The 70,623-nt window shown below is 46.2% G+C and overlaps 2 protein-coding genes across 9 annotated transcripts; one reads left to right on the top strand and one right to left on the bottom strand.

Moving 5' to 3' along the window:
• The first annotated feature begins 13,208 nt into the window (after positions 1 to 13,208).
• DHX8 (DEAH-box helicase 8) lies at positions 13,209 to 40,953 on the top strand. The gene is made up of 23 exons (XM_020888938.2): positions 13,209 to 13,470; positions 17,202 to 17,287; positions 17,792 to 17,864; positions 18,224 to 18,309; positions 19,407 to 19,516; positions 19,903 to 20,262; positions 20,636 to 20,780; positions 20,874 to 21,077; positions 21,744 to 21,831; positions 23,989 to 24,086; positions 25,032 to 25,179; positions 26,479 to 26,660; positions 28,322 to 28,516; positions 28,775 to 28,960; positions 29,404 to 29,614; positions 29,997 to 30,178; positions 32,395 to 32,535; positions 35,254 to 35,409; positions 37,764 to 37,901; positions 38,376 to 38,504; positions 38,683 to 38,879; positions 39,367 to 39,546; positions 40,242 to 40,953. Exons 1-23 carry the CDS (start codon positions 13,323 to 13,325, stop codon positions 40,459 to 40,461), a joined length of 3,663 nt encoding a protein of 1,220 aa, XP_020744597.2. The 5' UTR covers positions 13,209 to 13,322; the 3' UTR covers positions 40,462 to 40,953.
• A 3,295-nt stretch (positions 40,954 to 44,248) lies between these two features.
• Positions 44,249 to 60,011, bottom strand: ETV4 (ETS variant transcription factor 4). Of its 8 annotated transcripts, none has more exons than XM_070479705.1 (13): positions 59,749 to 60,010; positions 59,115 to 59,225; positions 58,847 to 58,940; positions 58,578 to 58,625; positions 51,479 to 51,532; positions 50,152 to 50,278; positions 49,397 to 49,558; positions 48,745 to 49,013; positions 46,640 to 46,714; positions 46,411 to 46,479; positions 46,083 to 46,255; positions 45,715 to 45,816; positions 44,249 to 45,137 (listed from the first exon to the last, which is right to left on the bottom strand). In XM_070479705.1, exons 2-13 carry the CDS (start codon positions 59,172 to 59,174, stop codon positions 44,913 to 44,915), a joined length of 1,458 nt encoding a protein of 485 aa, XP_070335806.1. In that variant the 5' UTR covers positions 59,175 to 59,225; positions 59,749 to 60,010; the 3' UTR covers positions 44,249 to 44,912. The 8 variants fall into 8 exon arrangements, with proteins under 8 accessions (XP_070335806.1, XP_020744599.1, XP_070335807.1 ...); XM_020888940.2 differs by having other exon boundaries at positions 49,397 to 49,540; XM_070479706.1 differs by lacking the exon at positions 59,749 to 60,010 and adding an exon at positions 59,350 to 59,496.
• Positions 60,012 to 70,623: the final 10,612 nt, after the last annotated feature.

The following is a 70,623-nucleotide window of genomic DNA, read 5'->3' as shown; positions in this document are numbered from 1 at the left end:
ATAACCTATAAGGGAAAATAATCTGAAAAAGAATATACATACATACATATACATATATACATACATATATATATATGAATCATTATGCTGTATGCCTGAAACTAACATGAAATTGGAAATCAACTATACTTCAATTAAAAAAATAAATAAACAATATCTTTAAAACTGGTCTTTCCCAACACAGAAATACAAAGAATCATAAGAGACTACTACCAGCAGCTCTATGCCAATAAAATGGACAACTTGGAAGAAATGGACAAATTCTTAGAGAAGTATAACTTTCCAAAACTGAACCAGGAAGAAATAGAAGATCTTAACAGACCCATCACAAGCACGGAAATTGAAATTGTAATCAGAAATCTTCCAGGAAACAAAAGCCCAGGACCAGATGGCTTCACAGCTGAATTCTACCAAAAATTTAGAGAAGAGCTAACACCTATCTTACTCAAACTCTTCCAGAAAATTGCAGAAGAAGGTAAACTTCCAAACTCATTCTATGAGGACACCATCACCCTAATACCAAAACCAGACAAAGATGCCACACAAAAAGAAAACTACAGGCCAATATCACTGATGAACATAGATGCAAAAATCCTTAACAAAATTCTAGCAAGTAGGATCCAACAACATACTAAAAAGATCATACATCTTGACCAGGTGGGCTCTATCCTAGGAATGCAAGGATTCTTTAATATCCGCAAATCAATCAATGTAATACACCACATTAACAAATTGAAGGATAAAAACCATATGATTATCTCAACAGATGCAGAAAAAGCCTTTGACAAAATTCAACATCCATTTATGATAAAAACTCTCCAGAAAGCAGGAATAGAAGGAACATACCTCAACATAATAAAAGCTATATATGACAAACCCACAGCAAACATTATCCTCAATGGTGACAAATTGAAAGCATTTCCCCTAAAGTCAGGACCAAGACAAGGGTGCCCACTCTAACCACTGCTATTCAACATAGTTTTGGAAGTTTTGGCCACAGCAATCAGAGCAGAAAAAGAAATAAAAGGAATCTATATAGGAAAAGAAGAAGTAAAACGCTCACTGTTTGCAGATGACACGATCCTCTACATAGAAAACCCTAAAGACTCTACCAGAAAATTACTAGAGCTAATCAATGAATATAGTAAAGTGGCAAGATATAAAATTAACACACAGAAATCCCTTGCATTCCTATACACCAACAATGAGAAAACAGAAATTAAGGAAACATTACCATTCACCATTGCAACAAAAAGAATAAATACTTAGGAATATATCTACCTAAAGAAACAAAAGACTATATATATAAAACTATAAAACACTGTTGAAAGAAATCAAAGAGGATACAAATAGATGGAGAAATATACCGTGTTCAAGGATTGGAAGAATCAATATTGTGAAAATGACTATACTACCAAAAGCAATCTATAGATTCAATGCAATCCCTATCAAGCTACCAATGGTATTTGTCACAGAACTAGAACAAATAATTTCACAATTTGTATGGAAGTACAAAAAACCTCAAATGGCCAAAGCAATCTTAAGAAGAAATGAACTGGAGGAATCAACCTGCCTGACTTCAGGCTCTACTACAAAGCCACAGTCATCAAGACAGCATGGTACTGGCACAAAGACAGAAATATAGATCAATGGAACAAAATAGAAAGCCCAGAAATAAATCCACATACCTATGGACATCTTATCTTTGACAAAGGAGGCAAGAATATACAATGGAATAAAGACAACCTCTTTAGCAAGTAGTGCTGGGAAAACTGGTCAACCACTTGTAAAAGAATGAAACTAGAACACTTTCTAACACCATACACAAAAATAAACTCAAAATGGATTAAAGATCTAAATGTAAGACCAGAAACTATAAAACTCCTAGAGGAGAACATAGGCAAAACACTCTCCGACATAAACCACAGCAGGATCCTCTATGACCCACCTCCCAGAATACTGAAAATAAAAGCAAAAATAAACAAATGGGACCTAATTAAACTTAAAAGCTTCTGCTCAACAAAGGAAACTATAGGCAAGGTGAAAAGATAACCTTCAGAATGGGAGAAAATAATAGCAAATGAAGCAACAGACAAAGGATTAATCTCAAAAATACACAAGCAACTGTTGCAGCTCAATTCCAGAAAAATAAATGACCCAATCAAAAAATGGGCCAAAGATCTAAACAGACATTTCTCCAAAGAAGACATACATACTGGCTAACAAACACATGAAAAGATGCTCAACATCACTCATTATCAGAGAAATGCAAATCAAAACCACAATGAGGTACCATTACACGCCAGTCAGAATGGCTGCTATCCAAAAGTCTACAAGCAATAAATGCTGGAGAGGGTGTGGAGAAAAGGAAACCCTCTTCCACTGTTGGTGGGAATGCAAACTAGTACAGCCACTATGGAGAACAGTGTGGAGATTCCTTAAAAAATGAAATAGAACTGCCATATGACCCATATGACCCAGCAATCCCACTCCTGGGCATACACACTGAGGAAACCAGAACAGAAAGAGACACGTGTACCCCAATGTTCATCGCAGCACTGTTTATAATAGCCAGGACATGGAAGCAACCTAGATGCCCATCAGCAGACGAATGGATAAGAAAGCTGTGGTACATATACACAATGGAATATTACTCAGCCATTAAAAAGAATTCATTTGAATCAGTTCTAATGAGATGGATGAAACTGGAACCCATTATACAGAGTGAAGTAAACCAGAAAGATAAACACCAATACAGTATACTAACGCATATATATATGGAATTTAGAAAGATGGTAATGATAACCCTATATGCAAGACAGAAAAAGAGACACAGATGTATAGAACAGACTTTTGGACTTTATGGGAGAAGGCGAGGGTGGGATGATCTGAGAGAATAGTGTTGAAACATGTATATTATCAAGTGTGAAACAGATCGCCAGTCCAGGTTGAATGCATGAGACAAGTGCTCAGGGCTGGTGCACTGGGATGACCCAGAGGGATGGGATGGGGAGGGAGGTGGGAGGGTGGGTTCAGGATGGGGAATACATGTAAATCCATGGTTGATTCATGACAATGTATAGCAAAAACCACTACAATACTATAAAGTAATTAGCCTCCAACTAATAAAAATAAAGGAAAAAAAAAGATTTCTTAATCTTACCCAATGTAAAAGAAATGCAGGGCAAAACTAAACTGATATAAAATTATAAACCCATCTGACTGTGTTGCTTTTTAAGATTTTGAAATTTAAATTAATAATAAATCAAATAAAAGTTAAAAAAAAAAACCAAACTGGTCTTTCCTGGTAGCTCAGATAGTAAAGAATCTGCCTGCAATTCAGGAGGGTTCGATCCCTCGGTTGGAAAGATCGCCTGGAGAAGGGAGTGGAAACTCACTCCAGTATTCTTGTGTAGAGAATTCCATGGACAGAGGAGTCTGGTGGGCTACAGTCCATGGGTTTGCAAAGAGTTGGACATGACTAAGTGACTAACACTACTGGTAAATAGTGTGAATATTAAAAAATACAAATTGATCTGAAGAGTACTATAAATATTACATAACTAACAAAAGGACAAAAAACACTAGTGTAGGCATAATTCAATGGGAAATTTTTCTGTTTTATGCAAACAAGGTTTACAACTAATAAAGGGAAAGGTAAAATGTAGAAAATTAAATGGATAGATTTTTAAATCAAAAATTCAAATTATAATAAATACATTGATAATGTATCATTCTACATATACAACTTTTAATATACAAGAATATGCAATTTATGTCTGTCTTTTATATTTACAGAAATAGCTGAATAACACCCAAAGAGCATGTTTCTGTGTGCTCTGGAGAAAGAAAGATCTCCTTTGAGAAGGGATGTTAATAACCTGAGCATCATTTCCGAAGTGGCCAGAGAGTCAGTGTCTTGATCACAAACCTGCTTGAAGTTTACAGGTAGCTGTGAATGACTGTGCCAAGCCAAGGCAATTGGGGACAATATGGCTCTTAGATGGAGTTGAAGGATATAGTTCCAGGCTTAAACCATCCTTGCTCAAATTTACTCCTGAAAAGCAGTAGAAATTGGAGACTCTAATCATTTGAGACCTGGCCAAATGGCCTGGCTGACCATCTCCCCACTTCCAGGTATCTTGCAGATCCTACCTACCTCCTGGGGTTGTGATGATAATGACTAAAGCATTATTATACCCCTATCACACTATCATATGCCTACCATATCATTCAGTAGGTACTCAAAACCTACTGAATCTCTTTCTTTTTCCTATGGCTAAAAAAAAAAAAAACCTTTGGAAAATCATGGGCACATAAACAAGGATGGCTATAGACATTCATTGTGAGAGCAGGCCACAGGGCTCAAATATTGACCGTGGTATCCACTGATTTGTTTAAAATTGGTCTAGAGGATCCCACAGTGATTCTCAATTTGATTCAAGCAAGCTCAATCTGAAAAATATATCAGTATTCTAAGTGCTTCCTGGCCCCTAAGGAATCAGGCAAGTTAGAGCATGTTTGGATGAAGATTCACATTTAGCCCATGAAACTATATATTGCAATAAAATGCTTATATTTTATCTTGTATTACACAGACACATAATTATACTGCATGGTATGCCAAAGGCTCAGAATAGCAAAACACTTTTTAAATTGCAGTTTAGAATTTCTCAAATCACCCCCTTTTCCTAAGAAGTCCATGTCCTCATGACATTGTCAGTCCAATTTAAAAAAAAAGCAGGAAATCTAGTTTATCATTTGAAAATGCTGTCTCCATCTTATAGCAGAACATCTAGCCATGTGGCTTTGGGCAAACTATTTGATCTCTCCCACTTGAAAAACATTTTCATGCCTACCACGTGCAAGGTTTGGGGATGGACTTGTGTGGGATGACTCCGACATGCCTTTGATGAGAAAGGCATGCTGGCTAGGGATCTTCAGTAGAAGTAAGTAGAGAATCTACAATAGTTCTGGAAGCAGAGTCTTAAGGAGGGGGAACTAGCAAGTGGTTTGGTTTGGTGGAAGCACATGGACATATAGATGTGCAGGGGTGCTAACTAAGGTTGTTGGGAAGCTATTAATAGGATAGAGGGCTCCTAAGTGAGGTAGGCATCCCAGATTTGGAGGCTGGATGACTTGGAGCATTGGATATCTTTTAAGCAGCATTAGGGAAAATGGCAGGAAGTGTTAGTGTGAGAGAAAAGAATGATGCTTTTGGTTTTAAACATGCTATGCTTAAGATCCTACTTGAATATCCAGCTGGAGCTTCCAATAGGTAACTGAAATAGAAGATTAGAGTTTGAGAGTTGCAGGGACTGGAGAGAGAGATCTGTGAGTTGCCAGAAGTGATAGCCAAATTTGATTGGATCTATGTTGATTAGGACTTGGGTTCAGCTTATATAATAGCAACATCCTAATATGGTGATTTCAAACAGACAGAAGTGTATTTCTTCCTCACATAATAATTCAGTAGAGAGGAGCCTAGGGCTGGTATGGTGGTTCTGAGAGGTCAGAGATTAGGATGCTTCTACCTCTCTTCTCTAGGAACCCTAGGGTCATGACCTTGTTTACACTGTCTGAGATGACTCAACACTATCACATCTGTACTTCCAGGGAAGGGGGGATAATGAGGAAAAGACAGGACCTGAAAGTACTATAGGACTAGAATCAGGGGAGTTGCCTGTGGTTTAGTGGTTAGGACCTGACACTTGCACAGCCACAGCCCAGATTCAACCCCTGGTCTGGGAACTAAGATCCTGCAAGTTATGTAGCTGTGGCCAAACAAACATAAACTATAGGACCAGTATCCCTTTTGCCCTTCAGGGGACATTTGGCAATCTCTGGGGACATTTTTGATTGTCACGACTAGGGGCAGAGGATGCTATTGGCTTCTAGTGGTAGAGACCAGGGATGCTGCTAGACCAGGGATAGTGCATAGGAAAACCCCACCACCAGTAAAGAATGATCGCTGCCTAAAAGGTCAACAGCATTAAGATGGAGAAATCTTAAGGTGGGGATTAGGGCAGTGGTTCCCAAACTTTGCCACACATTAGGAATCACCCAAGAAGCCTTAAAAAATCCTGATGCCCAGGTCACACCCAGAGCAATGAACTCAGAGTATCTTAGAGTGAGACCCAGACAGAAGTAACTGGTAAATTCTCTGAACAGGGAGTTTTAGCAGTGACTGACACAGCCTGGGTTCTCAATACACATCTGTTGAATGAACAAATACATAAATGAATAACTTCAAGAGGGTGGAAGCAAATGGCCAGGAGTTGAGGGGATAAGTTGGAAAAGGAGGCAGGCAGGAGGAGGGGGAACAGAGAACTCCAAATATAGTTTACATTTCTCAGAGCTCTGGTTATATCAGGAGATGGAGAAAGACAGTAGGATGAGCAAAAGCATATAGAGAAAAGATTTCTTATTTTTAGGTCAGTGGGGACTTGAACATGTTTGTAGGAAGAAGCTAAGAAACAAGGAGAGAGAAAGGGTAAGGATGCAAGAGATCAGAGAGGTTGTCAATGGAGGGGACAAGATGAAGAGCATCGTGGATGCATGAGCTTTGAGGAGGAGAAAGGATATATTCCTAGCGACAGAAAGAAATATCAGGTGAAAGTATGGACTGATTCTGAGATGGAGATGAGGGCAGGGATGGGAAGTAAGTCTTGAATGGCTTTCTTTTCCCCTGTATGTAGGAGGTGAAGACTTCTGAAAATGATGGTGGTGGGTGTGGGTTTGAGACTTCAGGAGAGTTTAGACATCTTGAATCATGTTGTATGGGAAACCACTATCCAGAAGAGCCCTAATGGGGCCTAGGTGAAGTTCAAGATTATGAATTTATTCTGGGTTGAACCAGCTTGACCTTGGGACTGTTTCTAGCAATACCCAGCAGTGTGGGATGGAAGAAACAGGGTGACAGGAGACACTTGGGGTTGGCAGATCAGAACAGCAAAAAACCAATGGAGGGAGGGATTCCTTGACATTTGTGAGCATATTTCAAAATGTTTGAGAGAATATGAGTGAAATTGAGATAATGCTGATAGACTGGAAGCAAGGATAGATGAAAGGTTTAGAGGCACCATGAAAATTAAGAGAAGGTCCAGTGGTGGAAAGGATACACTGGGTTAGAGAGAGAAGTTTCAGGTATTGAGGTCAGGAGAGTAAAACCATTTCAAATAATGATGGTCTTTAGTGAATGGATTTGATGACATTATCTCTTAAATCTTGTCCAACTCTAAAACTTCAGGGGAAGTACACATGATTGAATGTTGCCTTTTAACCCAAATATGCAAGTAGCTGATAGTGTGACCCCAATCAGTCCTTGTCACATGTGAAGTTTCATTAAGTCCAAGTCCATGGGGATAAAACAGGACAGGGATTTCTGGACATGCTCAATAAGAGAGGTTAATCAACCAATATGGAATCTCCATGTCTTGCAAAATTTTTCAGATAAATTCTACCCACACTGCTATTTGAGAGTTAATGGAAGTTTAGAGTCTTTCTGGGTCATGTAAAAGCAAATCTATGTGGGTAGTTCTCTGGTTGTTCAGTGGTTAGGACTCTGAGCTTCCACTACAGGGGGCACAGGTTCGACCCCTGCTCAGGGAATCAAGATCCTGCAAGCTGAGCAGTACAGTAAAAAAAAAAATAAAATAAAGTAAAAAATTTATAACTAAGAAGAAACACTATCTTTGCCCCCCACAAACCCATGTGAAAGACCTTTATCCTCACTTTTCTTTTCCTCTCCCTCAGCTGCTTTGCAACAAAAGAGGGTAAGATGTTGCTGTGTGGAACATATGAACTTATTGGAAAGGTGAAACCACAGGCTGTAGGTCTCAGACTAGCAACACTGTTGAGAGGCAAAGGGGATGCTCATTAGGATTTGCGATCCTTAGGGAACCAAGCAGGGAACCGGAGGCCCTCAACTCTGTCTCTTTTCTTCTTTGCCCTGAAAGCCAGAGCTCGGCTCCCTAATTGCCCCATATGCTGGTTTTATTTGGTGGCTCAGCTGGGTGGAGTGAACCCTAGGAAGAGATGCATTCATTTTTAGTTACCTCACCAGATTGCTAATTTTCACTCTGGAGGCATCAATCACCATAATGACTATAATCCCAGGACGGAGAAGCAGCTATTTTGGCACCAGGGCAGCAGCCCTTGCTGCCACCAAAGATCCTCTGAGGCTCAGGGCCTGGAGAGCCCAGGGAGGAGTCCCACACGGCTCTTTCTGCTGGGCAATCTCAGACTTTAGACCGAGGACACACTGGGAATTCATCCTTTTTTTCTTGGGTGAAAAAAATGGAGTTTTCGGAGGAGCAGTTTCTTTGGAGTTAGTGGCAAGTGTACCGATTAACACAGACCTTTGGCCCCAGCTAACTGGACAGCTGTTTACATGTCTGACTTGTAAACAGAACACCAGCCCCTCTGTTCTCTCCTCTTTTCCTATCAACATATTTCTTGGTTTGCCTCGGTTTTTTTTTTTTTTTTTTTTGTATCTCTCCCGAGGAAAGCCTTACGTTCCTAAAGAATGACCTCAAACAGAAACCAGAGGGCAAAGAAATATCCTCCTCCCAGAGATGGGGGCTAAATATCACTAGAGGAAAAAAAAAAAAAAAGCTCTGTATAACTTGTCACTTTGTTTCCTAGACTTGTAATATTCATTAAAAAATTTCTTTTATTTTTAAAGAAAATCGACCTAAATGAAGTCTATAAAATATCCACTAGATCCTGAAGCTCAGTCACTTAAAGGATGATTAGCATTTAAACATTTCACATGATTAAATAAACATGTGAAAATTTCTTACCACTCCCATAGAGGGTGAGGAGGTAGAGATAGGGGAATAAATTCTCTTAACAAGTTCACCTCCTAAGGGTGTCTGATTTTTTTTTTCCTTGACATTTTAAAGACAGCCCTTAAAGTGGGAGAGAAAGGAGGAGACTTGACTGTGACAAAAACAGAAAAAGCCTGTTAAGAAGGAATTTTTTTTTTTTTTTGCCTACTACCATAAAACTTTGGAGAATTTAGAGCTCAAAGCATCCATTATTAATGTGGATGGCAGGTTGATAGCCTGAAAAGAGGGGAAATTTAAGGTCAGGGACAGTTGGGGCAAAATGGAGGTTGTGCTTGGGCATTAGAAGATAAGGCAGACAAATAAAGGATTGCAACAGGAGGAACGGTCCTGTGAGGTGGCCCTGGCCCCATCCGCCCCCTTCCCTCCCCCGGCTGCCCTCAGCTGACCTGAGGTGTGCTTTGTTTTTTGGTCTCCCAATCACCTGCCCTCCTGTTTAGGCAGCAGAGAGACTGGAGTAAAAAACACAGCTCTGCCACCAGCCATGAGTGTGGCATTAAGAATATTCTAGTTCTTCCTTGATGACTTTCCACTGCCTTTCCGATCCCTAATATACTTTCCAGAACCTACCACAGTGCCTGGGCACAAAGTAGAAGTTCAGTACATCATTGATGAATTGATTCAAATTTGGAGAAGAGTTTGGGGGGAAAGAGTGAAAAAAAAGAGGGGTATTTCACTACTTCACTCTCTCTGGCTTCTATCCCTCTCAGCAAAGGCCTCAGATGAAAGGGTTCTGGCCACTGGCGTGGATGTCTTTCAGCGGGTTCCCAGGCTCTCTGATTAGGTCAGGCCACAGTAGAGCAGTGACAGCGAAAGCGAAGCCGCTCAGTCATGTCCGACTTTTTGCGACCCCTTGGACTCTAAAGCCCACCAGGCTCCTCTGTCCATGGGATTCTCCAGGCAAGAATACTGGAGTGGGTTGCCATGCCCTCCTCCAGGGGATCTTCCCAACCCAGGGATGGAACCCAGGTCTCCTGTGTTGCAGGTGAATGCTTTTACCATCTAAGCCATCAGGGCAGCCCCAAGCAAACCATTCTGATTTTGGCTTCCAGAGCAGAGGCATTTCCCCTAAGGTCCCAGCAGAAAAAGTCAGGGCTGTCTTGCTTGCAGCAACACCATTTTGTTTTGGTGACAGGAAGTCCAGTGGTTCTTCTCACCAACTTCCCCAAGGATGCCATCTATCAACTCCACACACTTATGTTCTTTCTGTCCTCCTCCATCTAGACTAGGATTGCCCAGCAACTCAAGACTTTCTTCTCTGTTTCCTAATTTCCCCCAACCCCCAAGTTCTTATCCCAATGCCAGCAGCTGGGACCAGTCTCTGGGACAAAACAGAAATAATGTGGGAATTGTGGTGAGAGTTGAACATATACGTCAGTCTAGGAATAGGCATAAAAGCAAAGCCCTTGTTACTATTGGATTGGGGTGGGAAATCATTTCTTATCCATGATGGGTGGTGGTAGTGATTAAGCATAAGCTCTTTGTTTCAATATTTTAAATATTGTCTTGTGAAGGCAGGTTATTTACTGGGAACCACCAATAGCTGTATTTAAGAAGCCAAATGGAGGCTGTCCAAGGAAAGTAATATAATACTGATGAGCAATTAATTATACCTGGTATAATATTTCTTTCTTTTTGTTTTATTTGGCCGCACCCTGCAGCACATGGGCTCTTAGTTTCCCAGATGGAACCCACACCCCCTGCAGTGGGAGCACAGAGTCTTAACCATTGGACTGCCAGGGAAGTCCTTATCTGGTATAATATTTGGAAATATATTCAAAGGACAGTCCAGAATATATCCAAATATATTCAACGTGAATTAATTCACTTTTGTTTTTTGGCCACACTGTGTGGCTTGAGGGATCCTTGCTCCTGGACCAGGGGTGAACCCAGGCCCTTGGCACTGAAAGCAAGGGGTCTTAACCACTGGACTGCCAGGGAATTCCCAGAATTAATTCACTTAAAAATTATTTATTTTTCATTGAGGTATAATTGATGTAATTATTATGTAAGTTTTAGACATACAACATAGTGATTCACAGTCATAATTTTTTAAGATTATAGTCTATTTATAGGTATAAAATATTGGCTATATTTCCTGTGTTATACAATATACCCTTGTAAGAATAAACTCACTTAAAAAATATTTTTTGGAATACAGTTAATTTACTATGTTGTGTTAGTTTCAGGTGTGCAGCAAAGTGAATCAGTCACACATATACCCACTGTTTTTTAGATTCTTTTCCCTGTGCTATATAGTAGGCCCTTATTAGTTATCTGTTTTATATATAGTAGTGTGTACATGTCAATCCCAATCTCCCAATTTATCCCTCCCTGCCGTGAACTCACTTTTATGCTACATTTGGTTCAGTGTCTTTCATGGGGAGAGAGAGGAAGATTCCACATGCCTGTGTGTTTGGACTATCAATTTATCAGTATCTATGTACTTAATGTTCTCCTCTGGCTTCAAAAAGCATCCCTTGGTATTACAGGGTATATGTGTACTGCATAAGAAACTTTGACTTCTGAAAATTTGTACTTAATGGCATATACAAATAAAGTCAATGTTTTCTTGTTACTACTTACTATTGAGACGTGTGTTCAATAATTCCCCCCCACATTAAAAAAGTTCTTGTAGTTATACTATAGTACTGTTACCAGTACTACATATTATGGTTCTATAGCTTTTTTTTCCCTCAGAGCTTTTAAAACAAAACAAACTCCATGTTTTCTTTCCCCATCCAGTTAAATATTGGAGGAAAGCAGAACATAAACGTATATGTATATTTTGAAAGGCAAAGAAGCACAAAGAAAAGAATTCAGTAGAATAAGCCCCAGGTAACCCTGCTCCAAGCTGGCAAGTTGAGCTTGTTGAATCAGGTGCAAGATTTTCCATCCCATTCATGTGGGAACAGAGGAATAGAAAGGGGAGTGGGAAGAACACAGAGGGTACAGTGCTGATCCTTACCATCCTGGAAACATGGAGCTCTTGGAAGTGATGAGAACTACAGTGAGGTGATGAAAGAACAGAGTTCAAAGATGCAGTAGTGTAATGTACCCTGAAGCTAAAAGCAAAAGGGTCTGAATCCCCCCCCTTTTGATGAGAAGGCCATTAAGAAGCACTTGGGGGTGCCTCCTGCTTCCTCGTTCACCATGCAGAGCGGTGGGGTGTGGGAAATCCTCACCTCACCATGTTGCGGCTGCTGCTGTTCAGTTGCTAAGTTGTGTCCAACTCTTTGCGACGCCATGGGCAGTCACCCCCCAGACTCCTCTGTCCATGGGATTTCCCCGGCAAGAATACTGGAGAGGGTTGCCATTTCCTTCTCCAGGGAATCTTCCAGACCCAGGGATCGAATCCGTGTCTCCTACTTGACAGGCGAATTCTTTACCACTGAGCCACTTGGGAAGCCCCTCACCTCACCATACGTTGTCACAAAGGAAAAGGGGACCTGAAGCAGAAGCTGGGAGACCTGAGCTCACTGACTTTGGGTTCACAGCACAGCTGATATTTGAGGGAACTTCTGAGAGGACTGAGTGTATTAGCGTCTGGAAAACTGGGGGCTGAGAAGTGGTGTTCACAGCAGAGGAGCCAGGTGGCTCTCTGGTGTCTGAGTTTGGGGATCTATGCTTGACAGACTTGATGGGGACCACTATCTCAGCTTTAGGATTATAGCAACTGCCATTGTACTGTGTTTATGAATCAGGATCCTTGTATAGTTATCTCCTTTGGTCATCACCTAAACCCAGTTAGAGCAATATTATCCAAGTTTACAGATGAGAAAACTAAGGCCCAAGAGATTAAGGTCACTCAGCTAGGGAGTGGGAGTATCAGTTTTCTTCATCTGTAAAGTGAGTTAATGACAGAACCAGGCTCCATCGCCTGCTGATTTGTTACAGAATCGCTTGGAATAGTGAAGATCCGAGCAGATGCAAAGCCCCAGGAATACAGGGGTCTCCTGTTAAGCCAACCTTGCCTTTTCCAGAGTTGAATTCAGGTTCGTTTTTTTTTTTTTTTTTTTCAAGACTTCTCAAGCGCAGGCGCGGCGGGTGTGTGGGGGGGATGGCGGGGGAGGAGACGGGAGGAGGTGGCGGCGCCCCACTCCTCTGCTCGCCCTGCGCAGGCCACGGTCGCCCTCTGCCGACACAGGGCGGAAGAGCGTGGAGAGTGTATGTTTTCGTGCCTGAAAGCCGGCCAAGAAGCTTACCGACCTATAGAGGGCGCCGGTCAGCGTGCTGAGTAACCCATTCAGCTGTCCCTTCCTCGAGCACGTCTTGTCTGATCTCTATGATCCATCCGGTTACGTCAAGAAAAGTTCCTGGAGCTTTCGATTTATCGTAAACAAAAGAGAGGCGCACCGACCCGGAAGTTGAAACTGGAGCGGGGGCGGGAGTAGCTCGGAGGGTCGGCAGTGAGGGGGCCAGGTGGGAGTAGCCCCGAAGGCCCGCTGTGAGGGGCCGGGGGAAGCCGTAGCCATGGCTGTGGCTGTGGCCATGGCGGGAGCCGTACCCGGGACAGAGCTAGGCCCTGCGGAAGAACTCGCCAAACTCGAGTATCTGTCTTTGGTGTCCAAGGTTTGCACCGAGTTGGACAATCACTTGGGTATCAACGACAAGGATCTGGGTGAGTCTGCGGAGGTCCGTGCGGCCTCTGGGTTTGGGTTCGAGGAAAGCGGAAGGAGACAGGGGATTTGATGGGCCGAGCGTGTGGGTCCGTGTGTCTGTCACAGAGACTTGGCCCGGGGCGCCTGCGGCCGTGGCCCCCTCTTGAGAGTTCTCCAGGCCAAACTGTTAGAAAGCTTTCCCCAGAACGTCAGTGAAACCCGGAGCGGCCGTCGCTGCTTGCTTCCCCCTTTGCCCCCCTGTTCCCCCCCCCCCCCCCACCGCCCCGTCCCCCAGCCCCAGATAATTAAACAGCATTAACAGCAACAACGTAGAGTCACATAATGATGATGGTGATGATGATGTTGATTTTCATGGCAGCCACTTACTGAGTTCTCACTACGTGCCAGATATTATGCTTAGTGTTTTACTTTATCTTATTTGCTCTTCATAGCACCCTGTGAGATAGTATTTTCTGTTTATAGATTAGGAAAACAAGGCTCTGAGTAATTAAGTAACTCTCTTCAAGGTCACAGATCAAATGTGTGTGAGCCTGGTTTGGAATCCAAGTCTGTAACTTTAATTATGCTCGTCACCATGCTTATACTGTCTCTGAAGCACCAATGTGTAGTGTCTCTCAAACACTAGACGTCTTGGGACAAAATGCACATGCGGAGAATACAAACTGAGGAAATGGAGAAGACTAGGGCCCCACAGCTCAGGCTGCAGGCAGGTGGAATCCTTGTGGAGGCAGAGGGATGGATGGGGTCTAGGGCATGGGTGGAGGAATTGACTTGATAGGCACGGGGATGCTTCATTTTAACCGGAAGGAGGGCAGAATGTGATTTTAAATGCAGATGGGTTTAGGAGTAGGTGGTAGGGAGATGAGGGAGAGAGTTCCCATTTGACAGTTCTGTTTTCTAAATGAAGATAAACTCATCAGTTGGAGAGATGGAAGAAAGGGACACATGCGTGAGGAAGAGGGGTCAGGGAGGTTAGAAATATGATCTAGGGTAAGATGCTGCTGTTTTTTCTTACCTGTGAAATAGGGATGATACTGTGTTCTTTACAGGGTTACCATGTAGCACCTGTGTATTTTAGTTCACTTTTCTCTTGCCTGTCTTCAAGATGTGCCTATCTTGTGTTATTTTTTCTCAGTTTACTCTTTTTTTGATAATGAGGTTATAGACTGGTCAGTTTGCTGTCTCTCTGGGTAATATGTTCCTTCATTCAGCAAATGTTCATTGAGCTGGGGGATTAGGAATAGAGTACAAGATAGATTCCCTCAGTGGGCTTATATTGTTTTCCTCTCTTTTAAACTAGAGTACGAATGCCTTAGCCCTTTTTAGAGGAAACAAAAAGTTCTTGGGACCAAACTGCCTCACCTCCACCTCCACAGGCCACTTGGAAGTCCAGGTTGTCACCTGCTATAGATTGGAGGTTTCAATGATCCCCTCCTTGGGTTTGATTAATTTATTAGAGCGGCTCACATAACTCAGAGACACATTTTACTAACTGATTTATTGTAAAAGGATGTAACAGCTAATTGGAAGGTATGTAATAAGGAGAGAGGAGCTCCCATGCTCTCTGAGTGCCCCACTCTCCCTGAACCTCCATGCATTCACCAACTTGGAAACTCTCCAAATCCTGTCTGGGTATTTATAGAGGCCTCATTGTATGAGCACGCGTGCATTAAATAGGCACAGCTTGAATTGTATAGGCACAGCTGATTAAGTCATTGGCCATTGATGATGTTGTTCAGTTGCTTGTTCAGTTGCTAAGTCATGTCTGACTCTTTGCGACCCCATGGACTGCAGCATGCCAGGCTTCCCCATCCTTCACTGTCTCCCAGAGTTTGCTCAAACTCATATCTGTGGATGAGTGATGCCATCCAACCATTGATGACTAAACTCAGTCTCTAGCCTTTCTCCCCTTCCAGAGATCAGGGTGGGGCTGAAAGTTCCAGCAGTCTAATCTCTTGATTGGTTTCCTTGACAACTAACCCTCATCCTAGTTACCTAGGGGCTTTCCTATGGTTATCTCAGAAAAGTAAAAAAAAATAATAACTTATTCTCTGCATTTAGGAAATTCCAAGGGTTAGGAGCTCCACTCCAGGGATGGAAACCAAATATGTGTTTCTTCTTATAAATCACAGTATCACACTGTTAAACACAGATTTATGGAACCAGTAACATTAAAAATAGTAATATAGGAAAAGTGTGATTGCCAGAGTTGGTTTTAGTAACAAAAAAGCTAAATTGCTAGAGTTGGTTTTCATAACAGAAAGTTATATATTTATTTCTTGTGTGTTTTACTTGTTGACTTGGTTTTTAAATTTTGACCTTGATGTATTATCATTTAAATCAGTGTCATTATTTTTCCTGTTTTCAACAATGAGCTTGTTTTTAATTACTGATTCATTTTTGATAGTTCAGTTATATGATGTCCTCATATAATTCTGAAAATTAAAAATAAATCCTCATTAATGACAGCTACAGTGTGAATGCTGGTAACTGCTTTAGGGTTGGCTCTTTTGAGCATTGTATGACTAGCACCATGTGATTTAGTTCTCTGTCCACATTCTCTAAAGAATTTGGGCTCTGAAATCAGATTTCTGGATTCCAGTTCTGGTTCCACCAGTTATTTTTGGGTAGGTCATTGCCTCAAACCCTCAGCCTCCTCATTTGTGAAACAGGGACAATAGTACTACCTACCTGTAAGAGTTCTGTGAGAACCATGGGAGTAACCCATGTGAAGCACTTAGCATAGTGCCTGGAATGTAGTAGATGTTTGAGAAGTCTTAACCATTGGCACTGTTGTTATTAACTTGTTATTAAATAAAAACCTGATGGCATCTGGCTTCCACTTAACATCATAAAAAAGGTAAAGGCAAATTTCAGCATGGAAATGGTATGTGGTACTAGTTTATAAGTTGGTTATCTAGATCTTCCATGTTATCATTATTATTTTTTAGGATTAAAATCCAAGTGAAGGGAATTGCCTGGTGGTCCAGTGGTTAGGGCTCCATACTTTCCTTACCTAGGACCTGGGTTCAATGCTTGGTTGGGAAACTAAGATCTTGAAAGCCATATGGCATGACCAAAAAAAAAGTCCAACTGAAATCATTAGAAATTGAGGCTATTTTCTCAATCTGTCGTAAAATGCACTTTTGTCCTGAAAGTCTCTTAATTAATAAATAGTTCTTATGTTGGAAATTTTGAGAACATAGGCAGGTTTGTGAAATTTGGGGGTGGGGAGCAAGTGAGTCTTTCACCAACTTGGATATTGTACCACCCGGCGACTGCCTGGCCCTCATATATATTACAGATCATGTGTGTCCTTTCAGAAATTGTAGAAAGCATCCTATTGTGTCCATGTGTGCATGCCTGTACACATGTGCATCGGCTCATGACCTTGGACATGCGTGCCTCTAGCATCTGTATGGCGGAGTGCATACCTAGTAGTTTCGTGAAGAGTACAGTGATCTGCGACAAGGAGGTCTTCCTCTCTCAAATGCACTCACAGGCCTGGTGATCCATGTCTTCTTTTTATTTATGAAGATTAACTAGGCCATACATGGATAATCTTGGTAATCTAAATTCTTTCTCTACTCTTACTGAATGGTGCTTTTTGGTTTTTATGAAGACTGAAGACTGTTGGATAACCAAGCTGGTTTTATTTTTAACATACCTGAAACTGATTTCTTCCTAAAGTCTCCATTCTCCTGGTTTTAATCCCTTTTCTCATTTGCAGCTGAATTTGTGATCAGTCTTGCTGAGAAAAATACCACCTTTGATACTTTCAAGGCTTCACTGGTCAAAAATGGTGCAGAATTCACGGTATGTGTACATAGAGACCCCTGTTTTGTTTTAATATCACTGTTCGATTTAAATTTTGATAGTACATACCAATAAAGTGAACCATTAAGTATATGATGTTTTCATGCCACTAAGCAGTGGTGATATAACTGAATTGCCTGTGACACCTTTCTAGAAAAATGGGGCAGAATTTCCATTATTAAATCTTTATGAGTGCTTACATTTTTGTTCTGTGAATCAGGAAGTCAAAAACAAGAGTCTAGGTGTGAAAAGTAGTTCTAAACCATGGGAAATAAAATAGTTGAAGGGAACTAAGTTACATCCCTGCAAAGAGTTATAAATATCAGTTTTCTCTGAGGCTACGTTGCTAGGTTCGGGCCACATCAGGTTGACACTCTGCTTTATTTGTCCTTGAATTTGCTAAATTCAGGTGCATTACCACTTTTTCTAAAGAACACCCCTTTTCTTAGTGTTTGTAAGCTCTGATCCAAGAGCTGACAATCTTTGTTCTGTTTCTTTTCAAAGGATTCTCTCATTAGTAACTTGCTGCGTCTCATACAAACCATGCGGCCTCCAGCAAAGCCTTCTACTAGCAAAGGTGAGCAGAGCTTCTAGCCAAGCTTCGACTCCAGTATGGTTTAGGTTGTGAGCATCCTGTAAATTGCATTTGTTTACCTTGTTGCAGCTGCTGAACAAGTAGAGTAAAGTAATGACATAACCAATCAAATGCATACTGACTCACACTCCCCATCCCCATGCCAGTATAGTTGTTGAGGGTTTTGTAATCAGTTTTTTTTTTTAGGAAGTTGAATTATGGTTATAGTATAAGAGTAATATGTAGAAAAATGTTTTCAGTTTGATGCAAATCTAATGTTGAATTTCTTCTGTTAATCACTAAGAATGTTAATTATGTCTTTTTTTTTTTTTTTTACCCTTTCATGCTTTTATTGTATTAAGATCCAGTTGTTAAGCCCAAAACTGAAAAAGAAAAGCTGAAGGAACTCTTCCCAGTCCTTTGCCAACCAGACAACCCTTCTGTTCGGGTACTGATACCATTTTGAGCTTGTCTGCTGCAGCTACATGTCCCCCCACTTCACCCCTTTTCTCTGTCTCATTAGTTATTAATTTTAAGTTTGCCTTCACTGTAGCATATTAGTATTTTTTCAAAGTAAAAGTGTCTGGCCACTCCCTGAGCACGTACTGTGTATAGAGTAGTGTTAAAGGGTTCAGAGAATGATATTCCAGGGAAATGAGATTGGTAATTGTGGGAAGCAATGATTAAGGGATATGGAATAGGTATGAAATAACTTAAAGTTCTGAAACAACTGCCCGTTGTGCAAAATTGGATTTTTTTCTTTGTTACATATTGTGTGTATGTGTTCGGTCTTGTCCGGCTCTTTTTGACCCCATGGACTGTAACCCACCAGTCTCCTCTGTCCATGGAATTTTCCAGGCAAGAATACTGGAGTGGCTTGCCTACTCCAAGGGATCTTCCCTGACCCAGGGATCAAACCTGCATCTCCTTCATTGGCAGGCAGATTCAAAGTGTTTTGATTTTTTAATTTCGCTAGTAGCTACTATATGCCAAGCTGTTATAACTCAGGGTACAGTGGTGAATGGTGAACAAAATAGACTAGAGTGTCTGCCCTCTTGGATGTTACACCCTGGTACTGGGGCAGGGAATGAACATGTAAACTCCTCTAGTGGGGAGGAGACAGGCAATACCCAAGTAAATAGATGATATAGCTGATAGCAATGAGAACTATGAAGAAAAATAGAGTTGAAAGAGGGAAGGGAGTATAAAGGGAGAGTGCTGTGTAAAAATTTTGATGTCTACTTTCTGTTCATAATCACCACTTGCATGCTTTCATGGAAGGGGTGGTACCTAATTGCCACCATAAGGCTTGTATTAAGGACAAAGGGGATTTGCCAGGTGTGGAAATGACTTCCAGGAGCCTTTGCTCATTCCTTCTCCCTCTGTCTCAAATTGTGTTGCAAATCTCTGCCCCCTCTGCTTCTCTCACATTAGTGGTCAGAACTGTAGGGACTGTTAGATTTGCAGATGACCCTGAAATAGATTCTTGAGAGTGGATTTTTCTTGTCCCCTTTTCTCCTGACGTGGCTGCCTCTGTCTCTGTAGACCATGCTGGACGAGGATGACGTGAAAGTTGCTGTGGATGTCCTGAAAGAACTGGAGGCCTTGATGCCCAGTGCAGCAGGCCAGGAGAAACACAGAGACTCTGAGCACCGGTTTGTCCCTAACGTCTTGTCCTTTGCAAGTTTAGGATGTAGTGATAGTTGAATTGTGGACCAGCCAAGCGAAACTCTGGGCGAATTTACAGAATCTAGACTGGCCACGTACCATACTGTTGGATCTATTTTCATTCCTCCCTGGTGAGAGTGTTTAAGCAGCAAGTGCTGAGATGTTCAGAAGATAGAAATCTGGGTTGAAAGAGGGCTGAATACGTTTGTGGTCTCCTCTGTTATTGGCCTGCAGGGATATCAGTCATAGTCATTGAAACTCCAGTTCAGCATTTAGTGGGTACCTTCCATATGCATGGTACTGTGTTAGGTGCTTGGGAAGGTGAGGTTGGAATTGGGCTGGTTTTGTTTTTCAAACAAGTATTTGTTGCTAGGGACAAGGCCAAGAAAAAGAAGCGCAGCCGGAGCCGAGAGCGAGACCGTGACCGTGACCGCGAGCGAGAACGAGAACGTGATAGAGACCATAAGCGGAGACACCGGTCCCGCTCTCGATCACGTTCCCGGACCCGGGACAGGAATAAGGGGAAGTCTAGATACTGGTCCAGAAGCAGAAGTCAGAGTCCCCCCAGAGATCGGAAAGACCGAGACAAGTACGGGGAGCGGAGTCTGGACAGATGGCGGGACAAGCACGTGGACCGCCCTCCCCCAGAAGAGCCCGCCCTCGGGGACATTTACAATGGCAAGGTCACCAGCATCATGCAGTTTGGATGCTTTGTGCAGCTGGAGGGACTGAGGTAATGACGCCAGCAAAAGGCAGAATTTCTTTTATCACTGGGGATTTTCATATTTTAAAAAGTGACTGTGTCAGGTTGTTAGAAGTTGACCTTTTATTTGAACTGTCATAGAGCCATTTATTCCTTCCTCTGACTTCAGGAGATCCGCCCTTTTGCTCGTTGACACAGATGAGAATTTGTTGCCCCCACCTCCACCCTAGCCCCCAACTTTTTCTTTGGGAAGGTGGTAATTCTAGTTTATTGTTTGGCCAGTTTCTTGGAACTTTGCTCTTGAGTTTAAGACCCATTTCCCTTTGTTCATTTCCAACAAGGGTAGAAAATGGTTGGGGGAAAGGTATTTTAGGAATGTTCCTGATATGTCTGACTCCCTCAGGAAGCGGTGGGAAGGCCTGGTGCACATCTCTGAGCTCCGGCGGGAAGGCCGGGTGGCCAATGTGGCTGACGTGGTGAGCAAAGGCCAGAGGGTCAAGGTCAAAGTGTTGTCCTTCACCGGGACCAAAACCAGCTTGAGCATGAAGGTAGGTGAGATATGCAGCTGGTTTCCACATCTGATGGTCAAGGAGGCATAAGAGAATGGCAAGTAAGCTCTCTCCCTTGTTTTTGTGCCTTAGGATGTGGATCAAGAGACCGGAGAAGATCTAAACCCGAATCGACGGCGGAATCTTGTCGGGGAGACCAACGAGGAGACCTCTATGAGGAATCCTGACAGGCCCACCCACCTGTCCCTCGTCAGTGCCCCTGAAGTAGAGGATGACTCACTAGAGCGCAAGCGCCTTACCCGCATCTCTGACCCAGAGAAGTGGGAGATCAAGCAGGTTGGGGCCCTTTGCTTTTATGGCCACGGTCACTCAGGGTGTAGCATGATGGTTACGGGGGTGGACCCTGGAGCACGACGGCCTGGGCTGACTTCAGACCACTCGGCTTATCATCCTCAGCCAAGTCATACTATCTCTTTGTGCCTCAGAACCCCCATCTGTAAAACAGGGCCAGTGTTGGCATTGTGGGGATTAAATGAGTTAGCAGAAGTGATGTTCTTAGATTAGTGCCTGCATGTGGTAAGTGCTGTTTGAATGATCTTTCTTGTTGTCATCATTTGTCAGTAAACATCAAAATCCCAGTGTTCCAGGTCACTGTGTGAAAACTAGGACTGTGAGGATAAATATATCATGGTTCCTGCCCTTGAGGAACTCCGGGTCCAGTGAAGCAAATAACTGGGAAGGTTTACCTTCTACAGAATATGGAATGTGCAGAGTGCTGTGGAGTCAGGGAGCAGATAACATGTCCTGGGAATGCGACTCTTGAGCTGTGCTTTTGGGCGCAATGTTGTGCCCCCAGGGGTAGAATATATGGTGTTTGAGGCCCTGCAGTCTTGGGTATGCAGAGGAAAAAACCTTGGTTTCCTACATGAAGTCTTTGTATAAAGTCAAAACAAGAGTGTTGATCTAGCAGGCAACAAATGTTTCCTTTTATCCTTTGGCTAGATGATTGCTGCCAATGTTCTTTCCAAGGAAGAGTTCCCAGACTTCGATGAAGAGACTGGCATTCTCCCTAAAGTGGATGATGAAGAAGGTAAACAGCCACTTAGATGGAGCAGGATAATGGATTGGGAGGACAGTTGGCAAGTTCAGCTATGGATAGGGTTTATTTGTAGTTTAAACCAGTGGTTAAACTCATCTGTTTCTTGGGTCCCACAGCTCTTCTCTCAAAGAACAAGAGTCTTTTCATGATGGAGGGGAAAAAAACCTCATTTTTCTGATAAATGTTTAGATATTGCTATACTTGTTCCTTATGATCAGTTTTTAGGATATAAGGTGCTTAAATCAGTTTTTAAGATACAAGAAGTTCTAGTATTTTGGGGAGTGAATTTGATCTCATATTTTTAGTAATTGTTCTCTAAACCTTGGATCCACCTAGGTTACCTCTGAGTTGCCATGGAAACAGTTTTTAAGCTTAGCGTATTGGCAATTTTTTTTTTTAAATTGTGAAATTCCTTAATGAAGTGTATATGATTTATATAACAATAACAAATGAAAACCTGTGTACCTGACACCCAATTCAGTTCAGTTCAGCCACTCAGTCGTGTCCTACTCTTTGTGACCCCATGAACCGCAGCATGCCAGGCCTCCCTGTCCATCACCAACTCCTGGAGTTTACCCAAACTTATGTCCATTGAGTTGGTGATGCCATCCAACCATCTCATCCTCTGTCGTCCCCTTCTCCTCCCACCTTCAATCTTTCCCAGCATCAGGGTCTTTTCAAATGAGTCAGTTCTTCACATCAGGTGGCCAAAGTATTAGAGTTTCAGCATCAACATCAGTCCTTCCAATGAATACCCAGGACTGATCTTCTTTAGGATGGACTGGTTGGATCTCCTTGCAGTCCAAGGGACTCTCAAGAGTCTTCTCCAACACCATAATTCAAAAGCATCAATTCTTTGGTGCTCAGCTTTCTCTCTGGTCCAACTCTCACATCCATACATGACTGCTGGAAAAACCATAGCCTTGACTGGACGGATCTTTGTTGACAAAGTAATGTCTCTGCTTTTTAATATGCTGTCTAGGTTGGTCATAACTTTCCTTCCGAGGAGTAAGTGTCCTTTAATTTCATGGCTGCAATCACCATCTGCAGTGATTTTGGAGCCCCAGAAAATAAAGTTTCCACTGTTTCCCCATCTATTTGCCATGAAGTGATGGGACCGGATGCCATGATCTTAGTTTTCTGAATGTTGAGCTTTAAGCCAACTTTTTCACTCTCCTCTTTCACTTTCATCAAGAGGCTGTTTAGTTCTTCACTTTCTGTCATAAGAGTAGAACTTTATCAGCACCTTTGAAGCCCTTACCTGTTCGCTCTGATTAGACCTTTCTCCTTCCTCTTCTGGGTAATCACCATCCTCAATTTTACCTTATTTCCTGGTTTTCTTTAGCATCTTATCACCTATCTATCCCTAAACACTGTATTGTTTAGTTTGTTTTTGAACTTCCTTTTTTTTCTTGAGTCACCATTATTCTTCAGTATATATCTATGTTGATTTTTGTAGTTAAATTTCATTTTTTTCACTGCTGTAGAGTTTTTCTGTATGTAAAGTTGCCAAAATTTATCCATTTTACTTTTGATGGGCATATGGGCTGTTTTCTGGGGTTTTTTTGTTTGCCTTTTGAAAATTTTTATTATGAAATTCCTGTACTTGTCTCTTAATTGCATGTGTGCAAGACTGTCTCTTTTTCCTGAATATGTAGGAGGAGAATTACTAGGTAGCAGGACATGTATGTGTTCAACTTTACCAGGCAGTCCCCATTGTTTTCTAAAGATTTTGTGCCAATTTACAATACTACTATAAGTGTAAGTGAGTTTCTGTTGCTCTACATCCTTGCCAACATTTGATGTTATCCAACTAAACTTTCCCCCTTGCCCCCATCTATTGTGGGCTAAGAGTTGTTATTCCACATGAAGTTGAAAGGCCGATACCTTAGTACTATTTAGAATATCAGACAACAATTTTCCGTAGGCTTAACTTCTTTTGAAAGAAGCTCTGATTCGTTCTTAGGCTGGAGCACAAATGCCTTTGAAATGGCTGGTGGGCAGGGTAGACAGTCACCCACGTTAGCGTTTCGAGAGCTATCTTTGATAAAGATTGCTGATGCCTGTGGAAATTAATGGTTTATGTGAGAACGATGGGTCATTTATGTCTTTTGTTTTTGGCTAATTTTTCTTTTGGGGGATTTTCAGATGAGGACCTTGAGATCGAGCTGGTTGAAGAAGAGCCTCCATTCCTTCGAGGGCACACCAAGCAAAGCATGGACATGAGCCCTATCAAGATCGTTAAGGTGAGAAACGCTGGGACTCTAGCCTGGATGTGTCACATGAACTGCTTTTCCTAAAGTGACGATTCAGTTTTTCAGAGCAGGCTACTGGATCTGCGGAAGCAGAACTCAGGCCACAGGAGGCAGTAGTGACTGTTGGTTGGGGTCTAGAATGTTTTTGTTATAGAGGAAGATTGACTTGACTTTGTTGTTTTTGCCTTTTAAATTCTTACAGTCTCATTTTAGTGTGTTTTGGGAGGAAGCAGAGATAAATATGAGTGCTGGACCTATTATCACTGCCTTTGTCCAGGCTTTAGGGCTTGAGTCATCACCTTACAGGTTCAAGGGCAATTGTTAACGGATCACTTGATCAACTGGGATTCCCGGTTGAAAGCTATAGTACTAGATGTTGTGTAGGGTAGAGCTGTGAGCAGAATTCATGGAATTGTTGTGATAAAATTTGGGGTTTGGAAGAAGGTATCTTAAAAGGCCCAACTGTTGCTTGTAATCCAACCATATATCCTCCCTAGTTCGTCTCACATGGTCTTCTCATGTCCGCTTGACAGTGTTGGGGACAGGGAATTCACCAGCTCTTGAGGAGACCCATTGCATCCCCAGATGGATCTGATCAGTAGACTTCTTTAGATAGAACTAAATATGTCTTATTGAGGCATCTACATTGGTCTTAACTTTAGTTCTTAGGATTATACACAAGAATATGGCCTCTCTCTTGGGGTTCTCATCTTCAAGCCCCAAATCCCCAGTTCTTTGAATGATTTATCGCTGTCCTTGTTCATGTTCTTTGAATATGGTACAGTTGATCCACTTCTTTTCATGGAGTCTAATATGTTGATATGAAGTTTCTTCTGGGTGAGTCTCTCTTTTAGATTTGAGTGGCTTTTTTATTTCTGGATATTCAGTGCATGCTGAGACCCCGTTCTGCTGTTGCCTTGTCCTCTGTTGCACTAGAATCCAGATGGCTCCCTCTCCCAAGCAGCGATGATGCAGAGTGCCTTGGCCAAAGAAAGGCGGGAACTTAAGCAAGCACAGCGGGAAGCTGAGATGGATTCTATTCCCATGGGACTCAACAAACACTGGGTTGATCCTCTGCCTGATGGTAGGACTCTGGGGGTAGGCGGGTATGTGGACTTAAAGAAAAATCTGAACCTTCAAATATACAGGGAAAGGGTACTGTCATCACACAGCTGAAGATTTAGCCTTGGCTTTGGTGATTCAGTTTTTCCCTTCAGTTAGAGCAATGTTTTTGTTTGTTTTGTTTTTTCAATGTTTTTGTGACTGTGGTCAAATCATTAGATTGGCTGTTTTCTTTTGAATAACTTAAAACTTTTTATTCTAAAGATAATACAGCTCTGAAACTTCTCTTTTCACGTAATTTTTTGTGTAGTAAATATTAACTGACTGTTGGATACAGTCATAACAAATACTGTTTGTGTTAAGTAGGTGGGGATACAGCTGTGAAGAAGACAGACATGGTCCCTGCTCTTATGAGGTTTACAGTTTGGTGGGGAAGTTGGATATTAACCAAATAATTACCAAATTACTAATTAGTTAAATCACAAACCAGTGCTAGATAAGAAGTAGAGGTGTGGTTGGCTATTGTGGGTCACTTCCCTGGGAAGACAAAGGCCTGAAGGATAAATAGGATTTAGTCTGTCCATCGGAGAAGGCAGTGGCAACCCACTGCAGTATTCTTGCCTGGAAAATCCCATGGACGGAGGAGCCTGGTAGGCTGAAGTCCTTGGGGTTGCTGAGTTGGACATGATTGAGCGATTTCACTTTCACTTTTCACTTTCATGCATTGGAGGAGGAAATGGCAACCCACTCCAGGGTTCTTGCCTGGAAAATCCCAGGGACAGCAGAGCCTGGTAGGCTGCCGTCTATGGGGTTGCACAGAGTCAGACACGACTGACTTGACTTAGCAGCAGCAGCAGTCTGTCCATGGGGATGACATGGGGGTTGGGCAGTATGTTCCAGGCTGAGGAATAACCTGTGCTGAGGCTGTAATGTCTGAAAGAAAACCTGTTTGGCTGTAACAGAGTGATGGGTGGAGTTCACGGGGGTGGGGGTGAGATGTGGCCGCCAGGATTTTGTAGATGGCATTAGGAATTGGGGCTCAGTCCTGGCGTTCACTGGGAAATGGTGCAAAGTTCTAAGCGGGGGAGTGGCAAGATCAGAATGGAATTTCCAAAGGATTATTGAGGGTACCCTGCAGAATTGAATTGGATGGGTTAAGAGTAAATAAATGTGGTGAATTAGGAGGCTTTTATAATAGTTCAGAGGAGAGATGATGGCTTAAAGACAGGATGCAGAGAGGAGGAATGTACTGGAGAAATGTGATCTGTTGAGGGTTGGGAAGGGACAGTGAGGTTGATAAGTCACCTGTTTTCCTTCACAGCGGAAGGCAGGCAGATTGCTGCTAACATGAGGGGTATTGGGATGATGCCCAATGACATTCCCGAGTGGAAGAAGCATGCCTTTGGGGGCAACAAAGCTTCATATGGAAAAAAGACCCAGATGTCAATCATTGAACAGAGGGAGAGCCTGCCCATCTACAAGCTGAAGGAGCAGCTGGTCCAGGTGAGAAGCTCTTTATGACATGTTGGTGGGGAAATCAGGGTGTTTTCTAAAAATGACATGTCTTAATTGAAATCAGTGCATTTGAAGTGGCTTTTCTGAAGGGAGTAGGAAAAAAAACAGTATTTCCAACTACTTTAAAAAAACACATATAAATTAGTCTACATTTTTTTTCTATGAGGAAATAAAATCTATTTGAACTGGGGTTCCCTGGAGCAATTACAAGTGGACAGAGTATTGTGTTGAGTAAGAAAAATGGGGATGCTTGACTTCCCATTGAGGCAAGTCTTTGCTTCAGGTACTTATTTCCATTTTCTTGCCATCTGATTTAAGATCATGAAACCTTCGTTTCCAGCAAATCCTTGCAATGATCTCTTATACAAACAAGTACAAATGTATGTATGTACATACACACACAGGTATTGTACGTTTTATATGAACCATGTGTGTTTCTAGATGGCAGCATATTATATATACTGTTTTATATTTTGCTTTTTTCCCCCTCAGTGACACAGCTCAGCATTGTTCCCTATTTTTCTTTTAGTGCTTTGTTATGTGGGTGTACTGTGGCTTATTTAACTAGTCCTGTGTTAATAGACATGTAGGTTGATGGCAATCCTTTGCTGTTATAAACAGTATAGAAATGAAGTGACTCTAGGGGGTAAGGTACTGGAGATTTGAGAATGACAGTAGAAACGAACTCTATATTTAGCTTTTCTATTTGCTACTGAATTCTTTAATCATGTACATATAATTCTTGAAAAAACATATATGTATATAAAATATCAGGGTGAGCTGGATAGTTTATGCTTCTAGCATCATTGTATTTTTATGAGTTTAAGGAAAACAATACATTTTTAAATAATTAAGTCAGTTTAAAGAAAAAAAAGAGTACTCATGGAATTCTCTGGTGGTCCAGTGGTTAGGACTCCATGCTTTCACTGCAGGGGGCCCAAGTTTTATCCCTGGTTGGGGAACTCAGATGTTGCATGCTTCTTGGAGCATCCAAAAATGTAAATAAATTGAAAAGTTTAAAGTTTTTAATTTGTTATGCATGTGTGTGTGCGCAGTTGCTACAAGTCATGTCTGACTCTCTTGTGACCTCATGGACTGCAGCTTTCCAGGCTCCACTGTCTGTGGGATTTCCCAGGCAAGAATACTGGAGTGGGTTGCCATTCCCTTCTCCAGGGGATCTTCCTGACCCAGGGATCGAACTGCATCTCCTGCATTGGCAGGCAGATTCTATACCACCGAGCCACCTGGGAAAGTGTTGAAAGTGAAAGTGTTAGTTACTCAGCCGTGTCCGACTCTTTGTGACCCCGTGGACTGTAGCCTACCAGGCTCCTTTGTCCGTGGAATTTTCCAGGCAAGAATACTGGAGTGGGTAGCCATTTCCTTCTCCAGGGGATCTTTCTGACCCACATCTCCTGCATTGCAGGCAGATTCTTTACCTACTAAGCTAAAAAAGAACATCACCCATAGAAAATCACCATTAATATTTTTTTCTGTGCATACTTAAAAATTTAAACCCTGGTTGTCATCTTACACATGTGCACCACTGTTTCCCGTTTTTCTCCTTTAGTGTTAGAACTTAATCAATTTTTTTACTCCAGAGTAATGTTCGGCAGATTTTAATGGCCTTACTTACATTTGGTTGCTTTCAGGCTGTCCATGACAATCAGATCCTGATTGTTATTGGAGAGACAGGGTCTGGGAAGACCACGCAGATCACCCAGTACCTGGCGGAGGCGGGCTACACTTCCAGGGGCAAGATTGGATGTACCCAGCCTAGACGAGTAGCGGCCATGTCTGTGGCCAAAAGAGTGTCAGAGGAGTTCGGTTGTTGCTTAGGCCAAGAGGTGAGTGGGTGATGATGCTGTCCTGGGAATACTACTACCCCTTTTCAGGTTTCTCCTGAGAGAGAAAGGGTTTCTCATGTTCATCAGATCTGTTCAGGATCAAACCCCAGGCAGATTTTACTTTGAGGAAATCACTGTACATCTTGGTCAAATTCTATCTATTAAGATTATGGGTAGTTGTCTGAGCTGAAATCGTGAGTGAAGATTGCAAAAAGGAGAGGTTTGTGTCTAAGGTTTTCCACTTCTGTTCTGCTTTAGGTGGGGTACACTATTCGATTTGAGGACTGCACCAGCCCAGAAACAGTCATCAAGTACATGACAGACGGGATGTTGCTCCGAGAGTGCCTGATCGACCCCGACCTCACTCAGTATGCAATCATCATGTTGGATGAGGCGCATGAGAGAACAATTCACACTGATGTGCTCTTTGGATTGCTGAAAAAGGTAACTAGGTGCTCTTCAGTGACCCTTCTGCCTGTTGAGAACTGAATTCTGGGAATAGATGTTGTTTTTTAAGATTCATTGACTTGATTATTTATTTATTTTTAGCTGTGCTGGGTCTTTGTTGCTGCATGTGGGCTTTCTCAAGTTGCAGAGAACAGGGGCTACTCTCTAGTTCTGGTGCGGGACTTCTCATTGCAGTGCCTCCTCTTGGTGGAGCACGGGCTCTAGTCATTGTGGCACATGGGCTTGGGTTGTGGCGCATGGGCTTAGTTGCTCTGTGGCACGTGGGATCTTCTCAGACCAGAGATTGAACCCATTTCTCCTGCATTGGCAGGAGGATTCCTAACCATTTGACCACCAGGAAAGCCCTGGGAATTGGATTTGAGTACTTGTGCCTTTTTTGGGCAGTCTTTTTTAGTAAGCTGCATTGCATTTCTCTTTAGACAGTTCAGAAACGGCAGGACATGAAACTGATTGTCACCTCAGCCACCTTGGATGCTGTGAAGTTTTCTCAGTACTTCTATGAAGCGCCCATCTTTACCATCCCAGGTCGAACATACCCAGTGGAAATACTGTACACAAAGGAACCTGAAACCGATTATCTCGATGCCAGCTTGATCACGGTCATGCAGATCCACTTAACAGAACCACCAGGTAAGGGGAAAAGAGCATTTTTCCTCTTAGGCCAAAAGTCCTGATGTGGGTATTTTTGCTCATTTTTTTATAAAAATGCCTTTTAAATGTTGGTTGGTCTGTAGGTCTCAGGTTTGCATGTTTGAAGTGGTGGTAATGAAAATATAAATAATAGTATGCAGGGTATAAATGCATCTATTTAAACATAGCCACAAATTTTTAAAAAATTAAAAACAAAAACAGAATAAACATGGAAAGCAGAAAACCTCTTGATTTGTTAGAGATCAGAATATGAGTGTGTTTTCCACCTTTTGGAGTTCTGTGAATGTCAGTGTGGCCTTTGTATAGAACAAACATACAAACATGTTTGTATAGAACAAACATGCTTCTGTTCTCCTCTTAGGTGATATCCTGGTCTTCCTGACTGGTCAGGAAGAGATTGATACTGCATGCGAGATCCTGTATGAAAGAATGAAATCCCTGGGACCTGATGTTCCAGAACTGATTATTCTCCCAGTGTACTCTGCTCTCCCCAGTGAGATGCAGACCCGAATCTTTGACCCAGCTCCACCTGGCAGCAGAAAGGTAACACAGGCGCTTGTGTTCTGAAACCACGTGGTGTATGCAACTGTTCTTGACGGGGGATTGCTTATGGTGTATGTGAGTCTTGTGTATTATATTTTAGGAAGTAGTCCAACCAGCTTGTTAAGGAATGAGGGTCCTTGTATGTGATCCCGGCTCTTCTTCCTCCCTTTTCCTTCATTTGACAGGTTGTTTTTTGAGCATTTCCCAGACTTTGGGGTAGACACAGGGCTGCCATCTGAGGATAGGTTCTGTCTGCTGTGGAACATCCACCAGTAGACAGGCCTTTACCATAGAGTGTGACAGTGCCACTAGTGCGCTGGGTCCCCAGAGGGGGAGCACCCAACCCAGTGTTCTTACTGGAAGTTAGGGTCTAAGCTAGTCCTGAAGAACCTGTGGATGTTCACCTAGACAAGACGGGCAGGACAACATGCATTCCGAGTCGGCAGAACAGGCCCTCCTAGCCAAGAGCTGTGTGGGTTTTCAGGGAGATGTGTAGTTCCAGCAGCTGGAATTGACTGTATGAGTATGTGTGAGACAGTGGGAAAGGAGACAGATGGATTTTACAGTAATAACTTTATTGAGATACATATTACCAAACAATTACCCCTTTAAAGCATAAAATTCAGTACACGTTAGTATAGTCACAGAATTTTTTTTAGTATATTCACAGAATTGTGCAGCCATGAATTACCATTATTAATCATTCATCACTAACCATTAATTACTACAACTTAATCTTTATAGCAATCTCACATCCCCAAAAGTGACCCTTTAGAAATCATCCCCCATTCACCCCTCTGCTCAGCCCCTGGGAACCGCTTTCTGTCTCTGGATTCACCTGTTCTGGACATGTCATATAAATGGAGTCATCATAATTTGTGGCCTTTGGGGACTAGCTTCTTTCACTTAGTGTGTTTTCAAGATACATCCATGTTGTAGCATGTATAAGCACCTCATTTCTTTTTACTGTTGAAGAATACTCTGTTGTAGAACAGAATGTACCACATTTTGTTTATCCATTCATCAGTTGATGGACATTTGGATTGTTTCCACCTTTTAGCTATTATGAATAACGCTGCTGCGAACATTTGTTTACAAGTTTTCGTGTGGACATATGTTTTCTTTTCTCTTGAGTACATACCTAGGAATGGAAGACAGATGGGTTTTCTTTTTTAATTGAAATACAGTTGATGTACAACATTATGTTAGTTTCAGGGGCACTACAAAGTGATTTGACATTTGCATACATTATAAAATGATCACCAGAATGAATCTGGTAACCATCTGGAAGACAGATGGATCTGAATAACATTGAAGAGTTAGAATGGTCAAGACATAGTGGGCGCCTGGAGATTTAGGGAAGGGGAATGCGGAGAAGTCAGGAATGACTACCAGGTTTCTGGCTTGGGCAGCTAGATGGAAGATGGTGCTGAGGAGGCAAATGAAGAGGAGCAGGTTTGAGAGGAAAACGGTGACTCCTACTCTGTTCCTGGTGATTGTGCTTCTCTCCACGGGGGAGTTCTCTGGCAGGTAGAAGCCTTTCAGGGCCAGTAAAATGCTGGCACGAGGCGAGACGTTCTGGTGCCTCCTGGCAATGATTTTTCAAGCAATTGTGTTTTATTGTCTGAACCTCTGGGTGGAAGAAGAGTGGCAGTACCAGGCTGAGACCAATAATCTAGATCACATATGCTGCTTTTTACACACAGATCGTGAAATTCCTCTGCTGCCTCGTGGTTCATTTTATGATCAGAAAAAAAAAGTCTCCCTCTTGTTCCACATACACAAACAGCTCATTTTGTAGTACAGATGTCCCTGTGGGGGAAGGAAAATCTCATTTTGCACTGGCACATGTGATACCAGGAAATCTCTGCTTTCCCAGGGTGCTAGAAAATTAAAATTGTAGTAATCAGCATTGGATCTAGAAAATGAAGGATGTAGCCATTTGCACAAATGAAATTGGCTTTGACTGGCCATTGCTTTTTCCTACTCCACTTCTCTCAGGTACCACTCTCTCTCCAGCCTAACACTTTAAGATGAAGGCACCTCCCGTTCCACCCATTTGAAGCCAAACAGAGATTAAGTGCTCTCTAACCATCTAGAGAGAGGGAGAGAGCTGCACAACCTCTTTGGAAAGATGTCCGAGTTCAGAAGTCTCATTTCACCCCTCAGAACTGAGACTGGGCAGTTCAATCCAGCTACGTCCCTCTTGCCTGCAGGTCGTGATTGCCACCAACATTGCGGAGACATCGCTGACTATTGATGGCATTTACTATGTGGTGGACCCTGGATTCGTGAAGCAGAAGGTGTACAATTCTAAGACAGGGATTGACCAGCTCGTGGTGACTCCTATTTCTCAGGTAGGGCAACTTCTTCTGGCAGCTTTTCTGAAAATCCTGGTTAGGGCTTTTATGACATTTTTTATGGTTTTGTATTTTGAACTTTATTGTTTTAAGATATTGGCTGCTTTGTTGAGATACAGGAGATTTTGTGTTGTTTGTTTTTAATCTTCAGAATAGTCTTTCAACATTAAAAAACCCCATACAACTGGAATTAAAAAAAAAAAGAAATTGAATCTTAGCACCCTTGATTATCTTAAGAATATTATTTTTAAAAATATTGCACTTAGCCACAAATATCTGAGATAGTAATAATTCAAGAAGTGATAATAATGTGTTTCTTTGGTAATTATGGAATAGTTTCCTGCCTAAATTATATTTTTAAATGAATACCCTGATCATCCTTTTTGAAGGCAGTTCCCCAATGTATCTGAAATGTAAAAGTTCATTTCTTGAACTTAACAGTTCTGCTTCTGGAAACAAATCTGAAAGTTAGAAATGATTGAACTCATATCCAAAAGTAATGGAAAAGGATGTTCATGAAGCATTATTTGTATTAGAGGGAACCTGGGAAAATTCTAAATTAGTTCTGAAAGGGAAATAGTTTAATAAAGTATGGTAAATTCATGCCATACAATGTTTACATTAACACAGTGGTGTGTATCTTTATTTAATGAGGTGAGCACATAACTGTGATATGTTATTTGAAAAAAGTGAGCTACAAAGTAGCATGAGTAGTATAATCCAGTTTTTGTTTAAAAACAGATGGTATGCGCCTGTGCACAGTGTATGTGAACGTACCTGCAATTGAAAGCATAGTATAGGCAAAATGTTAGGCAAGGTTCTTTCTCGGTGGTGCTGCTGGTTTCTGTGCTGATGGGTAAAGCACATTTTCTTCCCGATACTTTTATATATTGTCTTAATGTTCTATAAGAGGCATGTGTTACTCTCATAATCTATAATTCCATAAGGCTATTTTCATTTTGAAACTTAAGTAATAATAGCTAACACTTGCAGGGTACTTCCTATGTACCAGGCACTGTCCCAGGTACTTTCATGCACATGAACTCATTACATTCTCAGTTGTTCTTCTGTGGTAGATGTTATTATCCTCATCTCACAAGTGAGACTGAGGGCCAGTGACTTGCCTAAGGTCACATAGCTGGCAGAGCCAGGATTTAAACCTGGGCAAGGGAGTTCCCTGGTGGTCGTGGTTAAGACTCTGCATTTTTAATGCAGAGGGCATGGGTTCAGTCCCTGCTCAGGGAACTAAGATCCCATGTCTGCTGTGCGTGCGTGCATGTATGTGTATGTGCTCACTTGCTCCAGTCGTGTCCGACCCTTTGCAACCCCAGGGACTGTAGCCCACCAGGCTCCTCTGTCCAAGGGATTCTCCAGGCAGGAATACTAGAGTGGGTTGCCATGCCCTCCTCAAGGGGATCTTCCCAACCCGAACCCATGTCTCCTGAGTCTCCTGCATCGCAGACAGATTCTTTACCCACTGAGCCACCTGGGAAGCCATGCATGCTGTGAGATGTGGCCCAAAAAGAAAAGAAAAAGAAATTAAACTTGGGCAGTGGTCCCAGCATGTGTGCTTCTGTACCAGTTCTTCTGGGGGTGATACGTGCAACTCGCAGTGATGGAGAAATTATTTATATCTGCCCTCCGTAATTTGAGAAACATCTGTAGAATGTTGTGGAATCTGATTGCTGCCTCCCTCTGAGTGGGTAGTGACCTCTTATACTCTTATCTTTTGTTTTGGAGCTGACATATAAATTCATAAACTCTGATACTATTTATAAGACAGATGGTTTTGTCAGAAAATGGCCCTCTCCAGATTGCTATTCACTGGTTTCCTAGCAACCTAGGGCTAACCTACATATTGTTTTTAATTTTAAAAATTAGCGCCCCTCTCCCCTGAGTACAGAAGTAATATAACATTATTTTGAAAATTGCCCATAGTCCTATTGCCACCAACCACTGTCTTCATTATGATGTTTTTTCTTGCCCATCTTTTTTCATGTTTATTTCAGATTGCAATTTTAATAGTGTAGTAAGTATGTGGGTTTTGATTAACATTTAACTTTCCTGATAAGGTAAGTTAAGGTAATGTATGTTCATTTTTGGATATTTGTTTAAGAAAATAGAACTCATCTACAAGCCTAGCATCAGAGTTATCCAAAGTTAACATTTTAGGATATTTTTTCCCTAGTTTTTTATTTCTGATAGTTTGTATATTTACATTAAGATTAAAAAAATAAAATTAGTATTGTTTGGCGATTTGCTTTTTCACCTCTGAGTGAACTTGTTCATCTGTCATTGAACATCTCAAAAACTTGGTTTTTAAAACAGCTGCAGACTCGTTCACTGGTATGATTACATTATATTTATTCAGTTAACTTACATTTTTGGTTATCATGGTGGAGGGTGGGTTTTGTTATTTGGTTTTATGCTTTCTTATGTTGTGCCATGCTAGTTTGAAGGTATATTTCTGTGATCTTTACAGTATTTCTTCTATTCACTTGCTTGTATTAATATTTGGCTTCACTTGAACAGACTTCCCTGAGTGGGGATGATTAAGAGCGGTGGTAGGAACTCTTCGAAATAGTCCTAGAGGAAGTGAAATAAACCCCATTTTAGGTTTTGCCCGTTGCAAAGTGCCCCCTTTCTACAGATTTCCTGGGTGAAGCCATTAACGAATGCTTAACAGATCTGTTACTTTTATTCCCACCCCTCTAGGCTCAGGCAAAGCAACGAGCTGGCAGAGCTGGGAGAACAGGCCCAGGGAAGTGTTACAGGCTGTACACAGAACGTGCCTACCGAGATGAAATGCTGACCACCAACGTGCCAGAAATTCAGAGAACCAACTTAGCAAGCACAGTGCTCTCGCTCAAGGTAGAAATCACTGTCTTGTTAGAATGGGCTGGTGGAGCAGTCCAATTCTGTGGCCTTAGTGAATGGATCTCGGTTTTATGAATCTTGTTAAATACTTCAGTAACCTCATGGAACCCGTCCCTTTGGGTACAAGGCAAACGGCTGTGATAGCAGCCTCTCCACCGCGGGTCTGGGGCTAAATTGGCGTGTGTGCTGTGTTGTTTTTTTTCTTGCCATCATAACCAGCAGGATATTTGGTTATAAAAGATTTTAGTTAGGAGCATTATCTGTCTAACAGGATATTAGAAAAATCGAGCCAGTGCCAAACTGTGGACAAACTCACTTCCCTCAACCCTTTAACTTTCACATCCAATTCTGTTCTTTTAAAACAGAAGCAAAACCCCTAATCCTAAAGCTTTGCAAGGGAACAACTGTTAGTACAGGTTTCAGACTGGCCCCTTGGGGCTGGGTTTCATTCGAAATCACTGCTCTTCCTCTCTCAGTCCCCATGAGAGCCTTCAGTCTCTCTTGGCAGGGGGAACTGCATGAGTAATTTCCCAGATTATGGCACCCCTACCCAGCGCCGCCCCCCCCCCCCCCCCCCCCCCCGCTCCAGTGCTGCCCTGGAGCTCTGGCACTTTACTAATGCACAGTGTTCTGTTGTAATTTATTATTCATTCCCTGTACGAAAGGCTAAAACAGAGCTTCAGAGGAAAAAAACAAAAAAGCCTGTTCGTCTCTGAAGTGAGAACAGAGAGACATCTGTGGCTCAAAGTTCTGTTCTGAGCTGTGTGTCTTTGGTAAATTTACCTGCTCTGCTCTCTGCTCTGTATTCTCCTCTCAAAGTGGGGGGCTGTTAATAGTCTTTCCTGTGGATAAATGAGATAGTGCAGGTAAAGGCACTTGGCACAACACTTACTGATTGCTAACATAATTCCTTGTTCTTATTCATACAGTAAGCAGTTATTGAACACCTGCTGTGTTTATGGTCACCATCACTTCTGTGGGAAAGAAACAGAAAGCTTAGGTCCTGCCTTTATACACATATGGACAGTGCATCATTTGTTTCTTTTATTCATCAAATTAGCTAACAGATGTATCAAGTGCCTGCTCTGTGGCAGGCAGGCGGTTGCATGTGGTTCTTTGTGTCACCATGGTGAACCCTGAGAGCAGGGGCCATATCTTAGTCCTCTTTGTATCCCTCCCACCTAACATGGCACACAGGGCACTTTCTGCATATACAGGAGATATTATGTATGCAGGAGACAGGGCAAGCTGGTTGTTATTTCTTGTTTTTTTTAAGTTATGGTAAAATATATAACACATTGTCATTGTAATCTTTTAAAATGTCTAGTTCAGTGGCACTAAGTGCATTCACATTGAGCAGCCATCACTACTATCCATTTCCAGAACTTTTTGATCATCCCAAATTGAAACTCTGTACTCATTTAGCTAAACTATCCCCTTCCCCCTCCCTCCTGGCCCTGGTAACCAAATTACTTTCTGTCTCTATGAATCTGCCTAGCCTAGGTACCTCAGATAAAAGGAATCACACGTATTTGTCCTTTTGATCTGGCTTATTTTACTTGTTGTTTTCAAGTTTCATCATGCTGTAGCATGTATTAGAATTTCAGTTGTTTTTAAGGGTGAGTAATATTCCATTGTATGTATATACAGCGTTTTGTTTATCCATTCTTCTATTGATGGACTTCTGGGTTGTTTCTACCTTTTAGCTATTGTGAGGAATGTTGCTGTGAACTTTAATGTACAAGTATTTGTCCTGAGTCCCTTCTTTCATTACTTTTGAGTATATACCTAGAAATGGAATTCTTAGATCACCTGGTAACTCTGTGTTTAACTTGTTGGTGAATCACCAAGCAGCCGCAACATTTTATTCCCATCAGCAATGTATGAGGATTCCTGTTTCTCCATATCTTGCCAACACTTGTTATTTTCTTTCTTAAATTATGCCTGTCGCCATCCTAGTGGGTATGAAGTATTTCATGGTGGTTTTGATTTGCATTTCCCTAATTACTGGTTATATTGAGCATCTTTTCTTGTGTTTGTTTCCATTTTTTTTTTAATATATCTTTGGAGACATGTCTACCTTTGCCCATTTTAAAATTTTTGTCTTTTGGTTTTTGAACTAAATATTCTGAGAGTGTTTTTTTTTAAATGTTTCCCAAGAAAGTATATGTTTTCTAACAGTCTTGAGGTTTGTGTGACCCAGCCCTCCTGCTAATCCCTCTGGTAGCTTCTCTGGTAGCTTCCTAATGGCAGTTGAAGAAAAATAAGAAGGTGATAAGTAGTCTCCCTCCATGTGAGCACTGGTGAGGCTGACCCTGCCATCTACACATTGTTCTCTTCTATTCTAGGCCATGGGCATCAATGACCTGCTGTCCTTTGACTTCATGGATGCCCCGCCAATGGAAACCTTGATCACAGCCATGGAGCAGCTGTACACGCTGGGGGCCCTGGACGACGAGGGCCTGCTTACTCGCCTGGGCCGCAGGGTAGGGGACAGCCCTAAACCTCGGTTACTTTGGGGAAGATTCCCTGGCTAACCTTCCATTCTTTCTGTTCTGTATAAAAAATTAAGCTCTGAGGCCCTGGATAAGCTTTGACTAGAATTCTGCATGCCTGTGTTTAACCTGGATTTTCCACTATTACTTGAAACTATTTCTTCTTTACAGAAAAAGAAATTCTATCCAACTAATCTTACTTCATGATATGTAATTGAGTTTAGCCTTTGAAAAGATGTCTGTAAAATTCCCACCTACCCCGACAGTAGTTATAATCTTGGTCATGTACATTTTGTTGAAATTTATTTGGGAAATCAAAAAAAAAAAAAAATTCTTCCAATAGAGTGAGGCATCCTACATCATCATGCTTGGGTAAACTTCCTGTGGTCTGTTACCCACTCTGACCCACTACTCCAGGTGGGTCTTCCCCAGGGTAACAATTGTAGTTTCTTCTTCTCCCTCTAGATGGCAGAGTTCCCTCTGGAGCCAATGCTGTGCAAAATGCTGATCATGTCTGTGCATCTGGGCTGCAGTGAGGAAATGCTGACCATTGTGTCCATGCTGTCTGTGCAGAACGTCTTCTACAGACCCAAAGTAAGGAGTGTAGGCCTGCGTTCACGTAGGGGTCAGGCGAAGTTGGGTAAAGTCAGCCTGTTGCCACCCAAGTGCTTAATGTGCACACTTGATTGGGCCATGGAGGGTGTCCCAGCATTGCTGGGTGTTCAGTCAGTAGGTATTGGGTGGGAAATGAGCTTCTCTGCACTGCTTGCAGGATAAACAAGCCCTTGCAGATCAGAAGAAGGCCAAATTCCACCAGACCGAAGGGGACCACCTCACCCTGCTGGCCGTGTACAACTCCTGGAAGAACAACAAGTTCTCCAACCCTTGGTGCTATGAGAACTTCATCCAGGCCCGTTCTCTGCGCCGGGCCCAGGACATTCGCAAGCAGATGTTGGGCATAATGGACAGGTAACACCCGGTGACTTCTGTTCAAGTTGGGTCTTCCTGAATGCCGTGCTGTGTATGTACTTGTGTCTCTGCATGTGTCTGTGAAGCTGAGGGCGCCTGTACTCTTGCTCCTCACGTAAAACTGTTTTCCTCCAGCTTTTCCTTCTCTGTTGTACTCCTTCCAGGTGAGGATGGGGCTGAGAGTCACTTCAGGAAGTTCCTAAGAGGAAGATGATATATTAGTTGTTGAAAATGCTCTTTGTTTACAGCATCTGTGACATTATTAGTTGGGTTGAATTATAACCCAGGCAAAGTGTCTGGTTCTTGTGGCATCCGTCTTGCCCACTGTGTCAAGCTGCCCCTGTAGTGCACTTAGGGCTGGAAGGAGGGTCCTAGTGCTGATTCTGGGGGCCCCACGAGGTGGGTATTGGGTACTGTCATTCTGGAACAAATAACCTCAGAAAGCAGAATAGTCTCCCATCTTTGTCCTCTCTTATTCTCCTGCAAGACACAAGCTGGATGTGGTGTCCTGTGGTAAGTCCACAGTCCGAGTGCAGAAGGCCATTTGCAGTGGATTCTTCCGGAACGCTGCCAAAAAAGACCCACAGGAGGGTTACCGGACACTGATCGACCAGCAAGTGGTCTATATCCATCCGTCCAGTGCCCTCTTCAACAGACAGCCCGAATGGTAGGTGGACAGAGAGAACTTGGGAATCAGCTGGCTCTTTGTGTTTGTGTCCCCACTCACACCCAGTACTTCCTAACGTTGCTTATGTTTCTAGAGCAGCAAAAGCCTGAATTAGACACAGTATCAGGCCCTTTTGAGAGAAATAAAATCACAGGGGTGAGAGCTAGGAAGGATCTCAGAGATCTAGTGAGGTGATTAAATTTTTACTTTTTCAAATAGTATTTAAAGAAAATTGAAATCTTACCCACCTTAACATAAAACTGATTTAAAACCACTGTGCCACCATGGTGGTAGAAGAGAGCTGGAGACATAGAGCCTGGCCTGCTTGGCTTTCCCCATTCCCATGCGGCAGCCTCACAGGTCCTCTTCAGGGTCCTAGAGTTCTGTGGAGACAGCCCAGAAAACCACCCTCACACTTCATAGAGCAGGAAACAAAGGTCCAGAGAAGGAATATGATTGGCTCCGTGTCACTTAACTCTTTGGAACCGGCAGCTTTCTTGTGGTGAGAGGTGTGCAGGCGCCTCAGTGTTGGGGTGTGGTTGTCATAAACAGGGACTCCAGTCTCCTCAGGGGTCAGGTTGGAGAGGTAAGAGGGTCAAGTGCAAGCTCAGCTGAGGCCCGCCAGGGACCAGGGTGACTTGACCCTGGGGCAGGTCCTATGTTGCAGGCTTGAGCTCTCTCTCTCCTCCCCTCAGGGTGGTGTATCATGAGCTGGTGCTGACCACGAAGGAGTACATGCGTGAGGTCACCACCATCGACCCCCGGTGGCTTGTGGAGTTTGCACCAGCCTTCTTCAAGGTCTCTGACCCGACCAAGCTAAGCAAGCAGAAGAAGCAGCAACGGCTGGAACCCTTGTACAACCGCTATGAGGAGCCCAATGCCTGGAGAATATCCCGAGCCTTCCGGCGGCGCTAAAAGACAAGAGTATGTTGGCCTCACCTGCAGCCCTGGGCCAGGGCTCAGCCTCACTCTTATTGATGAGAAGCTGGTCCTGAGGATACAGCTGTCTGGTGGCTGAATATCTCAACTGGGCATTTCCTAAACTTGACTCTCCTTCCTTCCCTGGTGGTAAAATAGAAACAGGGATTTATGCCTGGTGTGATCAGAGCCTCTAGGCTCCACCACCCCAAGGTGGGGCCAGCAGGGCTCACACCCGACGTGTGGTCCACTGCGACATCTTCAAGAAAGGGGAAACTTCTGCAGCTCTTGGATGGGAAAGGGGAGCCATGAGCATCCGCTTCGTGGATTCAGTGAGGGCTCTGAGGCCCTGACTGGTACTCTGTAGGAGAGGGAGCCATGAAGCTCACCCAAAGTGTTGGCCTCCCCCCCTCTCCTTCATACCCCTGTCCAGCCCCTGTCCTTTTGCTTAACCTCCTGCAAATATTTATTTTCATAAGGAAACAAAAATGGTTCTCTGTGGCTGTTTCTTTTAGCTGAAAGGTTAGGCTATTGGCCTGGGCTGAAGGTGGGGAGATTTAGTATCTGAGGCTTCAGTGGAGAGTCCCCTGAAACCAGAGCCTGGGGCTCTTTGGACTGAAGGGTGACGCACACCCAGACCTCCAGTGTTCTCTCTCAGCATCAGCACAGGTCCAGAGCTGCAAGGACTGCACCGTGATTAGCCACATCCACTGCGCAGGCATTCTGCTCTGGCAACCTGAGTGATTACAGATGCCATATATTAAATACAGAAGGCTCTCCCTGGCTCCCTCTCCCACCTGCCGAACTCAGAACATGCAGTGCGTCCTATTTCCTCTTGAAACACACAAGTAGTGGCACAACTTTCAGCTTATTTTTGGTTTTATTTTTATCCCTCTGATCTCTTTAACAGAATTTTCTCTGGTCCAAGCCTCTCTTCCTCCACCCCAAAGTGAAAATCAACATCACACCTCTCAGAGCCTGTTAGTGCTGCCCAGGACCTGTGCTCCTGGCCACATGCTTGGTGGTTTTCTCCTAGCATTTGGTTGGGAAATGGCCTCCTCCCAGGGCCCTGCTCACATTTCCTGACAAGCCTCTAGACTTGGAAGACCATCAGGCAGATGCTGCCAGGCCAGGCTATGGAACTTCCGGGAAGTTGGTCTGGTGGAGAAACCCCTGGCAGATTGGGTACATCCTGTGTTATGGCCCGAACTGTCTCCTGTCTCCCTACACTTGAGAGTTGTGAAATGATGTAAATACTAGGACTACTCTACAGTGGTACTTTGGACACTAAAGGAGAGTTATACAACCTACTAGGATGTAAAGGAATGTAGGCCACTGTTGGGCAGCAGACCAGCCTGAGGACACAATTCAGAAACAACCCAGCAGAGTCTGTTGATGGTAGATCCCTGCCCCTTCATTAGCTGACTGAGCTCCTGCGAGTCTCGGTGTGCCTCTCAGGAAACCTAGGCCAGCAGTTGAAGTCAGAGGTTCTAAAGATCCTTTAAGGCCTTGTGGGGAGACGGAGGAAACTGAAGCAGAAGCAGAGGCTGGCTACCCAGAAATAAGATTCCCGGCCAGGTCTGTCTGATTTAGGAACAAACTCTGGGCTTGGCAGCCCACCTGTCCCAGCTGGGTGACCAGCATTGACGGCATTGGCACCTCTGAAGTCATCACCGCCAAGAAAGGAGGTTTAGATTTTAAGCTGAAGTTGAAAAGGGGATGTTTAGCAGGCCAAGGCTGAGAGACAGTGGGCTGGTCATCTTTCTGGGTTAGGTGAGCAAAAGGGACCCCAGCTCTGCGAGTGTTTTTGAACATCTCCCCAAACAGCTGGAGTCACCGTCTCTACTGTGACACCATGGCAGGGGTCTGACCTTTTGACTGTGCATGAGGAAACAGCATGTATGCAGCACTGCTGAGCCTGCCTAGAGAGAGCAGGGGGCTCTCGGGCAGATTGGGCAGGAGGACCCGCCTGCTGCTCCTACACAATGGGGCCCTTGTTTCTCGTCCTTGAAGCAGTATTTCCCGAGATTGAGTGACAGCCCAGAAGAGGATGTGGGTCTCGTGCAAGGAGCTGGAAACATCTTGCTGTTTATCCCACCCCTGCGGGAGCCTAGCTCGTTTCCTGCCCCTGCACTTGTGCTGAGTCTGTGCCTGCCTGTGTGGTGGGGGACCGGCCCTATGGGCCGTGTGTCAGCTCTCCTGTTGGGTCAGGCGCCTTGGTCCAGGGTCTCCCTTCATCCAGTTTGGAGTGCGGCTCGGTTTTGACTGTCTCTCCTTCAGCCAGAGAATTCTCTCCTGTGGTCATAGTTGTGGTCTGGTAGCCATCTCCTCAGAGCAGTGCCCTCCACGTGTAAGGATTTGAACAGAGTTGTGAGGAGTGGCTTGTTAGCATTCCAGAGGACAGAGGTCACATGACAGCCCGTGGAGACCTCTCCAGGACCCCGTCTCTCCTCATAAGGCACCTACTGAGACCTCGGGGTTTCCACTTGACCTTTGCGCCTCTTCTCACCTAGACAGCCTAGGTTTCAGGTACAATCGCAGGCTTCCCTGCTGGCTCAGACAGTAAAGAATCTGTTGGCAGTGCAGGAGACCCAGGTTTGATCCCTGGGTCGGGAAGATCTCTTGGAGGAGGAAATGGCAACCCATTCCAGAATTCTTGCCTTGGGATATCCCATGGACAGAGAAGCCTGGCGGGCTATAGCACATGGAGTCAGAGCTGAACGTGACTGAGCGACTAACACTCAAGTACAATTATGTATTTTTACATAACAAGTTAAAAAACTTTTTTTTAAAAATTTTGTCTATTGCTGTAAAGTTAGCACATTGTTTTCTGTTTCTGGGGGAAAAAAATAACATTGTTTTTTATTTGTGGGTAGTGGTCAAGAGGCATCTCTTCCTGCAGTCTTGGCCTGAGTACTGGGCAGAGGCTGTGGGTGAAGTGTCAGCTGTGGTTGGGCTGGCCCCGCCTCAACGCAGAGGTTCGCTGCGGTTCTGATGTAATTGGATGGAGAGCACCTGTTTTCACCCGAGTCTGGCTCCTAGGAAGCTGTTTACACAGGGACTGCCCATCCTGCTCTTCCTTCCTCCACAGGCCCTGTCATATCTCCTACCACACTTCCTTTTTAGATGTCACCACTTATTCAGCCTGGGCTCCCACCTCCCAACCCTGAAAACATGGCCCAGGGTTCTGTTCTCCCCTCAGATTTGGGCAAGGAGAATCCATGCTGTTTCCCTTCCCCTTTGCTGCGAAAGTCTGGCATGCTCTTCCTCACTGGCCAGAACCCAGGACTGGGGGCTGCTCCAGCCTCTGTGTACCCTCTTGCCTGGGTGCCACCTTTTCCTGCTCCCCTCCATACAAACTGTTCCCACCTTCAGCAAAACAGCGACCTGGAGCCACAGCAGGGGGGGACACACAACTGCGGTTTGTACACATGGGTAGGATGGTCATGGGAGTATCTGTGATCACAGAAACCACAGACCAAACCCTGCCTAAGGAAGCCCCAGGAGGGCTTCAAGGCTCTGATCAGTCCCACTTCCCCTAACCTGGGTGGGGAGATGGCTGCCCATCAATACATGAGATATTTCAGACACTCTTCTTGATAATCCTGGGAGGGAGAAGTCAGCAGCTATCACTGAGCCCTTTTTCCAGAGGAAAAAGGCAGAGATCATTTGTTTTTCCTAAACCCATATGGGAGGTTAAGTGTCAGGGCCAGGGCCCAAACTCTGGTTATGTGTCTTTCAAACCCCAGATCCTTCTCCCATGGCAGCAGAGAGGACACAGAACTCACAGGAGAAGCAGGGGCCTTTATTAGGGTCTGGCAGATGTAGTGGAGGTGAAATCCCAGGCCTGGGCCTAGGAAAAGGCAGAGGAGAGGCAGAGGTCCCCGGAGCAGAGGCTAGGCCCCCCACACCTCTACCTGGACAAGCCCTCCCCTACCCCAGGTTCCTTACTCCAGCCTCCCCCTGCCTCTGGGAACACAGAGCACCAAGAACTGCCAAGAAGGACCCTCTAGGGCCACAGCTTGGAGGGAAGCACAGGATCCAGGTGGCTGTCTCCCTACCGTGAGAGATAAGGGGAGCTCAATGTCCCCTGCTCTCCACCGGGATGAAGTGGGGAAGCTCTTTCTCTGTCCCCCAGAAGAGAACGAACATGTTCTCTGTAGTGGGGGAGAGGGAGTAGTGCTTGGCCTCTAAGCAGGACCTAGAAAGAGGCCAGAGGTGAGGCCCCCAACGGAATTTCCCAGATGCTACCTTTACGCTTGAAGTCTCCCCTTTTCCCTTCCCATCAGTTCTGGAGAGCAGCTCAGAGTCTGTGCCAGAGTGACTGATGGGCAGAGGAGATCTACTCCAAAGACATCTGTGGATTTCAGAGTGGGGGTTTCTCCGACACCAAACTCAACTATGTACACAGGCAGCAGCCCCGGCGGCAGGGGAGCAGCTGCGAAGGGCTAGTAAGAGTAGCCACCCTTGGGGCCAAAGGGCTGGGCAGGGCCAGCCAGCTCTGGGAGGTAGGCGGGGCTCTCGTCCAAGTGGGACAAAGGGACTGTGTCCTCCTCACTGACCGGGCGGTCAAACTCAGCCTTGAGAGCTGGACGCTGATTGTCCGGGAAGGCCAGAGAGAAGAGGGCCTCGGGCTCGCACACAAACTTGTACACGTAACGCTCACCAGCCACCTGTAGGGGGAGAGGGCTGGGTCAATGTGGGGTGGAAAAGCAGACCCCTGCCTGCAGGCCCAGGCAGATGCATGGGTTCCTCCTGCTGCTTTGTCTAAGAACATGCCTCCCTTCACAGTTCTTTTCCATTACTGCTCATCACTTTTTTTTTTTTTTTTTTTGGCCTTGCTGCATGGCATGTGGGATCTTAGTTCCCTGACCAGGGATTGAACCAGCATCCCCTGCATTGGAAGCACAGAGTCTTAACCCCTTGACCGCCAGGGAAGTCCCCTGCTCATCACTTTTTTGAGAGAGGAAAATTTTAGGGTTGTCCATAATTTCTGGACTTCTCTGCTTCATTATCTGCTCCTTCAAACTCCTGAGAGATGCTCTCCTACCCCCAGCACCTTTCCACAGGCACTGCCCCCTACTCCTATGTCTGTTTTTTTTTTTTTTTTTCTTTTTGGCTGCACCTCACAGCATACAGAATTTCCCCAACCAGGAATCAAACCCACCCCCCTGCAGTGGAAGCAGAGTCAGCCACTGGACCACCAGGGAAGCCCACACCCACCCTGTCCTTGGACCCGTAACCCCTGACCTTCTGCATGATGCCTTTCTCATAGTAGTATCGGAGTGAGCGGCTCAGTTTGTCGTAATTCATAGCTGGCCGGTTCTTCTGGATACCCCAGAGCCTGGCGACCTGGGAACAGGGGATAGTTGGGGGCTGGCCACTGCAGCTCAGCAGAGGAAATAAGGGGGGCAGGTCTGAAAGAGCACTTGAGATTCTTGGAGCACATGCTCAGCTGGCCCTGCAGCTAAGCACCAGCCGCAGACCCCAGTTTGGCAGGAATCAGGTTGAATAAAGCAGCAGTGCTAGTGAAGGCACATGTCACCAGTTCCCAGGGTTTCTTATCTCCAGCCCCCAATGCTGTTGGGAGGAGGGGTGGAGACATCCAAGAGGCCCACCTCCTCAGGCTCAATTAGTTTGAACTCCATCCCCCGGCCGGTCCAGGCAATGAAGTGGGCATTCGTTGGGTCATCGAGCAGGGCCACCAGAAACTGCCACAGCTGCAGGGCACCCCGGCGCTGGTACGGTGGTCCCTCTCGGAAGGCTCCCATCCCTTCCTGCTTGATGTCTCCTGAGGAACACAGGAAACGAGAGGTGGAGGGCTTATGCCCCTGGTGGCCCAAGCGACCCCGTCCCCTCTCCCCAGCGGGCTCTCCAGGCCCTTTCCCATGAAATGTGGTGTGATTCCTGGGGGGACACAGAGGTTCGAGCAGTCACTTCTCTGACCTTCAAACTTCTCAGGGACGACGCAGACATCATCTGGGAATGGTCGCAGAGGTTTCTCATAGCCATAGCCTTGAGAAGGAAGTGTGGGGGTCATTCAGATCTGGGGGCTCGCTGATACAAGACCCTAAAGAGTCCAGAGGGACTTCCAGCCAGGAGCCCCTCCCCCACAGCAGGACTCTGTCCTCCAACCCGGAGGACTTGGCAGGGGAGAAAGAAGGGGCTGCCTTACCCGCGGTCCTGTCACCTGGAGAGGGCCCGGAGAAACCCTCTGTGTGAAGGTACATTGAGGCATACCCAGGGACATCTGGGGGGGAGGAGAAAGAGGGAGATATTGGAGGTGGCTGGGGTGGGGGCAGGGGCGGCAGTCCCCCACACATTCAAGAACTTGCCAGCCTGCCTTCTGGTTCTTTCCCCACAGGCCTGCCTACCCCCAGTTCCCGGGGAGAAGTTCACCCAGAGGGAGTGTCAGGCTCGAAGCCCTCAGCTTGAGGGCTGGGCCAGACGGCCTGGATGGCAGCAGCTGAGGCCGGGCAAAGCTGCTCCACAAGGCCCCGGATTCCAGGAGCAGCTGTTTCCTGTGAGTTTAGCAGGGAGGAGGAGGGTAGAGATGAACCTCCGGGGAAAGGGTTCAGTGTCCCAGTCTAAGATTCCCCTGGAATGGGCTGACGTCCGGTCAGCAGGGCAGGTTCCAGCCCAGTGCGGGTGTGAGGGAGGGAGGAAAGGGGTGTGGGGGCAGGGAGAAGAAACACACATGCATCTATTTGTGGAAAAGGCAGTGGGCACGCCCGGCCAGGCCCTATGTTTCCAGCTCTGACAGTAGACAGTCCGCTCTATTTCACTCCATTCCACAGGATTACACCCCACCTGGAGGACGCTGTGGTGCAGCCAGCCTGTCAAGTGCCAGCCCCTTCCTGCCCCACCCGCTTCACTCCCACTTATGAATGAGATGGTGAAACCCGACACCTCCGGAGGAGGCGGGAGGGTGGGCTCATTCCTGCCTCCATTTTGTGAATGGAATTCCTGACTCCATTCAGAGGAAGCAGAAGGGGGAGGGGCAGGAGTTCAAGGGCATGTAACTCGAGCTCCTCCGGTCTGCCTCCTTTGAAGGTCAGCGGACAAGAGCGTCTCCCTCCTACTTCCTCCTTCTCACTGAGGGACAGGGCTCAGGCGTAGGGCCCTGGGCTGGAGGAGAGGGGCTCCCTTCTGGTTCTGATTCAGGCAGACTGGGGGATTTGGGGCTCATGCCTCTACCCCTAAAAGACTGACACCAGGAAAAGGAAAATTTTAATTAGGCTCTAGGCAGCTCTGAGCCTAATCTAGACTCTGAAATTTATTTTTTCTATTGCAAGTTGGCAGATAAACTCAAAATTGGAGCTGGTAACAATGTTAATTAACTTGGGGCTTCCCTGGTGGCTCAGATGTTAAAAGAAACTGCCCGCAATGCGGGAGACCTGGGTTCGATCCCTGGGTCCGAAGATCCCCTGAAGGAGGAAATGGCAACCCACTCCAGTATTCTTGCCTTGGGAAATCCCATGGACAGAGGAGTCTGGTGGGCTACAGTCCATGGGATCACAAAGAGTTGGACATGACTGAGTGACTAACACACACGAAAATGTTAACAGGAGACAAGATTTCCTGGGCCTTTCCCTGGCTGCTTGGGGTTTTGAGCAGTAGCTGTTGTTTATGAACACCGTGGCTCAGTGCATCTCATTTCCATCAACAGCCAAGTGGAACTAGAATTTAAAGTATTCCCTACTTCCAGTCTCCAGCTCTGGCCAGGATGGTGGGTTGTTTCAACCAGGAGGCTCAAACAGGATGTGGAAACCACACCTGAACCCTGCCTTCCAATTGGGAAGTGTGAGCCTGGCTAGTTCAAGTTCATGTTTCTCATTCAAATCCCTTTGTATTTCTTAAGCTTCTGTGGGGACAGGGACCAATGACACATCCTATTCATCCGTGTCCACCAACTGCACACACTCATGCTCCTGGTATAGTACTTGTGTCTCAGTAGGTATGTAAGCCCCCAAACACCTGTTAAATAGAAATGGGGAGAAATGCCTTAACTTTCCTATCAAGTCACAAGCTATCCGAAGGCAAGGACCCGCACATCTCACTTATCTCTAATCTGAATATAAGTCTGCTGATTGAAAAGGGACAGTTCTTTTTGAATCTATGAAAAGAAGTGGTAGGTGCGTGGGTTGAATATGTGAACTAGTAAAAGGATAGGAAGGAGAGACATGTTGTGTTTAACGGCACTGTCCACTCGATCACATGCCACCCCACCCAGCAATCCCCTTGAAACTCCTCCATCCCCTTCCCAGGAGCATCTCTTACCTGAGTCGTAGGAGAAGTCCGTCTGCTCCTGTTTGATCACCACCCCCGCCCCTGGGTACCTGTGCCCACTGGCTCCACCCTGGCCCACTGCCGGCTGGCCGGCCTGTTCATACAGGGGGTCAAGGTATTCCTGCTTGAAGCTCTGCTGAGGGTAGGGTGGGCAGGGCTCCGACAGCTGGTGTTGATAGGGGGCAGGGAGGGGTTCCCGGCCGGCCCCCTGAGAGGGTGTGAAGGAGTGGCAGACATCCAGGGGCTGCTGGAAGATGGAGCTGCATGTGGTTGGACGGAGAAAGAAGAGAAGAGAATATTAAAAGTAGTCCTCCAACCCTGAGGGATGGGATGGGGAGGTAGGTGGGAGGGGAGTTCAGGATGGGGGACACATGTACACTCATCGCTGATTCATGTCCATGTATGGCAAAAACCACTACAACATTGTAAAGCAATTAGCCTCCAATTAAAGTAATTAATTAAAAAATAAAAGTAGGCCTCCTTGTGCCTGCTGCTCTCAGAGCTTACAGAGTGTGGGGGGCGGGGGTGAAGGAAGGGGCAGGGAGAGGTCAATATCCTCACCTTTCCCCATGCAGGGTCTAAGGGCCAGTGAAGAACACTCAAGAGAAAAACTGGTGAGATGCGGCTCTCCTTGTCTCCTTACCTGTGCTCCCCGAGGTACCCATGGCCAGGGTGGGGCTGGGAGGCGCCGGAGGATCTCAGGAAATTCCGTTGTTCTGCCCGGGGAAAGGGCTGCAGGGGCGACTGTCCGGGGGCAGCAGGGGCAGGGGACTTGATGGCGATTTGTCTAGGGGGGTCATAGGCACTGGAGGTGAGGGGGAGGGAGACAGGGGTGAGGGGGCACAGAAGCTGGGCAAGCATCTTTGAATCCTTCATTCCCTGGGAAGTCAGGTCACAGGGATTATGGGAGAAGAGAGGGTGCCAGGGTGCCAGACTCTGCCCCACATCAACTTTTTTTTCTTTCTTAATCCCAAAGCAGGGTAATCTTGAAAAACACCTCTCCCCAGCCCACAGCAACTGGGTCGGGTCAGACAGTGGCTTCTCCAGTGGAACTACTCTGCCCTTTTTAATATTTTGGCCACAACGCAAGGCATGTGGGTGGGGGGGATCTTAGTTCTCCAACCAGGGATGGAATCTGCACCACCTGTGCTGGAAGTGCAGCCTTAACCACTGGACCACTAGGGAAGTCCTTGCCCTGGAATTAATATACATCCCTTGAACCCTCTGTTGTATTTTTCATCCTACCTACTCAGGAAATCCTGAGCTATTACCCTATTACAGGACCTCGAAATCCTTTCTATTGTCTAATCTGCATCTCAAATGCTGCCACTCCTCACTAGGTGCCCACCCCCAACTCTCCATCCAACCCTTCCTTCCCAGGGCGGGGCTAGGGCTCACCTGGAATAAAGGCACTGCTCGCCATGGAGATAGGGGAGGGGGGGCTTCCTGCTGCAGGACAGGGCCGGGTCTGTGCGAGGACTTTGGGGCTCCTTCTTGATCCTGGTGGTGGGGCTGTGGAAAGCTACTGTGGGGGTCGGGGGAGGCAGAGCAAGGCCAGAGAATGTCACAGGAGAGGCAGGAAGAGCTTCTGATGCCTTCTGACATCTTCTGCTCTTTAACCAGCAGTTGGTTGCTGGTATAGCCTCATCTCCCTTCTCTGGGTCACAGTTGTCAGAAGAATCATAGACACTTTTAAGAACAGTCTGGCTATTTATATTATGTCTAGTTTTCTACTGTTGGCTCATGTCCAATATGAACCAAAGAAACTGTCTAAGGTTCAACATTTAGTGCAACCCCAACCCACCCCCACCCTGCGCAAAACACCTTTGTAGGAGCAAGCAGCTCCAACCAAAGGCCTGTGGTTTTCCTGACTGTCCTGGAAAATTCCATGGGAGAGAAATGTTTTCTTATTTGGGGCTATAAAGTATCTTTCTTTTTCTGGTTAAGGTTGGATACTAGCCCACTTGCATGTCAGCTGACTAGCATCATACACACGCTCCTAATTATCCGTGAAGAACACTGGCCTTTCCTGTGGCCCCTGCTGGCTCCGCCAACTCCAGCCACCAGGCCGAGCAGCAAAGAGTTGGTTTCGAGACTGTGAGTGTGAGTCAAAACCCACAATCGACTGCTCTGTTGTTGATTATTTGTGCTCTATTTCATTTCATTGGTCAAGACTGTTAAAAGCTAAGTATCAGACATTAAAGCAGGGTTTCTCAACAGTAGCACCAGTGACATTTGGGCCACATAATTCTTTGTCATGGGGGCTGTCCTGAGCATCGCAGGATGTTAGCAGCATCCCTGGTTCTATCCATTAGATACCAACAGCACTCCACCCTCAGCTGTTAACAACCCCAAATGTCAACAGACATTGGTCTCTTGAGGTGCCAAGTCATTCCTAGTTGTGCACAAGTAACTTAGAATGGTAGAACTGGCCCCTGATGCAGTGGTCCAAGCCCCTCGTTTCAGAAATAAGGAAAGGATCAGAGAGGTGAAGCGTCTGCTCCAAGCTCACACTGCTAGAATGGGCAAGCCCCAATGTGCACCAAAGTTTTCATCTCCCAGTTATTGCTAGGCCTTTTGAGTCCAAACCCAAGAATGAGGAGCTCTGCCCTTCACCCTTTTTCAGAGCACAGAACAAGTTGATCTTTTGTGATCCTCTATCCCTATGACTAATTTCCTGCCCTCCCCCACTCCCAATCCCCTCTACCCAGGGCCCTCAACTCACAGTTTTCTGAATGGAAATCAGGAACAAACTGCTCATCACTGTCCGGTACCTGAGCTGCAGAGAGAGGTCAGAGGTGAGTCTGGGCTGAGGGTCTTGGATGGCAGCCCCCTGGCAGACTCCATTATTGCATCCCTGCAGATTAGCACCAGCCTGAAGGGGCAAGCAGCTTTCCTAGGACTGAAAGGTAACTCCACCCAGGTCCTAGCACCCTCCCTCTCGGGGCTCCCTTAACACCCTGGAGGGAAGGCTGCAGTTCTCAGAACCCGTCTGAGCAGATTCCAGAGTTGTGTCTTAGGTGCTTTGTCTTTTTTCCCTCCATTTTTCTTAAGTGAAGACAACCCAGCCCCTCAGAGTTTACAAAGTTCCCTCAAAGCAGTCACATCTGGGATAGGCAGGCATGACAAGGAGTGAGAGTCTGTGGACTTAGAATCACATGGGAAGATTCTGAATCTGGGCTGGGCCCAGAACTTCCCAGGTGGAAAGTAGAATTCTAGAGCCTGGGAAAGGAGATGGAATGGAAGGAAAAGACTGGTTCAAAAGAAGTGATAAGAGTATGACAATGGGAGAGGAGGAGGCTGGGGTCACTGGAGGTCACGGTGCTCTGTCCCTTTGATGTGCAACTTGGAGAGAGAAGGGCTTCCTAAACTGGAGCTCTAAGGAGCACTCCCAGGGTGCCGGTGTGGGTGGAGCTGGGTTTGGGGATTAGGCTGGAAAACTAAAATAGCACAACAGCTCATCCGTGGCCCCCAGACTGGATATCCGGGCTCTGATTTCTAGTTCTTATTCTGGACTCGCCAACTCCTTCAGGTGCGATCCAGCTGAGTACCTCTCCTGACCCGAGAATCGTTGCCAACTTTTTGCCCCTTTCTCAGGAATAAATAGATCACAGCAGGAAGGGAAAGGGTAGACACCAAGAAGGACTTCCTGATAGTCTGGGAAGAGAGTGGCTTGAAGGTAAGGCCACAGAGACAGGTCTTTCATCCCCTGTAAGCTGCTCTCAGTGGGCAATGGGAAAGCTCATGGATAAAATGACGGGAGAGTTGGAAATGGCTGGTAAGGGTGAGGGTACAAGGAGATGGCGGGACCACACCATCACTCGTCGCAGTCTACACAGGACACACCCCAATCTCTGTGGCTTCCCTTCTGGGCCAAGGCTGCAGTGTCTTCCTTGGATTTCAGCCATGACCTCAGATCAGAACTCCCTACTACTCTCCACAAGGCTGTCAGAGGGATCTTTTATAACAGAAATCCAGTCACTTCTCTCTCTTGCTTAAAGCATGAACCCCAAACTCTTTGCCCTTGGCCTCCGTGGCCCCGAAGGTTCTGGCCCTTGCTTATCTCTCCGACCTGCCTCTCCTTGCCTGTTACCCTCCAGAGCTCTGGCCTCCTTTTGGGTCCAGCTTGACCCCTCTTCCCCACATCCTGGCCTGTTGTTTTCTGGCCTCTGAAGTCTTAGCTCACTTTGCCCTTTCGGAGGCCTTCTCTGACCACCCAAACTGAACTAGTCCCTCCTGGCTCTCGATCACATCCCTGTTTTCTTTTTTCCCGAGCACATATGACTTCTTGAAAGTATTAATTTAATTTATGCATATGTAATTTATGTGTAATTTATTATCCACCTCTTCTACGAAGAAGTTAAGATTGCTGAGGGCAGGGGATTTATCTGTCTTGTTTGTCTGACTCCCAAGCACCCCTGAAACAGGGTCCCATTCAGAATAGACACTCAATGCATTATTTGTCGACTATATGAATAAACATACAATGACCCCTGTCCTCAGGCCAATGGGAGGGAGCAACATGGGCCTGGGAGCAAGAACTAAGGAGATCCTAATCAACCAGCCCTTCCTTCCCCTTGAGAGCCCCCTCTCCACCACCAGTTAATATTAGAAGCAAGTCCTCCAGGGAGAATACTTCTCACAAAGGATGCTTAAGGCTGTGATCTATTGCTTGGCAGGTGGATTCTTTATCAACTTGCTTTAGACATCAGAGGTGTCAAGTGCTTTAAAATACACATTTATCGAGAGGAGGGATAAATTGGGAATATAGGATTAACGGATGCACACTATAATTTATAAAATGAATAGCAAGGATTTACTGTGTACCACAGGGAACTCTATTAAATATATTGTAATACTCTATAAGGGAAAAAATAAAAAAAAGAATCTTGGTATAGACACACATGTATATATGTATAACCAAATCATTTCACTGCACACCTGAAACTTAACACAATATTGTAAAGCAACTATACTTCAGTAAGAAACAACAAAATAAAATACACATTTATAGATTGGTGACTTCTTGACAGAGGGAACCCAATGGCTGAAGGGTTTAAGAATCAGGAAACCACCAGCCCCTAAAGAACTTATGGAAGAAAAATCAGCACAGAACAATTCTGAAGTGATCAAATAGATCAGCAGGGCATGAAATCCCTTGGCAAAAACAAACAAACAAAAAACCAACACAGTACATCTTTTTAGGAGCGCAACTAGGGCACAAAGGCAACCATTCCCAAACTGGCCCCAATCAAGAAGCCTGGGACACTCTTAGAAACAGATTCCCAGGCCCCATCCTTGGAGAGTCACTCCAAAGGCCCGGGGTGGGGGTGGGGGTATCTATCTATCTATATATTTTATATTCCCAGGCCCCACCCTTGGAGAGTCATTCCAAAGGCCCAGGGTGGGGGTATCTATCTATCTATCTATCTATTTTTTGGCCACACTGTGTGGCAGGCATATGGGATCTTAGTTTCACAACCAGGGATCGAACCCTCGCCTCCTATATTAGAAGCTCAGTCAACCACTGGACCACCAGGGAAGTCCCAGTCACCTGTATTTTAATACACGCCCCTGGTAGCCCCTAAGAACAGGCAGGTTTGGAAAATTGGATAAAGGGGAGGATGCAAAAGCTCAACTGCCCGAGGGGGTAAGACCCAAGCCTATCCTTGCTGTGCCCTTTGGCACAACCATAGGTGAGAGCCCTCGAGACGGGCAGAATGGGGGTGAGAGGAGAGAAATGAACACTATTTCCCTCCCTGCTACCTGGGCAAGAAGCCCAGGGTGGGAGAGGTACAGCACATGGGGGAGGCTGATGCACTCTGGGCCCCCCCTGGGGCTTCATTAACTGCCAGTTTCCATTGAGGTAATGGGCTGGGTGCATCTCCTGCTGGCGTCACAAGCCAGGGCACGCGAAGGTAGAGAACCCTGGGGTCATCTTGACCTTCCTCTTGCCTCAGGTTGAAGGTTTGACCAGAACCCCCAATCCCCAAGCAGTCCTTTAGGAGGCCACCCCCAGCACCCTGGTAATACCTCAAAAGAGGTGGTGCTGCCCTCATCCCAGGGCCAGGAGAGATCAGCCAAGGCAAGAATGGGCTGTGGTGTGAACCCCAGTGCCTGCCTGGCCCCTCCCCAGAGTGCCAGCTCCTCCCAGAAGGGCAGGACAGGGCCTCCGTGGCTCAGAGACTGTCAAGGATGGAAATAGGAACACAGAACCTCGTGTTCCTGGAGAGCAGGAGAATTTCTAATGACCATGTTTGGTCTCGAGTGTCAGCCACTCTTTATTTATTTGTTGACTTGGCTGAGCTTAGGCTGCCAAGCCAGTGTGCCAGGGTCTGCCCCCAACTCCATCCTGGCACTAAGGTGTTTATCTGCCTAGGGACATAGCAGAGGATTAAGGAGGGGACAGGAAAGATGCCAAGCCAGCATAATGCCCAGAAAGAATTTCAGGGAACATCCCTCCAATAGGAGGGGAGTCAGTTGAAAAGGGGCTTAGGGGCTTCCCACCTGGGCTCCAGAACAGGTAGGTGAAAACAGCCAAGTAGCGAAGCCCACCCAAGTAAACCACCCACCTATACAATATATATATCCCACCACTTTCTCCCTCTCTGAGGGTCCGATTACAGGGCAGAGGGGCCTCTTAAGGAGCCCCAGTGGAAATGGGGGGAGGCATCCCCCGGAGCTTCTTCTCCATTTTGTCACCACTGGCCTCTCTCCCCTTACCCCGCCCCCACCCTGGCAGCATAATGGAAGGAGCCAGTTCTCTATCTATGGAGGGGACATTTGTCCCCAAGAGCCTTCTGGAAGGGGAGGAGACAAAGATATAGAAGGAGGCATTGTAGCCAGGGAAGACCAGAAGAGGGGATTAACCCCATCTCTTCTCACAGACAGGCTGAGCCCCAGCGTGCACACACATGGATTCACACACACCCAACTGCCTTTTACTTCACAGCTTTACGGGTGAAACACATCCACATGGGATCTCTTTTTGGATTTACAAATACGAACGGGGAAAACCAAAGGACGAGGGGCTGCAGACCTCAGAGGAAGACTTGGGACTGATGGTTCTTATGCAAAGGGGAGCACAGACCCACCCTTTTTAGAATCTCATAGGAGCTATGGATCCTTCTCTTAGAAATATTCACATTCCTTTGTGTATGTTGCACCCCCAGTGATTTTATACACACATCGGAGGGCTCAAGGACCCCTGCAACCTATCCACAGAGCTTGTGGGAAGCCATAGACCCCATTATGGACTCCTGCCTCATACAAAGAACATACATGACCCAGAGTCAATGTTCCTTATCACCAAGAGACCAAAGGCATTGCCTCTGAGGGTTCCAGAGGGCTCCCCACAAACCCGGAAAGGAACCCTCGACCAGAAGCACATCTTTGACAATAACCAGACACAGCTTGGGCTCAGCCGGTCTGAGCCCGAGGTTTCCCTGCAGTAGCGTGGTTCTTTCTCCAACAATTCAGCAGATTCCCAGGCACCCCAAAAATAAACACACCTTCTTAGCCTCACATCACCCCACCCCACTATCCATCTAGAAAACCCCCAATCCAAAGATGTCTGAGCTGCCTCCACAGATCCCCCGCTCACCCTCACCCTCTATGTTGCCTGGACACCAGATGCTGAACCCACAACCACCTCTGCCAGAATCCAACCTGGTGTCCCCCTAATTCTTCACAGCCCCACCCACACTTCAAGGACCCACGGCTTCAATCCAAATTGGGGCTTTAGGGAGAAATCAAGCTCTGGCCCCCAGTCCTACGCACCCCACCACTGGCAAGTTTCCAAAGGAACTAGTCCCTCCCTGCCACCCCAAAGCTCCCTCTGGGCTGCAGGGGTCACTGACCTGGTGGGAAGAGGCAGGAGAGGAGGCTGGGGTGGTGCTGGGACGGTGCAGGGGGACAGGGCCCCGGCAGCTGCATCTGTCTCCGCAGAGAGAGCGAGAAGGAGCAATCGGCCACAGCATCCCCCCCTCAGGCCTGGCCATCCATCGCCAGCTGGGAACCTGAGCTGCTCCCTCAGAAGGAAGGAGAGGGAACCAAGGAGATCCCAGCGCCTCCCCCCCAACCTGCGTCTTGCGATCCCCACCCCCACCTCCCCACCCACTGGATTTAAATGCACGGGCACTTCCAGGGCAGCAGCGTGAAACACACACTGGCTGTCACGCTGACACATGCAGAGAGACACAAGCACAAGGTCTAGACCCCCACAGCCAAGGGGTGGGGCTTCCAAGGTTGACAGAAGACGAGAACGTTTTCCTCCCCTTCCCATTCCAAACCCTGCTGCTTCCGAAACACCAACGTCTGAGCCTACCCCTAGATCACAAGCCCCAGGAGCTGCCCACTTGGGGGAGCCTAGGGACCCTCAGCTGGACAGACAGGAGCCTGGCGAGCCAGACAGAAATCAGGCGTTAGGAAAGGAAGTCTTTGAGAGACCCTGGAAACTGACACCACTGCGTTCTTTTAGCTCCAGCCCAGCTCCGGAACCTCGAGCGGAGGATGGGCAGGATGGGCAGACTGGGCATAGCTCTGCTTGTAATTCGCAGCTGGGCACACAGGGCTTGCAGAATCAGGAAAGACAGCCACAATCTCCCTAGAGCCCCCAGATCTCTCCAGCACCCATGAGGACGTTGAGCCTTGAATTCCAAAATGTCTTGAGTGCTTGCTCCATGCTAGTCATTCTGTTAACATATATATTTAGGGGGATACCACAGCGGTCACAATAGATCTAATCTGTCTAGTCAGGGGTCTTTCCCTTTTACTCCAGGCTTTTAAAGATGGTTCTAGAGGAGCTGGGTTTGAGTTTTAAGAAATCATCCAAGAGACACAGGTGGAGGGATGGGGAGATCTCAAAGAAGAGGAAAGCCCTTGAGAAGGGGTTCCTAGTGCTGTGGTTTCTTGGGTTTCAGTGTTACAGTGAAGGGACCCTCAGATGGGGGTATTAACCCTTCCCTCTCAGAGACTCTCAACACCAAAAGCCGCTTACCTGCAGTCCTGCAAGTGACACCCTTGGGCTCCACCCAAATACAGCAAGGAATCCCACTAGAAGACCTCCGAGAATACACCTCCCTACGCAGAGGCCCAGTTACTGACCCCACTCCAGCCAGCTCACAGCTCACCCCCCTCCACCACCAGCCCCCCACTCCCGCCCCCAGCAAACTGGAGGAGCAATTTGCCTAGGGAAAGAGGAGGGAGGATCGGCTGCCATTAGAATTACAATCAAGGCGATTTGGGGGAGAAGCCCTGAGCTGCTTTGCCAAAGTGATGCAAAAAAACAAAAAAGAATTATTTAAACTTTTGTTGTTCTTTTGGCTCAGACAGTAAATCATTTGGTGCTGGGGGTTTGGAAGAAGAGAAACCAAGGGGGTAAAAATGAATGTTTCGGCAATTCCAGAAGACAGGTACTGAATTGCTCCTTCTCTTTCTCCTGCTTCTTACACTAACTCCCCTGCCCCAAAACCCTAACACACACCTCAGCCTGGGGGCTGGTGCCAAACAAACTTTGCAAATGAAAATTTCAACCAGGAAAACGGGCCTGGGGCCAAGTTCCATTCAAATAAGCAAATACCCCACACAATGGTCTGATTCATCCCCAGGCCTAGTTACACAAGCCTGGCTCAGGGCAGAGAAAACAAATATCAATATAACTATCCACAAGGGCGCTGGAAAGAGTGGAAAGGCAGGAGACTTGGGGAAGGGGCCTTGCAGAGGCCCTGGAGGCCAGCGAGAGGAAGTGAGCCTTGTTGGAATACTAGGGGTAGAGAGCATCCCCCACCCCAATAATAGAAAAGGTCACAAAACTACTCACTCACCTTCAGCGAGCCACGTCTCCTGGAAGTGACTTAGATCCTGGAAGAGATCTGAGGGGGTGAATAATGGAATGGAGAAGGTGAGGTGGAAGTGGCGGTGAGAGAGTGGGAACCCTAAGGAGCCCGGTGACCTCCCCCTTGGGGGTTGGGGGAGGATGAACAGAGTCCCTTGGAGGGCAATTTTTTTTGCGGGAAAAGGGCGAGGGCTCCAGGTTCAGCCCTCAGGGTGTGTGAGGTGGGGAGGGTTGCGTTTTGTCTCGCTGTCTCTTTACCTTCGGAGTCGGGGGGCGGAAGGGAGCCCGGGTCCATGAGCTTCCCCTGTGGGACCGTCAGAGCTTCGCGCAAGCTCCCATTTCCGGGCGATTTCTGCGGGGAAGGGGAAGAATGCCCCCGAGTCACCCTGAAGCTGCCTGGTCTGGGGGGCGGGGCTGGGGTCCCGGGGTGACTCAGGGGCGGGCAGCCCTGGACCCCGCTGGGGCCGCGGGTGGTTTGGGGCGGGTGCAGGGAGGGGGCGGGCGTGGAGGCCGGCGCGGCGCTCACGCTGCAGAAGGTGTAGGGCACTTGCTGGTCCAAGTATCCGCCTTTCATCCTCCGCTCCATCCGGCCGCTCCCTCCGGCCACACGGCCCGGGCCCCGCGCGGGGGCAGAGACCTGGGGGCGGGGGGGCTGCGTTCGCACACCGTCTGGGGAAGGCAGCGAGGTGGGGGTGGGTAAGGGAGGCGGGGAGGGGCAGTCCCGAGGCTCCGGGTCCGACGGCAAAACTTCTCCGACTCACTCAGGCGATGGGGAGATTTCCGCCTGCAGAGCTTAGCGCAGCCACACTGCCCTCCCGCCAAAGAGGTCCCACCTGCTCCTGGGAACCGGGGTCGCCGTTTCGGCTGCTTTCTGCAGCCCTGCTTTGCCCAGACTTGGTTACATAAGACGTGTGTGTGTGTGTGTGTGTGTGTGTGTGTGTGTCTGTGCGCGCGCGCGCGAGTGTGCGCTAGCGCGCGGAGGAGCAGGCGAAGCGCGCACTATTCGCACGCCCACAACTCGGGCGCCCCCTCCAACCCTGAATCCCAGCGCCTCCCACCCCCTGCCCTGGAATCTGCGGAGGCGGCGTTGAGAGTGTGATGAGTGTTGGAGGCGAGGCTGGGAATCACACTCTCCCTCCCTCTCCCTCCCGTAGCCTCACCTGAGGCCCGGGCGTCTGTACTGGAGCCGCGAGGGGTTCCGAGCATCCCCCCCGGGTTGCACCGAGGGCCGCGGGGCTAGGCCGGAGCTAGGCGACCCCGGCCCAGGGTCCCCAGCGCACCGGCTTGTTTTCCGGGCGCCGCCGACAGTTGTGAGCCCGGGGGAGCCGCTGATTGGTGCATTTCCTTCGCCTCTGCCTGGGCTCTATCTACCCCCCACCCCGCTCCCTTTGTTTCATTGACTTTTGTGAATGAAACCCCAGGGCCGGGCACGCCCGCCAATCCCGAGACTCGCTCTGCCGAGCCGGAGGGGCGGAGTTTCCCAGCAGCGGGGGCCAATGAGAACTCAGGGGTTGGCTCCCGGCTTCATTCACCGCTTGGGCTCCCATTCATAAAAAAATAAACTCCTGGCGGCCGGAGTTCATTCATAAAGAGCTGAGAGAAAACGAGGGAAGCCAAGGACCCGACGGCTTCTCTGTGGGACTCGGTGGTGACCCTGACTCTCTGCTAACTCCTCCGGCTGGCGTCTGCACACGTCTCTGTGCACCCGCGTGTACGTGGGAGTGTGAATGTATCTGTGTGTGCGCCCTGGGGGGAGGCGAGCGGACTTGCATGCCTAGAGGAACAATAATAACGAGCATTTATGAAGCTCTCTGCTTCCACGTGCTCATTTCATTCCCATAAGCTGGCGAAGGGTTCTATTGTTTCCATTTTACAGAGACTGAAAATGAAAACTCAGAGAGGGGCGGTGGCTTGGCCACTCGGCGTCTGGAGTTTGCAGCCCCCGACCCTCTACATTTTCCGGTATAGCCCTTTGAGGCCACAATTAAGTGAATTAAAGGTATGTGACAACAATTGATACACAGTAAGCACTCAATAAATGTAAGCTGGCACGGAATCCAGGCTTTTCCTCAAGGGTCTGTTCTCTGCAGAGCTGTTCTGTGACCCACTTTCTATTGATTGAAGCAGAAACTAAAGGCCTGGTTTGGACCTCTGAAAGTGCAGTTCTCTCTCTGCTATCTTTCCTCTTATCCTGAGAGCAAACACAGGGTATTAGGGAGCCAAAACCCAGAGATTTGATGATCTGAGAGCAGGCCTGCGTTCAGTTCTAGCCAACAAGCTTCTCATAGTCTTTGTCACCTCATTCATTTAGTAATTCATTTGATAAACATTTATTGTGCCAGACATAGTGCTGGGTGCCAGACAGGAAGCTGTGACCAAGACAGACACTTGATGGGAGCTGGGCTGCTTAGGCTGGAGCCATGGGGGCACATAGAACTTAAAGTCCTCCAGGTCTTTTTTTTTTTTTTTTTTCCTGTGACAATCTGGGTCTAGAGTTGATGAGTTCCTTTGAGGAGATACTGATTTTGTTTCCTACCTGTTTGTGATAAACACTAGAGACTGACCAAACCTCAGGCTTGCTTTCAAAATTCATCTAATCTAACACCCCCACTTTCCAGATGTGGCTGTGGAACTTCAGAGAAGGAAATGATATGTGAAAACTGTTGTCAGGGTCAGAACTGGGACTAGAACACCAAACCTCTAGCACCTGTTTGGGGCTCATTTCAGGAGATCGTCCTGGGCAAATGAAAATAAACTTCCTCCCCTCTTTTTAAAAACATTTATTTCTTTATTTGGCTGTCCCGGATCTTAGTTGCAAACATGTGGGGTTTTTAGTTGCAGATCTAGTTCCCTGACCAGGGATCCAACCAAGGTGCCCTGCATTGGGAGCATGGAGTCTTAGCCACTGGACCACTGGTTAAGTCCTCACTTCGCTCTCTTTTCAGCTGAAATGTTTAAGACTCATGCCTACTGCCTCTCTTCTCCAGGAAGCCTTCCAGAGAGCCCTAGCCAGTTCCTTAAAGACACTACGACGTTCTTGCCTCTATCTCTGTTGTTGGTATCTTTTTCTGCTACATGGTCATCGATTGTATGGAGAGTTCTCCAGGGCCTGGAGAAGATCTCATTTTATTTGTCTCTTTAAAATCTTTCCCCAGCCTACTTCATGTGTCCCAGGAAATACTTGTTCAGTGAGTAGGTAGTATTAATACAATAAAGACCAAACTAATCGAGCTTAGAAGAAACCTTGCCCAAGAAAGGAGAGACAAGCCCAAGCAAATCCCAGCTTTAAGCTGGATGGGACCAGTTTAGGGAGGAGCTTATGCCTCTGAGTCAAGATAAGTGGGGGAGGAGCATGGAGGGTTCTCCAGGAAGGCAGCTCTGATGTAGTTTCCATGACAATGAAGAAGATCCTGGCAGATCCTGGACAGAGCTCTCCAGTCCGGGGATCTCTTAAGGATGCCCAATCTTTCTGAGTTTTTCCACTTCCCTGGAGGGCCCCTGACTCCCTGGACAGTAAGTGCTTCCTCTACATTCCTCAGCCAGGGTTATGGCTGAGGGGCCCTCCCCCTCTGACTCTGGCTCAGAGTACTGGCTGAATGGGAGAAGATACTGCTGCTGTTGCCGTTGGCCTCTGATTCAACATTCAGGCTCAGAGCAGTGACACCTCTAGGGGAAACATTTGAGCCTCTTCCAGGGCTTGAGATAACTGGAGAGGAAGGAAGGGGCTGCAAGTTTCTGTTGGAAATCTTACCGCAATAACCAACATTTAAGGACTTCCCTGCCAGTCCAGTGGTTAAGACCCTGCTTTCAAGGTAGGGCACATGCGTTCGATCTCTGGCCAGGGAAATAAGATCCCACGTGCCATGAGATTCAGCCAAATAATAATAATAATAATATTTTTATTAACATTTATTAACATTTCCACAATGCACTGTGGAAAATTCTTAAAGAGATGGAAATACCAGACCACCTTACCTACCTCCTGAGAAACCTGTTTGCAGGTCAAGAAACAATAGTTAGAACAGGACATGGAACAATGGAATGGTTCAAAATTGGGAAAGGAAACATCAAGGCTGTTTATTGTCACCCTGCTTATTTAACTTACTTGCAGAGTACATCATGTGAAATGCTGGCCTGGATGAACCATAGGCAGGAATCAAGATTGCTGGAAGAAATATCAATAACCTCAGATATGCAGGTGATACCACCCTGATGGCAGAAAGCAAAGAGGAACTAAAGAGCTACTTAAGGTGAAAGAGGAGAGTGAAAAAGCTGGCTTAAAACTCAGCATTCAAAAAATGAAGATCATAGCATCTGGTCCCATCACTTTATGGCAAATAGATAGGGAAACAATGGAAACAGTGACAGACTTTATTTTCTTGGGCTCCAAAATCACTGCAGATGGTGACTGCAGCCATGAAATTAAAAGATGCTTGCTCCTTGAAAGAAAACCTATGACAAACCTAGACAGTGTATTAAAAAGTAGAGACATTACTTTGCTGACCAAGGTCCATATAGTCAAAGTTATATGTATTTGATTTTTCCAGTAGTTATGTATGGATGTGTGAGTTGGACCATAAAGAAGACTGAACACTGAAAGATTGATGCTTTTGAACTGTGGTGTTGGAGGAGACTCTTTTGAGAGTCCCTTGGACAGCGAGGAGACCAACCAGTCAATCCTAAAGAAAATCAATCCTGAATATTCATTGAAAGAACTGATGCTGAAGCTTAAGCTCCAATACTTTGGCTAATTGTGAAGAGCTGTCTCATTAGAAAAGACCCTGATGCTGGGAAAGATTGAAGGCAGGAGGAGAAGGGGATGACAGAGGCCAAGATGGTAGGATGACATCACTGACTCAATGTACATGACTCTGAGCAAACCCTGGAAGATGGTGAAGAACAGGGAAGCCTGGCTTGTTGCAGTCTATGGGGCCACAAAGATTCAGACATGACTGAGCGACTGAACAACATCAGTAACATTTACTGAGCACATCCACGTGCCGTGACCTGCTGCAAAGACTTGACCTGTATTTACTCCTGCAACCTTCACAGCAGTCCTGTGAAGAGGCACCTTCATTTTACAAATGGGGAAACTGAGGCCTTAGAAGCACATCTACCCTCAAGAATCTGCTCAACAGACTGAGGACATTCCAAAGAGCCTCATGGGCCCGAAGACTACACTTTGAGTGAACGCACAATGGAAGAGGTGGAGGACATGCCTGAGTCCCAGAGTATACATGGACATACCCAAATGAAGGAAGCTCACAGTCCCCTCCTGGACACACAGCTTTGTGGAGGACACACACAACATCCGGAAGATAGTGAAGGACAGGGAAGTCTGGTGTGCTGCAGTTCATAGGGTTGCAAAGAGTCAGGCACAACTGAGTGACTGAACAACAATAACACACAACATACCTCCTTACACCCCCCATTGTACCTTTGGTGGCGGCTGTGTAGGTAAATGCTTCCTTCTCTAGAATAATGGGGCTGGACTCTGACTTGTTTCCCAGGAATCTAAGTTATAAAATGTAAATGAGGATTTTAGATACACAGATGTTCAACAAAAGCAACCTGGTACTGACCTGAGAGCTGAAAGTTTGGAGCACTGGGATGAGGAGTGAGAGACACTTGGATTAGACCAGGAGGCCCAGGAGCCATCGGAGAAGCAGGGTCTCCCAGACAGCCTTTCAGAGAATAGGGTGCTGAGTGACCTACCCAGCCTGACTGATTAGGGGACGGAAATGTCTCCAGAGCCCTGGCTTCCTTGCTATGTGAAAGAGTTGAGAGTTTTAGAGGCTTAAAGCGGGGAGCTGAGAGGGTAACCCAGCTTAACAGTAAGGCCAGATGGATGAGATAAACAGGGTCAAGTGGTAACCTATTGTCCCTTTTTGTATGTGTATGTGTTAGTCGCTCAGTGATGTCCGGCTCTTTGTGACCCCATGAACTGTAGCTGGCCAGACTCCTCTGTCCGTGGAATTTTCTAGGCAGGAATACTGGAGGGGGTAGCCACTCCCTTCTCCAGGGGATCTTCCCAGTCCAGAGATTGAGCCTGGGTCTCCTGCATTGCAGGCAGATTCTTTATCATCTGTGCCACCAGGGAAGCCCTTTTGTGTCTTCCAAACTGGAGATATCACCAAGGGAGTGAATCAGAGAATAGGGTCTGGCCCTGGAGTTGGGGGAACATGGGGTGTTTCCCATGGGCTGGTGGCTTTCCAGGTGGCCGTAGTGGTAAAGAATCTGCCTCCAATGCAAGAGACATGAGATGTGGATTCGATCCCTGGGTTGGGAAGTTCCCCTGGAGAAGGGAATGGCTATCCACTCCAGTTCTTGCCTGGAGAATCCCATGGACAGAGGAGCTTGGCGGGCTACAGTCCATTGGGTCGCAAAGAGTTGGCTACAACTGAAGTGACTTAGCATGAGCACCATGGGCTGATGGGTCAGAAAAAAGAAAGTGCCACTTTTGGGCTTCACTTTGGACTCTTGGACTGTCCTTGTCTCACAGTCTGACTTTTTCATAGTACTTCCTCTATGCTGCAGGGGTTCTGAGCCCAGGGTCCATGGATACGCTACACCCTGAAACCAACCGTCTGCATCCGTGTATTTTGCTGATGAGAGGTCCAGAGGTTTTATCAGAGCCATCACAGATGAGTGTATGATCCCACACCTCCCCCAGGTTAAGAACCACTGCCCTAATGTCTTTTATCCTAGATATCTTCACAAACATCTTGTCAATATATGTGATCTTAAAAGTGGTTGAAAAGGCAGCACTTCTGGAAACTCTGCTTGGGAGGGAGTGAGGCAACTGCTTCCCTTGTTCCTTTCTACCTTCCACTTAGCTGGGACACTTGAGATGACACGCCACACGCCCCCACCCCACCCCCGACCCCGCAGAAAAGGGAGAGGCTCTCCCTCCAGATAGTTGGCTGGGAGCACGTGGTCTGGCTAGAGGAAAGGTAGGGGTAAAGTGGATCCCAGAGGGCGCCCTGGTAGAGGAGAGCGGTCCCAGGAGAAAAGTCCTAAAGATGAAGCTGTGGGTAGAAACCGGACCTCTTTTTCTCTTGGGTGTTGTAGGGATGGAATGTACTTGGGAACCTTGGGAGAAAAAGGCGGAGGTGGTAACCGCAGCCTGACTCTCGTGAGATCTTGTGCAGCAGCTAGAGCCACAGTCAGGAATCTGAGGTGGGAGGTCCTTCTCCCCCATCTGCCCCCCGCCCCAGCCCACCCAGAGTGATTCTCAGGAGTAGAAGGACGGACACAGTGACCTCCATGGGGCCAAGCCAGTCCCTGGGAGGGGTTGATTTTTAGGACAGCCCCCCGGGGAGTCACCTTTTGGAGAGCTGTGTAAGAACTGGTCAGACACCCTATGAGGAACATTTCAATATTTGTAAACAAGGCTAAATAAATCGGTCCTCCTTTCATCTGTAATATTGTCTGGGGAGGAAATTTGAGCCTAGTGGTGGGAAGAGTCTAGGAGGTCAAAGGGTGTCCCTGAGGAAAGTCATTTTTTTCAGAAGGTGCTGTTGACCTTAGCTTTTCCTCTTTGCTGCTACAGCCACTTAAGACTCTCCTACGTAAAAGCCAAGTCTTCCTTGTCTTGCTCTGTCTCTTTCCCTAATAAAATTAGTTTATTTATTTATTTATTGACTGCACTGTGCAGCATGCGAGACCTTAGTTCCCAGGGATCAAACTCAGGCCCCCTGCAGTGGAAGCACAAAGTCTTAACCACTGGACCACCAGGGAAGTCCCTCCCTATTAGTTTAGATTTCAGCCCTTGGTCTTTAGACAAGGCAGCCCTGCTCAGGAAGGAGCCGTCTCTGAAAACTGCAGGATCTAACAGTATCTTTTTTTTTTTCTTCCCCTTTTGAAATTTTTCCTTCTGTCAAAGATAGACAAACGGACAAATGTCAGCAGCCTGAAGGATGAGAGAGGAGTAGCTGCCAGTTGGGCAGAATCCATGATGATTCTTTTCCCTTTTTAATTAAGTGAGGATTTGAATTATGAGGGGCCATAGCTCCCGCTGGGCGGGGCGCTGCCAAGGGGAGGCAATTTCTCTCTTTACAGATTAAATGCCATTTATTCCACTTAGTCTCTCCTCAGTTCTCTGAGTGTCTATATTTGCTCTTGTCATCTCGAATAATGGACCACCGAGTGGATGCCCCAGCTCGCTAAGGCAGTGGCAGGGAACTCACAGCAGGCTGAAGCCTGGATGCTTGACTTCCCCTGGACTCTTTTTGGAGGAAAGAGTGGTGGTGGTGGTGGGGGGAATTCGTGATTTTATTTCTGAGTGTTTTTTCCCCCCAAATTAGAAACTCTTGTTACCCCACGCCCCTGACTCCCCCTGAGGCATCGTAAGGGCTTCTCTGCAACTCTGGGGACTGCTACTATAGATTTATTTCTCCTGTTGATTCTCAGCTGTCCTGGCTGGCGACCCCAGCCCAGATTTATCTGGTAATTTACAGCCATGGTTAGTTGATTTACAATCTGGGGCCGTGGAACCCAGAGCCCAGGAAATGATGCTTCGTTCTGGCAAAGGCACTGCTTTCTTTTCATTCCGTGGGGACCAAACACCTGGGTGGAGAGAGGGATGGCAGAAAAGAAGGATGTTAGGGGAATGCACGCTGAGAAGACACAATACCTCTCCCAGGTATTCTGGATGGGGCCCCGGTGTTCTGGATCCCAGTTTGAGTTTCCAAAATATGGTGTTTTCACGTGTGCTTGTGTGCTTTACATGTTATTGTTTTCCTAAGCCTTTTCAGGTAGGTTATCTAATTCCTTTTCCCCAGCATTCTTCGAAGTAAGTCTTTTTAATTCCATTTTATAGTTGAGTACTCTAAAGTTCAGACATCAATCCGCCTTCTGTCACCTGAGGGTGGAGGTGGGGGGGGAATGGGAGAATGGACTGGACTCCTACCTCCTGATACCCTGTTCACGCTCCACTCAGCTCTTGGAGCATCCTCATCTGAGAGCCAGGTAGAGACAAAAGCATATTGTTTTTAACCAGCCTGATCCCCAGTCCTCTGATATCCTGACCCAGCTGACCCTTCCCTCCCTGTCGTTTCTTTCTTATGTTCTTTTTTTCCCCCTACAAGTCCCATTTTCTTGTTACTACCTGTTAGGGTCTTTTAAATTGTGTATCTTCTTAGGGGGTGGTTCAGTATTTTCTTAAATTGCACATCAGACACGAATGTCTCCCACAAAGGGAAAACTCATGGTGGGGGGAAGCATTTTGCTCCCTAGAAATTGAGAATGTAAAGTATATTTAATTAAAATGATAAATCTGATTTTCAGTTTTGTTTTTACTACTGCTAAAACTAATCTATTTTATGCATGTTTGCAGAAGGCTGCAGCTATCAAATCAGAGAATATTAGAGCTGAGAGGCACCTGGAGATCTTTCTGGGCCAAACCTTTCATTTTATAGACAAAGAAACTGAGTCTTGATTGGGGAAGGGACCCCTGAAGTTCCAGTGATATGTGAAGGGCTGGTTCTTCACGGTCCCACCTTCTTTCCCTACTTAACTGACTGGTTATCTCAAGGGCAGGACTTTTCTAGCTGTGCTTCTCTCTTTAAAATTTTCTCTCTGCACCCCCCCACCCCCACCCCTTGCAAACTCCTGCTGGGTGGGGCTTGGCCTCTGGAACTCCTCCCATGCCTTCCCAGATGGTACAGATCACTTTTCTACCCAGTTCTGATCTCTCTGACTTTCCTGGCTTCCCAGGCTGGATCCTTATTCTCAGAATCACTTGGTGTGATTTTAAATTGTGTTTGGTTCTCTGTAATTTTCTCTCTGCTTCTTGAAGGTAGTAACCAGACCTTTTTTTTTTTTTCTTCTCCCAATTGTGTCTGCAGAGTTGAAAGCAGAAGCTATTGAATTGACCTTTTATGTTGATTTTGCTTAAAACAAGGTTGGTAAATGTTCCAAACCATTATTGATCTGAATAGGTAAGACATACACTTGGTACAAAATTAAAAAGTCATATACAGCTCTGGCAAAATTTTATCATCTCTCCCCTGGCAACCCATTTTGTGTTACTAGAGGCAGCTGAGATGTTCAATTTCTTGGGCATTCTTGGTGAGACAAACAATACACATATACCCAGCAGTTGCAGACCTCGTACACGTGCTGAATCTCCTCTCCTTTGTTCACACAAATTGGACATGACTAATATCAAGAGCCAAAGAAACTTCATCCTGACAGGGCCTGGACTAACCAGAGAACAGGTAGTTCAGTAAGCTGGACTAGAACTCCTAGAGGTTGTTATATGTACTGTTGAAGATGATTGTGTCCCTCTCGCCCACCTCCCATACAGTTAACAAACCGTAGAACAAATTGAGTGGGCTTCACTGATGGTTCAGATAGTAAAGAATCTGCCTGAAATGTGGGAGACCCGAGTTCGATCCCTGGGTCAGGAAGATCCCCTAGAGAAGGGAATGACTACTCCAGTATTCTTGCCTGGAGAATTCCACGGACAAAGGAGCCTGGTGGACTACAGTCTGTGGACTTGCAAAGAGTCAGACACGACTGAGTGACTAACGCTTTCACTTTTGGCTCAGGACTAAAGATAATTCATTTCCGACCCCTGGACTATAGCCCACCAGGTTCCTCCATCCATGGGATTCTCCAGGCAAGAATACTGGAGTGGCTTACCATTTCTTTCTCCAGGGGATCTTCCCGACTCAGGGATCGAACCCAGGTCTCCCGCATTGCAGGCAGATGCTTTAACCTCTGAGCCACCAGGGAAACCCAAAGTTAATGGGTAGAAAATGCCAAGTTAACAGGGACAAGCCCCATTTCAATCTCTGTGAATGTATGCGCAAGGTCTCTTTGGCTGCCTCCTTTCCCTGGTGTATCTGGACTTTACAGCCTCCTCCACTTAGGCCTCTCTAGCTCCTGGTGTCTGGGCTGATGTTTGGATGGGGGCATCAGATTTTCTGGGCAGAGCTAGGCTAGCTATGGGGTCAGAGGCCCCCCCCCCCATGAAAGGGAAGTGGCTGAATCCCAGTAACCTGAAAACTCCTCTCAGGGAGATCAGGCAGGGACACTGCCAGGGTGAAAAGGAGAAAGCAGGTGAGGTGAAGGTGGGCTGCAGCTCTTTTCAGTCCTCCTGACTATTCCTTCACCTTCCCTCTATCTCTTCCAGGCTGCTGTCCTGGGGAAGTCTCCATAGCTGGTTGGCCATGGATTTGGATTTGCCTGCTCACAGGCAAAGTGACCTTTCTCATTTACTGGGTATTGGTGGTCAGGCTCATTTCAGGTCTAAGAGAAGAGGATTTGAGGTCCCCAGGGTCTAGTCTTTGGTCCCTCGATCAGGCAGATCCCCTGGAGGAGGGTATGGCAACCCACTGCGGTATTCTTGTCTGGAGAATCCCTTGGACAGAGGAGCCTGGTGGGTTACAGTGTTATAGAGTCGGATGCGACTGAGCATGGCATGGCATGGATCTAGTCTGCAGTGGCTGTTGAGATGCTATGCTTCTGGGGACAAGGTGTTCTGCCTTATTTGACAGAAAGTGGGGAATCTAATTAAGAGGCAGGAGGGAGGATTTTGGGTCTATGTGTGTATGTACATAAGTCATTGCTTAATTTCTTCCAAGAAATCAGAAAGCCACAGTAATTTCTTCAGAATGAGGAGTCCTCCATCCCACCCCTACTCCATGACTCCCCATTGTCTGCAGGATACAATCCCAGCTCCCAAACATGGTCTCCAAAGTGTTCAAACTCCCCAGCCCCATGCTTTTTTTTTTTTTTTTTTAAGAAGATGCTGTTTTAAAAAATTTTGTTTACTTACATAGGCTGTTCTGGGTCTTCGTTGCTGCGTGGGCTTTTCTCTAGTTGGGACAAGCAGGGGCTATTCTTCATTGCAGCGCATGGGCTTCTCATTGTGTTGCCTTCTCTTATTGTGGAGCGTGGGCTCTAGGGCACGCGGGCTCAGTAGTTGAAGTTCCCAGGCTCTAGAGCACAAGCCCAGCAACGGTGATGCACCTGCTTAGTGCTCTGTAGCATGTGGGATCTTCCCTGATCAGGGATTGAACCTGTGT

This window comes from Odocoileus virginianus, chromosome 17 (assembly GCF_023699985.2).
Source record: "Odocoileus virginianus isolate 20LAN1187 ecotype Illinois chromosome 17, Ovbor_1.2, whole genome shotgun sequence".
Lineage (NCBI taxonomy): Eukaryota > Metazoa > Chordata > Mammalia > Artiodactyla > Cervidae > Odocoileus > Odocoileus virginianus.
Note: the sequence above shows the minus strand (reverse complement) of the source record. Positions and strands in the feature narration are given on the sequence as shown.

Coding starts and splice junctions, on each gene's coding strand:
- DHX8 (XM_020888938.2), top strand. CDS start 13,323: ATGGCTGTGGCTGTGGCCATGGCGGGAGCCGTACCCGGGACAGAGCTA. Junction 18,310..19,406: donor CAGACAACCCTTCTGTTCGG/GTACTGATACCA, acceptor CTGTCTCTGTAG/ACCATGCTGGACGAGGATGA. Junction 39,547..40,241: donor TTCAACAGACAGCCCGAATG/GTAGGTGGACAG, acceptor TCCTCCCCTCAG/GGTGGTGTATCATGAGCTGG.
- ETV4 (XM_070479705.1), bottom strand. CDS start 59,174: ATGGAGCGGAGGATGAAAGGCGGATACTTGGACCAGCAAGTGCCCTAC. Junction 46,715..48,744: donor GGACTTCTCCTACGACTCAG/GTAAGAGATGCT, acceptor CCTCCCCCCCAG/ATGTCCCTGGGTATGCCTCA. Junction 46,480..46,639: donor TCCAGGTGACAGGACCGCGG/GTAAGGCAGCCC, acceptor TTCCTTCTCAAG/GCTATGGCTATGAGAAACCT.